Genomic DNA, 61,519 nt, shown 5'->3' with positions numbered 1-61,519 from the left:
GGGACTGAGATCACCAGGCTGGTTCTGAGGGAGCCCTCTGCTTGCTCGTTTCCCCCTGCGTGGTAGGAGGGCTGCCTGGCTCCAATTTTACTTCCTGTGTGTTTTGGGAGAACGACTTAACACCTCCTAGCTTTCGCTCCCTCCTAGAGTTGTTGTGGGGACCAAGTGAGAATGATGCAAGCCAGGTGCCCACACGAGGTGAGAACTCAACCCATTGTAGTCGATAGTCATTCATTTGTTAAGTTCAACAGCTACTGAACATGCGTCTACTGTGTGCTGGGCACTGGGCTAAGATGCCTGAGGGGCAAGGAGGACATGACCCCGTTTCCGTGGAGCTTAGTCTAATGATGGGGGAGACGGATGTTGATCGAGCCTGTATCAGTGTGGTGAGCAAGAGGTAGGGGTGTCTTCAGTGAGATGGATGAATGTGGCTTTGGCTGCTACTTTGACTTTGGGATAAGTGTAACCTTTCCTTTTCTCTGTTCACTCAGAGGCAGTGCAACCACACCACAAGCCGTTGGCCCCCTAGTCAGGTGTGGACCATGCCCCAAAGCTGTCCCATCCCTCTAGCCTTTTGAAGCGTTTCCTCCTCGGACAGTTCCTACCCCCACCGGGGGCAGGGGTCTCTGTTCACCTATGACTGGAGCAGGGAGGGGGAGTATAGTGGAAGATGAGCTGGTTGGACTTTACCGTGAGGACTAGAAGGAGCCACTGAAGACCATCCCAGAATGCTCTCTCACAGGCGGTACTCCACCAACCATTGCCACTTTTCAGCTCTGCAAACCACCACGTGCCTCCCGCCACAGGGCTTTTGCACACGCAGTTCCTGTGGCCTGGGAAGGTCTCCCTACCGCTTTTCACGTCATTCCTACTCATCATTCAGGGGCCAGCTCAAATGTTACTTCCTCCAGGAAGTTCTCCTTGACTCCTCAAATCCTAGGCCCAAATATAACGTTCTGTATTTTTCCTTCTTGGCCCATATCACAACTTGCAAGTATATACTCGTGTGACCACTGGCTCAGCATCAGTTGTCCCCAGTAGACTGAGCACAGAACTGGTGTCCCTGCCTTCCTGCCAGCACTGAGCACAGTGATGGGCTCCACACACCTCCGAAAGGGTAGGGATGGATGTGCAGGGGTCTGAAGCTCCCCGAAGAGTTGAGGTCCCAGAGGGACATGCAGCACGGGGGGCAGTCTGAGGCCACGGCAGTGCAGGAAGATGAGGTGAGGGCTGGAGCTGGGGCAGAGACAGGGCGGGGACTGAGGCTGATTCCCCAGCGGGTGGGGAAGGGCCAGTGGGCCACGAAGGCAAAGAAGGCATCAAGAACCACTTGCAGGTGTCCAGCTTGGTAAAGGTGGTGCCCATCCCTGAGACAGGGGTTACAGACACAAAAGCTAGAAGGCCTTATCCGCCCCCCCCCCCCCATATCTTTCTCCTGTCAGCAGCGGCCTGGACTCTGTCCCCAGCACCAGACACAGGCCACACGGCTCAGCAGCACAAGCCCCCTTTTATTTACCATCTTCCCTGCACTATAGACGAGAAACAGTAAAATGCCCTGGCAGGGAGGGTAGTGGGCTCCTGAGCTGGGGCCGAGGCCCAACTCCAGCCCCCTCTCCTGACTGCTTGGGTCTGTGCAACAACTCCCTCAGCTCCCTGCACCCCCGACATCCAGCATCAGGAGGCTGGGCAGCCACACTCATCAGGACGGTGCAGGCAGGGCCAGGAGAGGTTCAACAGGCTGAGAGAAAGCCACAGAGTGGCTCCGGCCCCAGGGGCCCGGATGTGAGGAAAGGCAGGTCACCCAGTTTGGGGACTGAGCAAAATCCAGCCTCCAGCCAGCCTCTGCTTCTTCCGTCTGGCTGTCCCGAGGGCTGGGGGGCCAGGCCGAGCTCCCCAACCCCCACCCCAGTACAGGGGTTTTGTAAAGAGGGGCCAGGGAAATGCTGGGTGTTCCAGGCAGAGGAGGCCTCAGTGGGTGCCTGGTGTGGGCCAGAGTGAGTGGCCCAGGTGTTCAAAACAAGAATACAGAATGGGAGAACAGTGTCCCTCCTCACCCTCCCTGGGCACAGTCCAGGTGTGACCTCACTGTGGCTGACAGGCCACTGAGGCTGGGCCTGGTGGATGTGTGGGGCTGAAGAAGGAGACAAGAGGGGGTGTGGCAGCCCACTCCCCAATACTCAGTGAACAGGAGACTGAGTGACATGAAAAATGGGGTGGGGGAAGGAGGAGACAACATCCTGATTGAAAGGGAAGCATCCAGGCTGGAGAAACGGCTCTCAGTGACACCCAGTCAGTGACCAATCAGCGGCCTTGCTTGTCTCTGGGCTGCCGTGCTGGGGTTGGTGGGGAGGGGAGAGAGAAGCAATCACCGAGGGAGTGGATGCCAGACAGGCTCTCCTTGATCCTGACCAGGTCTGAAAGGTTCCCAGCCTTCTCCACCACCCGTCTGAACCTCTATAAAGAGGGGCCCCTGGGATCTGAGAAAGACCCCCGCCCTGGGGGAAGCTGAGGGGGAGCACTCACAGCACCGTGGCACGGGACGGCCCCTGGCCCCTGGCTGAGCCGGGCTGGCCCCGTCTGTAAACATAAGACTTGGTGGTGTATGGGGGTGGAGGAGGGAAAGGATGCCTGGACCCTCAGGGCTGGGGAAAGACCCTGAGCGTGGCCCCAAAGCCTTGGGGAGCGGCCAGTGCCCACGGGAAAGAGGGCTGCAGGTTCACCGTGGGCCCAGGAGGGAACGGACCAGGCACGGACTCTGCCTGCTGCCGTGCATCTGTGTGAATCCAGTGCTACCTGTGGATGCTGCTGGACCCCGGAGGAAGCCACTGCTGCCTGGTCTGCTGATGGACTGCAGCCCTCTGCCCGCCCTCCTCCAGAGCGCCGTCAGGCTGCAGTCTTTCTTCGGAGGCCTGCTGACCTCTGCACCCGTGGGTTCCAGGCATAGAGAAGCCGAGGTCGGGGGCGGGGCTCCTCTGGGACACTGCGCCACCATCCGTGGCACTGCCAGGACAGGGGGGCAGGACGGGAGCCGAGTGGAGCTGTCCGGAGGTGCGGCGCCTGATTTCAGCCCAGAGCCGCCGCTGGAAAAGGACGTCCAGATGTCGTGCCAGCCACCGGCAGAGGGGAATGATGCCAGCCAGCTGGCCCTGCAGCTGTAAGAGACGGGTTCCCGGGTGCAAGGACAAAGGCCGTGTGGTCCTCGGGAGGCCGTGGTTATGCCAACAGGTCCACAAAGATGGCATTGGCTGTGGTCTGGCCGAAGATGAAGGCTCCCAGGGTGACTAAGAGGACGCCGTAAGCAACCAGCACCCACCAGCTGTGGGGCAGAGGGAGAGAGGCCTGGTCAGTCAACCCACCTGTGACTCTGCAGACTTACACACACACACACACACCAGTTAATTACCATAACCACTTAAAGCACTTCTCCTGTGGGCAGAGCACTCCCTACTGCTCAAGGACCTTCATTCCTCCTTCCCTCCCTTTCTTTCCATCTTTCTTTCTTTTTGTCTATCTATCTACCTAGAGTGGGGAAGGGAGGGAGAAAGAGAGGGAGACAAACATCAATGTGTGGTTGCCTCTTGCTCGCCCCGCACTGGGAACCTGGCCTGCAACCCAGGCATGTGCCCTGACTGGGAATCGAACCAGTGACCTGCTCAAGGACTTTTCATACAAAGGCGTGTGCTGCCAGGTGTATGACCTCTAATCCACACATAGGTAAGGCCAAGACCCAGTGGGATCGACTGGTCACAGGAAGCCAAGGGCGGGACCAGGATCAGACTGCGTGTCTCCTGATGGAAAGATGTTTGGGGAAAAAGCAGGTCACGTCATTGTCATGTCATTAAAAAAAAAGCAGACATCTGCAAATGCATCGAAAATGTAAATGTGTGCATCAAAAATAGTAACAAGGTTATGATGTATGTAAAGTGTATGCGTGAAAGTGTATCTAGGTTTGAATCAAATGTATGTATCAAAAACGGCAACAGGGTTATAACCAGGTGTTGAGATTAAGGGTGATTTGTATTTTCTTCCTTAGACTTATCTGTGTTCTTTTTAGGTTTTCTTTTTTTAAAATTTAAATTATTTTACTGTTGTTCAATTACAGTTGTATTTTCTCCCCATCCCTCCGCCTCCCCACTCCCAATCCACCAACCTCCCTTGTTTTTTAGGTTTTCTATGATGACTATTACTTGCACAATAATTTTTAAGAAGCATGTAACCTGTTCTCAACCTCTCTGATATTCAAGAGAATGTGCAAATTAAAACAATGTAGTGTTTCACATCCATCCATGTACACAGGAATTTAAAAGGCTGTTATGCCCACTGCTGGCAGGGAGTGCCCACTGTTATTGGGGCTCTGGCTGGGGCTGCCTTTGTGGGGGGCAATTCGAACCCACCAGCCGCAAGGAAAACGAGCATGCCTTGTGACGTAGCAATTTCCTTCTAAGAATCAGTCCTACCAAGATCTTCGAACAAGTGTGCCAAGATGTGTACGAATAAGAGCGTTCACATTCAGGACATATTCATGCAACAGAATATTCTGCAGCTATTAAAAAAGGAAGGAGTAGGTTTTTTTGGGCTGACATAGAGTGATCTCCAAGATAGATCACTCTGTCAGAAGTGGGGCGGGGCGGGGGGAGGAAGAGCAAGTGGCAGAAAAATGTGTCTGGCATAAACACATTAAGAAAAATCCTGAATGCGAGGCCCCGGCTGGTGCAGCTCAGTGGATTGAGTGCGGGCTGCGAACCAAAGTGTCGCAGGTTCGATTCCCAGTCAGGGTACATGCCTGGGTTGCAGGACATGACCCCCAGCAACCGCACATTGATGTTTCTCTCTCTCTCTCTCTCTCTATCTCCCTCCCTTCCCTCTCTAAAAATAAAATAAATAAAATCTTAAAAAAAAAGAAAAAAAGAAAAATCCTGAATGCCACGTGGCTGTGCACACGTATGCACACATATGCACAGCTCTGTGCACAGGGACAGGCACACATGTGCAGAACGGTCCGCAAGGGCACAGGCCTGCCGGTGATGAGGAGCTGAAGGAGCTGGGGATGGAGGAGGGTGGCACCGGGGCTGTGGGGGAGAAGGGACTTCTGCTTCTTTCTCTGAAGTCCTTTAGGAGTTGTTGAACAGTTACAACGAGCACGTTGTCCATTTTAATTAAAGTGTTTAAAAAACTCATGGTTTTTGAAGTGTGCAAGTCTCCTGACCCCTGTGATTTTAAGGCCCCGCCCCCCCAAGACTACTTCCAGATCAAGGGTGGGACCCTGCTTTACCTGGCTGGCTTGACTTCCTCCATCTCAGAGAGTTTGGCTTGAATGAGGCACAGCCCTGGAAGAGAAGAGGCGGCCCGAGAGCTAGGAGGGGCTCCCCCGCCCCGGCCCAGCCTCCCCCCCTTACCAGGAGGCAGTGGTGGTAGATGGAGAGAGGCCCGCTCACTCTTCCTGACGTGCCATCTCCGCTTCCCACCCCCAGCGGGAGGCCGGCATCAGCCAGGCACACCTGGGGCAGCACGCAAGACTCAGAGCTAAAGGGACAGTATGCCCCCGGCCCGCCCTTCAAGGTGCACCGCTGAGTGGACATGGCCCCCTGGCTCCAAGCCAAGTGGCAAGAGCTTTCAAGGTGGTCTCCCAAATAGAAATAAGCTGGGGACAGGCAGAACGCAAGGCTGAGCAGATGGGCAAATACCCCAGAGCTCTGATGGAGGACCTGTGACTGACATTCAGGTGTCCCGGCTTCTGCATCAGGGCACCAGACCCCACTGCCCTCTGGGGACTGAACCAGCCAGGTCCCTGGCCGCCAGGGAGCCACAGCTACTTGAATGGAGGACTACAGGTGTAGGCTGTGGACCTAGACAGACTGGGGGTTGGAAAGGCCGTTACTCCTTAGCTGAGTTTGTGAACAGCTAGGCAAGTGTCACACTCCCCGAACCTCACATCTCCTCGTCAGTAAAATGGAGAGGACGACATCTTTTCTGACGCCGCCTGGACAGGTTTAGCCCAGAGCCTGTGGTGCGTGACAGTCAACGCTGGGGTGGCTCCTGCCCGGCAGGGGACAGGTGAGTGAGGGCGGAGCTAAGGCCGGGAGGGCGTCCGTGCTGGGGGGGTGCCCGGGGTCCGCACCTGGGAAGACGAAGATGAAGCAAGCGGCCAGGCCCCCGATGACTGAGATGACCTTGCCGATGTCGGGGATGAAGAGCGCCAGCAGCAGGGTGAGCAGGAACCAGACCAGCGTCTGCAGCACTCGCCGCCGCCGCTCCCGGCCCACGTCCTCCTCCACGGGCACGCCCTGGTAGCGCAGCCAGAGGCCTTCCACCACCGCCCTGTGCCGGCACACAGCGGGCTCAGAGGCACGCCTGCCCACGGCCCCCACCTCCCTCCCGGGCCCAGACCGTGTGTAGATGTGTAGATGTTGGGTGAGCCTGTTCCCTGTTCTGTAATGCAGGCAAAGCGGCAATGTGCTCAGGCTGCTGTGGGGCCTGCTGAGCGCCCTGCTGAGCGCCCTGCTGGTCCAGGGTGGGGTCGCCGGTGGGGACTGGTTCTATCCTTCTGCTGTGAAGGAAGGGTCTGGGACCCCCAGAAGGCTGGGTGTTCAGAAAGGGATCTGGACTGCAGGCTCTCAGAGGACTCACAGAATGTTCTGGGGACCCTGGGACGAAGGGGGCCCTAAGCCCCGGCTGGGGGTGCTGACTGGGCCATGCTGGGCACTGACTCTTTCCTGTGGGCTGCAGTTTCTCCAACAACGGGGGTTCCATGCAGGGCCAATGGGCCAGTTCACAGGGCTTTCAGGGGCCCTGAGGGAGCGCCCCACTGGGGCGGGGAGGGGCTCACCGGCCGCAGAAGTGCAGGATGGAGTAGGAGGTGAGCACGCTCAGGATGATGAAGGCACGGGCCACGGCCACGGCCACGTCATTGGAGGGGTAGGACAGGAGCACGTCAGGGTCCACGGAAGCGCCAAAGGTCAGGAAACCACAGACGCCTGAGGGCAGGGAGGAAAGGGCTGGGCGAGGGCCACCCTGGGGGATAATCAGGATGGACCGTCCACAGTAACCCCTCCCCCAGGTGCTAGCACATAGACCTGTCATTTCCTTCATAGCTCGTCTGTCTGAATTCTTTCTTTTTTCAAAACTTGTTTATCATTTGTTCCTCCAACCAGAACACGAGCCCCAGGGGAGCAGGGACTCTGTCTCCAGTTGCCTCTCCTGTCCCTGGCTGTGACTGCAGAGGGAGAAGAGGGCTGGCCCTGAACCATTTTGGTGGACAGCATCGCTGGGCAACTCTCGGGGCCTCCAGGTCCGGGTCCCTTGTCCGAGCCGGACCCACACAGGCCCACAGCCAACTTTCACCGGCACCTGTGCTGAGGGCGCTCGTGCTCCGGCCCTGGCAGCCCTCAGGGCCCGGCAGGACCTGGCCCCGGCCCTGGCCCCGTCCCCCACCCCAGCCACAGAGGCCTCTCTTCTGCTCCCGCCTCGGGCACCAGGAGTTTCTGGTTCCTCTGGCGTGCCCTTCCTCCAGGCCTGCAGATTCTGACTCCTTCTCATCACCTGGGCCTCAGAGAGAAGCCTTCTGTGAACCATCCCCTGATGTCACCCCCCACCCCCTAGTCTTACTCACGTCTTCCCGTCTCACAGCCACCGGGGCCCTCACTACTGAGAGTCCTCCCCGACTCCCGAGTTTCTCTTGTACGACCACCTCTCTCCCTGCACTATCAGTCCCAGGAGGGCAGGGTGAGGGCCCCAGTCTCCAGTCTCGGAGAGCTGCTGAGCCAGTGGATGATCATTTGGGCGGGGCGGGGGTGGCCCAAGGCAGCCCAAGTTCAAGCCAGTGCGGACAGAAGGGTTTGACATGCGGAGAGTGCAGGGTGGCCCCTGGACAGCCGGGCCAGAGGACTTGGGAAGGAAGAGGGGACGTGGGAGGGCCCCCAGCCCGGCCTGCAGAGGGAGCGCCCACCTGTGCCTGTGTACACGGCGAGGGCTATGGCCATGGCGGCCGTCACCACCCCGCCCCACGTCCTCAGCTCGGGCTGCCGCATGCTGTTGAAGATGGGCACGCTGCTCACGTGGCACTGTCGGGGCGCAGGTCACAGTTACGGTGGCGAAGTGGCCTCACCCCCCGTTTCCAGGGAGAGGGATCTTGGGGACAAAGGCCATAGGGACAAAGGGCAAGTCCTGGGGTCCCCACTCAGCCCTTCCTCCCAGGACCCCTATCCTGCCTGTAATGTGGGCTCCACCCCAGGGTGGGGAGTGGGCTAAGGGGACGACAGGGACCTGGCAGCTGGCACCTGAAATCCAAAGCAGATGGTGGGCATGGCGTTGAACACGGCCATCCAGGAAGCTGGCCTGCGGGTAAGCACACAAGACTCTGCCACTTGGGGTCCCCCACACAGCTGCCAACACCCCCCAAAGCGCTCATTCCCCATTCAGCCCACCACGGCCTCCGCCCACGAGCACCCTGCACATGCAACCCACAGCCGTCCGGGAATGGGGCGAGGCTGCACCTCCATTTCACAGGCCTGTAAACGGGGGCTCTGGGAGGCCCTCCCAGGACCAAAATCCAGAATGTCTGGCTCCTACCCTGGGGCTTTTGCTTTTTTGGTTTGTCTCTTTAAAAAAAAAAGGGGGGAAACTTAAAAAATGACAAAACAGGCTCATCCTCCCGTGGAAGACACAAACAATATAGATGATTACAAGCTAGAGAAGCGTGCCCCGGCAGCCTGTGGCCCGGTCTCACGCTGGCTCAGCGGTTGGATGTCCATGGCAAAGCCTCCCCAGCCCTGGTTCTCATGATTCCCTTCAGCGAGAAGCGGCCGGGACCTCTTGCCTCCCCCCTGCAGTGCCCGGTGAGCCAGGCCCTGCTGAGCTAAAGAGCCTGGAGACGAGCAGCCGTGTGGCCTTCGGATGTGTGACCCTGACCTTCGGGGGCCCAGGCAGCAGGTTCTCCGTCAGTTGTCTCCCCGGGGCCCTCGCCCACCTGGTCAGGACGTCCCCTGGGGTCATCTCTTTATCCGGCCAGATATATTTGATGATTACGATGGCGGTGACGTACCAGGTGCCCACGACGCTCAGGAAGCTGCCGGGAGGAAGGAACTGAACTTCCCCCTCTCAGCCCCAGCTGCCCTTTCTCTGATTCCACCCCAGGGGCATCTACCTTCAGCTCTGGGGACCACGGGTGTCTACTGAACGGATCGGGAGACTGTTTCAAACAAAGGCTCAAGAAATGCATGGGAAGTGAGTTTTGGAGAAACTGGCCACAGTTAGGAGGGAGCTGGACCCCAACAGGGGGCCAGACCGACACTTGTGACCATTAGGAGGTGCACTGGCTTAGCTCCGTGGCTTGCAGGCCTGGGCTTCAGAGCCCGTCTCCTGCTTCAGTCCGAGTGGCCCGCACTTGGCCAGGGCTGCGAGCAGGGCCATAAGACTGTCTCTAACTAGGAGACTGGGAGACCGTCTCTCCAACTGGGAGATTCTGGAGGTAAAAATTCTGGAGGACATTTGAAGGTACAAATACTGGAATGGTAACATCACAAGGGACCTTGGAGACAGCTGGGTGCGACCTGGTCAGTTACAGATGACGGGAAACAGTTTTTCAGACCCTGGGCCAGGAAGCCGGTCCCCTCCCGTCATAACAAGCTGCGTGGAAGACACTGCCAGGCTGACAACCCCAACTGACCAAAAACCCCATCCTCTCTGGGCAACCCGAGGCTCAGGCCAGGTGGCTGCCTTCACACTGCACATGCCTGTCGCCTGTCCCTTCTGCGACAAGGACATTGGAACTGACTATCCCACGGATGCAAAGGGTCACTGTCTCCCTTGCTGCCGATAGAAAAGGAGGTCTCATGCTGCAAGCCTTGGCTGGCCTGCCTTGCCTGCTCTTGCCGCCCCAGAAGGCGTGGTGGCATGGGGGACAGGGCACCCCAGCAGCCCTTGGGTCTCCAGCTGCCTGCGATCAGAGCCCCTCCCTGTCTGGCCCAGGTTGGGGAGGGGCCTCCGAACCTGGCGTATTTCTGGAAGCCGATCTCCCTGGGGATGGAAAGGGGCAGGATGAAGAGGAAGGCAGTGAGGCTGATGGTGAACTTGCGGTCCGTGTACCAGGGGCTGCTGCCGGTCCCCTCAGGCTCCTTTGCCAGCACAGCAATGACTGCACAGGGAGGAAGAGGGAGCGTCATGCCAGGTCGCTGTAGGGTACAGCTCTTGGCTCTGCTGGGCCGCAGGGCCTTCATCGCTCTCAGGGGCCCAGCAGCCAGGAGGGAGGGCCCCTAGGGGAATGCTGGCCCCAGGCGAGGTTGACCTTTCCCTCTACCCCCAGGATCCCCAGGGGCCAAGGGGGAGAGGGGAGGTAGCTATTGAGGGAACCTCACTTTTGTCCTGTTGGTCCCCGATGATGATGAGAAAGGTGATGCAGGTGCCGAAGGTATAGATGGCAATGGACACCTCACACAGCACGCCCGTCACCTTGCCACACACAGCCCACACCACCTCCTGGTAGGTCCGCTCATTGCTGGCCTGGGAGCAGTAGGCCAGGATGACCAGGCCGCTGATGATGAAAACCAGCATGCCCTGCGGGCGGGGGCAGGGCAAGAGGGTGTGGGAAAAGCCTGGCAGCAAAGGGCAGCCTGGTCTTGCTCGGCATTTACCGGGCCACTGATCAAAGCTGGTTTGCAAAATAAGCCTCCTCTTGTTGGGCAATTTTAATGGATTACTGGAGGCTGCCGACTTAAGATTTTCTCGAGAAACAAAAGCAGCTCTGTGGAACATTCCAAACACACACACAAGTAGACAGAATGGTTATCATAGACCCCTGTGTCCTCATCGCTCAGCTTCAGAAATGATCCATTGGTGGCCAATCTTGTTTCATCTCTCCCTTTTCCCACTCTGGATTATTTTGAAGAAAAAAAAAAGTTCCCCTATCATTTCATCAGTATTTCGTGTAACTCTAAAAGGCGCTACTTCTTAAACATAACCATGAGACTACATGCAATTGATGTCAATTCTCCCCGATTGCTGGGAAGGCTTTTGAAGCCTCCTCACCGGGGCCCAGAGAAATGAATGAGGGAACAGATCAATGTGTCTGCCATGTGGGAGCGTGGGGGGAGGGGCAGCTCTGACCATCCCTGATCCAAAGCCTTCCCTTAGAGGCACAGAGGCCAGACTCATCAGCTGAACTGCGTCTCTGCCCCCCGGGCCTGCACACTCACCATCTGCAGGGAGATGCCAGCTGCCACACCCCCGGCAGTGCTGAAGGCTGCTGGGAAGTTGAGCAATCCTGCACCCAGGCAGGCGTTGACCACAATGAAGATGGCCCCAAATGTGGACGTGGCACCTCCGCTCAGACTTTCAGGAGAGGCCTCCGCCTCCCCCTTAGGGTCCGAGTCCACACAGGGACTCTGCAGCAGACGGGCCCGCTCCCCGGCATCCGTGCTGAAGCCCCACTCGCCAAGGTCACTGTTGATGCTGACCTGGGCCATGGCCCCGAGAGCCCTCTTCCTGCAGGGCCTGCAGAGTCTCCCTCACGACCACATCGCCTGTTCAGAGCTGTTCTCCTAGGAGGCCCATGGGCTCTGGCTCGTCTCAGCCTAGACAGGAAAGGCAGGTATTATTGTTAATCCCGGGCAGGCACAGAGAGGTGAAACAACTTTCCCAAGAGCAGATGGCTGGGATTCAAGCCCAGGTGCACCTGTGTGCAGACCACCAAATTGGATGCCACAGCGGGGGGTGGCAGACACAGAAACAGGTCCCGGGCAAGTCCTACTAGAGAGAGGCCATGTATGGGGCAGGAGTATCCTGGACATATCTCATTCCGTCCTTATGACAGTGGCCAGAAAGTTTGGGAGAGGTTGAGTCAATGAGCCAGGGTCGCATAGTAGCAAGTTGCAGAGCAGGATTTGGATACAGATCTGTCTGCCTTCCCAGGCTGTTTCCACACCACGGGGTCCAAGAGCAGCCCTCGCTCAGAACCGAGGGCATTTCAGTGTGTTACAGCCCGGCGCAACCCCCTCCAGCCCAGAGTCTAAGTTCTGCACAGCTTTCAAAGTCCCTAGGCCGCGGGACCGGTACCAGTCGGTGGCCTGTTAGGCACTGGGCCCCAAAGCAGGAGGTGAGCAGCAGGCAAACTTTGCCCACATTACCGCCTGAACTCCGCCTCCTTTTCTCCTCCCTGACCCCTGCCGGTCCTTGGAAAAATTGTCTTCCTTGAAAGTGGTCCCCGGTGCCAAAAAGGCTGGGGACCACTAAACCACAGAGGCATCCTCTCTGATGCCCTCAGCACCCTGGGGATTTAGAATGACAAAGGAGGACCTCTGGGTAGTCAGATGCTTCCCATTGCTCCTCCTGGCGACCGTCCAACAAAAGTGGGGAACGGTCCACTCATGAGCGGGGAAAAGGAGTGCTCTGATGCTCTGAGACATTGGTCACCACACATGCAACCAAGGGACCAGCTCAGGAGGCCATCTCCCTGCGGGCTCCAACTCCAGACAGAGCAGTCAGGAGCCACAGGGCTTCCTCTTATGCAACCGGTCACTCCACAGGAAGTCAGCCAGAAAATCAAAGCAGCGAGTACGGTAGGAAGAGTTGAGCATGGGAGGAAGAGCCGTGAGCTCTCAGGCTTCCAGCACTGCCACAGAGAGACCCCTGCAAAGTTCCCGCCGCCAGACAGAGCTGTGGGACCTCCTCCTCAGCCCTGCTCACATGTCAGACATCGAGCTGTGAGGTCTCTTGGCCTCCCCTCCCGCCACATTGCTCAGCTCCACTGTCCCCAGCTTACCTGCTCGTCCACCTGACGGGCCGTGGTGGAGGGTCTCTGCAAAGATGTGGGATCTGATTCTCTTCACTTCTGTCTCTGCTCCCAAGTTTCTTTTTCTTTCCTTCTTCCTTTTTTTTTTTTTTTTCCTTCAAGGCTTTACTTAAAATGTGCTGTTAGCAGTGAAGAGTTTGAGCGGTTTCTGCACTGGTCAGCAAAGTTAAGGGAACTGAGCCCGGCTGCCTCTAAGTCACAGGAGAGATCAGTTAGGCGGACAGACCCAGGGAGGGAAAGACGCTAGATTAACGCACAGCAGTTGGTTGGCAGACCCAGAACTAGACGCCTGGTGCCAGCGTGCTGAGGCCAGAGCTGTAATCACTGCAGCAGGCCCCTCAGATCCCAACCGGAGCCGGTTCCCACTCCAGCCTGGAGCCAGATCCCAGAAATATGAGGGGTGGGCTGCATTGGGACGTGGACCCGGGCGCACCCGGCGCGCAGGCAACGACCCCCAGACCTGTAGTGAGAAGAATGGGCTGCTTTGGGGTAAACTGGGGAAGGGCTCCGCAAATCGATCCGGGCCTAGGACAGGCTGGAGACCGGGCAGAGACCGACCAACCGACGGCAGGCGTGCGACCGAGGACGCCGGGCTTCGGAGCCCCCTGCAGGGAGCGGTCAGGACTCTCCTGCGGTCGGGGATCTGGGTACCCGGGGTCCTAGCGCTTCCACCCTCCACCGCTTCAACCTCCTGCCACCTACCCACGGTCCCTTACGTCCCAGCCGGCTGCGAAGACACGTGAACAGTGGTCACCTGATCGCTGGGACTAGGGAGGGCCGCGGGGCACGCTGGGAGTTGTAGTTTCGTAGTTAGTATCCCACGGTTTGTACGTACTAGTTTGTGTAAGTGAACACGTGTTGAAGGACATCTGAGTTGTTTGCAGGTTTAACAAATATAATAGCTTTTTTGAACTTTATGCATTTTACCATAAAGTCGATACTTTAAAAGTGTCCAATACAGTGGTTTTAGTATATTCATGGAGTTTTGCAACCATAACCACTGATTTCAGCCTTGTCATCACGGCCCCACCCCACCCCCTCCCCACAGAAAAAAACAACCCTGTAACCATCCGCGGTCACCACCCCCATTCCTCCTTCCCCCAAGCCCCTGGCAACCACTATCCTACTTTGTGTTTTGGAGGGGCTGGTATTAAGTTTCATCCTTGGAGCATATTAGTACTTCATTCTATTAAAGAAATATTTTAATTATAAAGAGAGGGTAAGGGAGGGAGAGAAGCATCGATGTGAGCAATACATCCATCAGTTGCCTTTTGCAAGCCCCCAGCCAGGCACAGGGCCTGCAACCCAGGCAGGTGCCGTGACTTGGGAATGGGACCAGTCAGTGACCCTTTGGTTTGCAGGCCGGCGTTCTATCCACGGCACCACAGCAGCCAGGACCGTACTTCATTCTGTTTCATTGCTAAATAATATTCCATGGTGTGGATATTCCACATTTTATTTGTTCATCAGTTGGACATTTGGGTTGGTTCCACTTTGTGGCCATCGTGCATACTGCCGGTATGGACATTCGCACACAAGTTTTTGTGTCGATGGGTGTTTTCATTTACCTTGGGCATGTATATATGTAGAAGTGGAATTGCTGGGTCAAACGGTAACCCTATGTCTAACTTTTTGAGAATTGCTGGACTGTCTTCCGACACAGCTCCACCATTGTACATTGCTATCCACACTGAGTGAGAGTTCCAATTTCCCCACATCCTTACTAACCCTCATTATTTATTGTCTTCTTTATTACAGCCGCCCTAGTGGGTGTGAAGTGATTCTCATTGTGGTTTTGGTTTGCATTTCCCTGACTAATGACGTCAGCATCTTTTCATGTGCTTATTGGCCATCTATGTGTCTTCTCTGGAGAAATGTCTATTCAGATACTTTTCCAGTATCTTTAATTGGTTTATATTCTTGTTTATTCTTTAAGTGTATTCTTTATATATTCTGGTTACAAATCCCACATCAGGTATATGATTTATAATATTCTCAAGATTTTTTTTCTATTGATAAGAGAGCGAGCAAGCGAGGAACATTGACTTGTTGTTCCACTTATTCATGCATTTACTCTTTGATTCTTGTATGTGCCCTGACTGGGGATTGAACCCCCAACCTTGGGATGATGGTCTAAGCAAACTGAGCTACCTAGCCAGTGCTTCTCAAGATTTTTTATAAGATTATCATTGTAAAAAAGTTACTTTCATGTTAGATACAAACCCACAATTCCTATGAAAAAAATTTCACTGCGCATAAGGAAAAAAGTGAAAAAACAAAACAAAACAAAAACAACCCCCCCCCACAAAACCCACCTCTCAAGTTGGTTGAGCAGACTGGACTTCAGTCATTTAGTCAGATGTAAGCCTGAAGCAATTTAGTCTAATACTACCCGATGGCTAGTCAATGGGTCAGCTGTACCTGAACCACCTAGGACTTACTCTCTTTTTAGTATTAAAAAAAAAAAGACCCCCAAGCCTTATCTCAGACATACTGAGTCAGAATGTCCAGATGTAAGGCCAGGGAACCAGTATTAAAAAAAAATTTCAGATTTGGGAACTCTTCTACCTTAAATTATATAAAACAAAGAAAGCACGCCTATTCTTTCTGAGCAGGCAAACGACCTCGTCCATCAGGAGGATGAACATTGACATCTTCGATCCAGACTAGAAAACTAGGAAAAGGTTGAAGGCCAACAGCTGGAACTGCTGAGAAAAACACACCCCACGTGACCCTGTTTGGTGAGGAAAGGGACTTCGTTCACCGTGCGCTGGCAATGCGTCTGTTTAAAAATAACAAGGTCAGCAGGGTGGTCAGCTTCCTTTCCCAGTGGCTGTCTTGGCAGCCAACCTGCCATTTGGTTCCAGACAGGGAAACTTAAAGCAGTTTCTCTGAACCTAGGTGGTCAGTCCCTTTACGGAGCAGCTGAGTAATGTTTCTTGTTTTCCCTCAGGATACTTTCCCAAAGACATCCAGTCAAAGGCCATTCCAGATAAGCTCACTTACTCATCCATCCACCACCTTGGTGTATCCATTCTCAACAGGGACACAGAAGGGTCAGGGTCAGGAGCAAGCCTGATGTGCACTGTGCCCCCCGTGTTGTGAGCAGGAGCAAGGGGGAGAGAGAAAGCTGAGCCCGCTGCTGCCTCTGACCATCCAATCACCCATCCAAACACCCATCCAAACACCGTGGATATGCCCTTGGCCCAACTCCTGCTCCGCTGCCTGTTCCTTTGTGATTGGCTCCTAGCAGGAAGCAGAAGGGGAACCGATTAACCTTGGTGCCAAGCAGGTGCCATCGCTGGATGTCTGCTGACAGAGTATCTGACTCCATGGTAGAGGTCACACTGGCAACCTACAGTTTGCATCTTACTTGTCAATCATTAAAAAAATGGAATTAGTTGCCAACTTTGAAGCATCAATACAGCTCCTATAAAAATCAGGATTTGTTTCATTTGAAAAATAAGACCTGCAATCCTGGACTTTACTTATGCTCACAGTGCTTGTCATTTGCCTCTTACTCATCACTGGGGACGAGGGTTGGTCACCTGGGATCATCTCACGTCCAGGTTGCGTGACTGTTGTAACTTTACATTCGCTGTTCGTATACCCTGCCTGGCTCCCACAGACACCTGAAGCTGCCGCCTCCCCCACGTCTCCTTGGCTCCCCGCCCACATCCCCAAGATCCTTCGAGGCACTGCACTTGCCCCTCCAGGGACCGGTGGGTTATACCTACCTTTCCAGCATCTGTGGACTGGCCAAGCCAAGTGGTGAGACAAAGGCAAAACGCGTGGCGTTAGCTTATATTTGGAACAGCTAAACATATCTACAGGTTTATGGTCAGCTGGATACGACTTCAGATTTCTGGGTTCTATATCCACTCCTACCCTTTCCTCCCATTACAGAAAAAAGACAGCAGAGTAGATGGACGTTGGGTCTACGGTAACTTTATTGTAACAGAGAAACCAGGCTGCAGTAAGTCTACACGATTAGAGCAGATGGTGGTTATCTTCCCCAAGGGTGCCGCCGGGGCCTGGCTGGAAGCTCACGGAGGTCAGAACCAAAGCCCTGAACGTCCTCCGTGGGTTCCACCTGCCTGGCCCGGCTCACGACAGCGACGAACAGAGGTGTGAGGTCCGACTGGGCAGAGGCGACCTCCCGGCAGCAGACGACCACGGGGGAGGATGCTGAAATGATCTGTTTACCATCCTCTGCTGTTCTTTGTGGAGCAAGGTGGGGGTATGGGGTGAGCAGTAAATCACGTTCTTCATTCTTCAGATGCGTCAGAGCTACAGGGATGGGGCTGACGGTCAATCGAGCAACAGAACAGGATGAAAATCCAGGTTAGTGAGAGGTCCCGTACCTTCGGAAAAGACCGGCAGTGGTGAAAGAGGGGAGGGGAACATTCAAGTGCCTGCGAGTACCTACAAGGAGAGTCTTCTTTCTTTTTTTCTTAAATAAGACTGGAAACAGCATCTTTTAATCTTTCTGCTGCAGTGGCAGCCGACTCACTGGTTTTGACAGCACATAATTTCTGTAATGTGGCGTGTTGGTCAGGCTGTTCTGTCCTAGGAGGGCAGACCTGAGGCCATTATTGTTAGGACTAGCTCTTCTCACAAAGCCTCTAGTACGTGGCATTTTCATGCTGAACCAGCACCATACGTTGCTTCAGTTAAAGCTTCAGAAATATTGCAATGGTCTGATTGATGGGTTTTTTTTTGGCTATGACTTTCTTGTACGTGTAAACTCTCTCGGAAAAGCTGGAGGTATAAAGATCGGGAAGAGTTTGGTTTAGAGCCGCAAAGTCCCACGTACCAGCCACGGATGCCTCTGCCCGTTTTCCTATACGTTCTTCTCTGAGAAACGCATGTCAAGCGCCGAGTTTTCAGTGCTGTGGTTGAAAGAAATGATCCGCTCACCACCATCTGCCCTCCCTCTTCCTCCGTGTGAGTCTCCCAACAGCAGAGGTCGCCGGGAAGGTCGTCTCTGTTTCCTCTCGTCAGGGAAATTACTTGGTGACCTGGTGGATGGCATGGGCAAGGTAGCCCACGTTGCCCGAGGTGACCCCTGCCACCGAGATGCGGCCATCCTTCGTCATGTAGATGGAGAACTCCTTGGTCAGCCGCTCCACCTGCGGAGAGGAGAGTGCTTGGGTGCGCCCCGCTCCCGGGGGGGGGGGGTCCCCCAGCCTGATGTGGCACGGCAGCCCCATGCTAAGACTGTACAATAAAAGAGGCTCTGCCTTATCTTCTCACTTGAACCCCGTTCCCAGAATTTGGCATGTGAACATAAGGGTGAAAGGAGAAAAAAAGCTGTTTTAGAGTAGGGTGATGAATTCTGAGGTGGAAACAGGTAAATAAAAAAATCTAGAACTCAGCACTTATAGCAAAAACAGATCCACGTTGCGGCTGTAGATGAGCTGTTTCTCTTACTACCGGCCGGGCTCCTGCTCGCTCTGTTGTCTCCGCAGAGCAGCAGCAGCAGCAGGGGCCACAGCAACGGTCAAACCGAGGTCTGCTCTCCGGAGGTTTGCAACCTCGTGCAGAACACAGACCGGCAAGGGGTGGGTAAAGGGGAAAACAGAATGGAGGCTCCATACTTCCTTCAGCTAGAAGGCCTCCCAAGTGACTGTTTTTAGGGAAGTCCCGACGAGGCAGGTGCCCTAGGGGGAACTCAGGTCTGCAAGGACTGACCCATCGGGTCCACTCACCTGTTCGGGCTTTAGTCCGGTGAAACAGAACATGCCGATCTGGTCGGTGATGTGCTGCCAGTTGCGGGAGGACCCCTCTTTCTTGAGGTTGGACACCAGCTGCGTCCGCATGCCGATGATGCGGTCGGCCATGCCCTTCACTTCCTGCAGCCTGTAAAGGGCCCAGGAAGCAGCTCAGTTCTGGCCACGCCCTGATGGACAGGCCACACCTCCCTGGAGTGTGGCCCGTGTGCCCTGGCGTGTCCCTGAGTCACGTGCCGGGCCAGGAAGAAAACTATTTTATAGTGTTTTGTTTCACATCAGAACACTGTTTTGATTAGGCAACGAAATTAGTTAACAGGATTTGAGTTATTAGGAAAAATGAATGAATGAATTGTGCTAAAACCCTGGGAGGGCCAAGGCTCTCCCCTTTTTATGCGGGGAACAAAAGCTGTGAATCAAACAGTAAACAATGGCTTCTTGCCGCCATGCATGGAGTCCACACTCCTGAGTTCACCATGAAGAGGAGGCATGGGGGACCTACAGTGCGCCGAGAGCTACGTGCTGGTGCTGACGAGAGATGGGGGCTGAGACGTGGCCTCTGCCCGCGGGGGCTGCAGTGGAGGCTGCGAGCAAACCTGGCAACTGTGGAGCAGGGCAGGACAAGGCAAGAACCACTAGAACAGAGCTGCGCTGGGACGGCCCAGAGCAGAGAGGATTAATTTTCTCTGGGGGACCGGAGAAGGCAGTCCTTTGACTGGACACAGCTGGCCTGATTCTGGAAACATCGTTCCCTTCTTCAGAATCCACCCTTTCCACTCAGTTCCTAGGGTTCTACGTGCAATTCTTGTCGGCCCTCACCGACCAGAGAGGACGGTGAAAACAGTCACAGCTAGCCTCCCTGTCCTGACACGTCCGCTGTCCAAACCATCTCTCTGCGATGATGTCATGCACTGTTAGGACAGAGGTTACAAACGGCTAATTTAAAGGTCAAATAAGAGTCTTCATCATGTTTTATTTGATGCAGTTAAACATTTAAAATTGGGCACTTGCACATAAAAACAGGCCTTTGTGGTTTTAAACGGCACCAGCAGTGTGGTTACTGGCTGGAGCTGGAGCTGGAGCCCCCCTGGTCCCCGGGGATGGCATTTTCGTGGAAGTCTCCTGCAGTCCCGCCCACCCAGCTCTGCATTCCCTCCGAGGCCTGGGTCCTCAAGGCCCTGCGTGCATGACCGCGGCTCGCCCGGGCTGACCCTAGCAAACCCCCTCCATGCTCCTGCCGCGAGGTTCTGGCTTCTCACAGCACCAGCCAGGGCACTTCACCATCTGCTCCCCGCCACCCCCCAGCTTTGCTGTCTTCTGCACCCTCCTCTCACTGTCTTCGCCACAGAAACCACCCGGGACGCGGAGCGCACCCTGCCTGACGCACGCCCGTGCCTTCCCTTACTGCACATCACTTTCTCTTCCCCTTCATTTCCGTCGGGGACAAAAGACCTCTCCCCAGAAAGCACAGCTCAGACACTGCCGTCTTCGTGACGGCCTCCCTAGCGCCCCACTGGACGCGGTGGCCCTTCCCGGAGTCGGCACGTACTCCATTCTGTCTCACATTGGTGCCTGTGTGGGTCTTCCTCGCCAGGTTACAACTCCCCGCGGGGAGGGACCGCTCAGTCACCTGGCACAGGACCCTCGTCACCGCACACCACAGACTTCGCACGTGTACCCAAACACACACATTAAGAAAACAAAAGCTTGATGACCATCTGGGAATATGGAAACATCTAAAAAAAAAAACCCTACTTAAACCATTAAGCAAAAAAGAAAAAAAGCTTAGTACAATTCTAAGGGACAGAAACAAAACCAACTCTGCACACACACACACACACACACACACACACACACACACACACAGCAGAACGGGACGTGGCACGTTATAGCTGTGGATGACGGTAGGCAAAGAAAAAGAGAGCTGAGTTCCAGGGACTGGGACGGTGGTTAATCTCCCCTCTCCCACACTTTCTGAGATGCAGTCCGCGTTCGTTTCACAACGGGGAAAAAACTGTAATGTAAAAGCACAGTACTGGATGTTCTGGTCAGCTGAGCCCAGTGGCGTTGTACAGAAGAGAGCTATCTCGACTGAGACGCTGACTGTTTACTTCGATGTTCACGGGATTATTTTACTGTACTTCAGTGTAAACAGGATTGTTTTCAGGTAGAGAAAGAGTTGCTGCGTGATGGGTACGTGAGTGGCAGGTGACGCTTCCTGCGGACAGCAGACAGCAGACTGAGCTTTTCTACCCAGGAGGCTGCTCAGAGACCCACCCCCTTAGCCGACCAGATACTCAGGATAAATTCCTGCATAACCTCTCGTATCTATGGGCGGCGTGGCTTTTTACGAACTCCAGATTACAGAGAGCAGGGGCTGGCACATTTTTTCAAGGGCTCAAACTGTAAATGTGTTAGACTCTATGGGCGGTGTACTCTGTTCCACAACCACTGACCTCTGCTGTGACAGCACGGAAGCAGCCACACACAATCCATCTAGGAATACACGTGGCTGTGCTCCACTGAAACTTTGTTTATGAACAGCGGCAGACCAGATTCGACCTGCGGAACAGTCTGACCCAGATACTTTTAAAAGTGACCACGACCTGTCAGCAGGCACCACACGCACGCAGTTGGATGAGACTGGCATGCAGAAGGCACTGGCGTACAGCACACGCCTAGGATGGTGTTCTGTAGCTGTTTCGGTTACACACACACACACGCGCACACAGGATCATCACGTAAAACACGTGATACATGGCTTGTGGTCAAAGAGACGGAGTGACACTAACGTAGCACTCAGGTGTCAAGAGATTCAGATGGTACAGAAGTAAAAACCAGAAGATGCGGAGATACCAGTGCAATGCTAACTATTATTAAAATAAAAACAAAAAAATATGACGTTCTAAAGAAAGCGTTCCTACGTAAGGTGCTTCAGTGTGAACTTACACCTGAGGAGAAGGCAGGTTTCCTTTCACCCGGAGACGGCGGAATAAAACAAACGGCTGTCTCTGGACTGTGTTTGTCTCTCACAGGGAAAGATCAACGGACTGCTCTGGAAGTGCTCACACGTGTACTCCTCTGCCCCTCCCCGCTTCTGCCCGGGGAAGGTGTGGGGCGGGGGGCGGGGAGGGGCTGGGGGGTGGGCACCGCGCCTTTACCATTGTTTACGCAGATCGGGGGTGTTCAGCACGGTGGACGCGATGCGGGCCCCGTTGATGGGCGGGTTGGAATACATGGGGCGAATCAGGATCTTCAACTGCGACTCCACCTTCTTGGCCTCGTCGGCGTCTTTGCAGATCACAGTGAAGGCTCCCACGCGCTCACCTGGAAAGGCAGAACGGCCCGTCTCCCACTCTGTCTGCCTCGCTATACGGCCAACCACGGTTAAATCCGTTACACAGTAGCTGTCTCCCCCAGAAGCACCACAAAAATAACTCTTGGTTGTAAATACTTTTTGACAACCAGGATGGGGAATCTGGGTACAACAGAGAGTCTGAGTACTCGAGAGTGTTTGGAGGTTCTTTTGAATTGAGTCCATGTTCTGGGCTCATATACAGCGGTCACTTGGTGTCTAGAGAAGCAGTAATCGGCTTTCTCTGCTGGAGGGAGTCAGGGTCACCAAAGAAGCTAAAGATCGGTAGAATGCATTCCACCTGTCCTTCCTCTCTGGGTAAGGAGGGACGCGGAAACACAACCCACACGCACACACCCTGAACTCCACACCCGCGTGGCACCCCCTCCCGGCACCTCCTCCGCCTCCTCGGAACACACACCGCACCGGGCCCTCTACTTTACCATACAAGCCCATGTTCTTGGCATAGGACTGGCAGAGGCACACATTGATGCCCTGTTCGATGAAGTGGCGGACGGCCCAGGCGTCCTTGTTACCGTCGCCACTGGCAAAGCCTTGGTAGGCCATGTCGAAGAACGCAAAGAGGTTGTTTTTCTGGGAAGGAAAGGAGAAGATCGACGCTCAGGCGGCCCCTCTCAAGGGCCCGGACGGCCGCCTGTGCTCACCGGGACCAGGCCTGCCTCATACAAATTGAGTCCACACGGTTCAAGAGTTGAGAGACTAACATATATATTTTTTTTACTCTGGCTGGTATGGTCCCTTCAAGAAGACATTCAGATTTGGCTCAGTTGGTTGGAGAGTTGTCCCGTCAGCCAAAAGATCGTGGGTTTGATCCCCGGCCAGGACACGTGTCTGGATTGTGGGTTTGGCTCCCATTCGGGGTGTATGTGAGAGGCCACTGACTGGTGTTTCTCTTTTGCATTGAGGTTTCTCTCCCTCACTTCCCCTCTCTCTAAAATTAATAAGCACGTTCTCAGGTGAGGATTAAAAACAAGAAGACATTAAGAGGAGAGTCTTAACCTCGACCTTTCTGGAAAGCTCCTCGGTCACACAGGAAGTTCTCCTTAGGCCCACAGAGGCGCAGTGGGCTGGGGAATTATTTGGGTCTAGTTAACACAGGACTGGCACCAGCCTTTTCTGGGGCTAATGTCACTCTGGCAGGGTCTCCCACTCAGGGCTCATGGGACGGCCACCTGAGAGCCAGCTCACCCTGGAAGTGTCCTCTGAATGCTGTTTCTCTGTCTTGTTTTGTCTGCAGCTGAGGCTGGACAGAATGTAAGGGGAGGGAAACCACAAGGCGTGGGAATGGGAACTCAGGAGTATCTTCCCCTCTAGAACTCTGACTCATGCCCTCTCTGCCAGCTGACCCTGTGAGTGATAATGGCAGTGCCCAGGGAGGTGGCACGGATCGGAGGGGACACGAAAAAGTGGGTAAAGGATGAACAAGTAACCAGTGACCGGGACAAACACAGCCATTGCCGGCAGACATCTGGGGTCAGTGGGTGCCTACCATACAGGCCGGCCAATGACACGTTTCGCCAGAACGCCCCAGACCCAGGCTGAGGGACAAAGATCATTTTCACCCTGCTCACGTGTCATTCATCACGGAGCCGCCACCCACGCAAATGCAGAGTGCTTTCCTGGCCGTTCATAAGTGGCAGACACTTCATGCGGGCTCAAGGTCATTCACTGGCACGGTTAAGATGCCAGGGCACCAGTCGGCCTGCGCCCCTCACCTTCACCACCGAGGCTATCTCCTTCCACTGCTCCGGGCGAGGGTCCACTCCCGTGGGGTTGTGGGCGCAGGCGTGCAGGAGGAGAACACTCTGCTGTGGTATTTTCTAAACAGACAAACCAGTAAGAGATTGCTTTGCAAGGAGAAAATTGACCTGAAGTGCCACAGGGTCACTATTACTGGACAAATAAGGAAAACCACCCGTGGTCTGGGAGTTAGCTCACCCGCGGGATTCTGAGTCAGGGATTGAGAAGGGGCTGGAGGATGCCAATTCTACACAAGGGGGCGTGTTCCCCGTCCCCTCACCCCTCCTGCCCAGAAAGCCACTTACCGAAATGTCCTCCATGGCGCCTGTGAAGTCAAAGCCGCACGTATTGGGGTCGTAGTATCGGTAGCCCTGCAACTGCATGCCCGCGTCCCTGAAGATGGGCGTGTGATTCCCCCAGGTCGGTTTGGGCAGAAAGACATCTCGGCTGGACTTGAAAAATCTTTGCTAAGAGATGGGATGAGAGCGAAAGAAAGAGGTGACGAAAGGAGAGGCCCAAGTTGACATATTTTCCTGAAAAGACATTTTTCTCTCCTGAAACTCAAGCTTCCGTCTCTGACCGAGAGACAGTCCTGACTATGCAGCGGGGTGACCGGGGCTGAGACCCCGGCTCTGACCGGCACACGGCCGCATGGCCGAGGGAGGGCCCAGCTGCACCTCAGTCTCTTCATCTGTGAACGGTGGCAACGGAACCTCCTTTGTAAACATGAATCGGGCTGCAATGCAAAAGCTACTCAATAATCTGTATTTATTATATGACGTTACCTTCTTTAATTACGATAATATCTTCTCTGTGAGTTCTAATTTTTAACACGTGCGTTCATGTTCAGCACCCCCACCTTGTGGGTGGAAGGAGGAAACCTGCTTCCGGCCGGGCGAGCGCACACACCGGCCACCCCGGGATCCTTGACTCGCAGACTGGGTCACAGCAGCACCTCCGTTGGAGGGACTCAGACTCACCAGAAAACTGGCTCCGATCCTCAGGGCCCCGGTCCCGGAGATGGTCTGCACGGTGACATACTGCAGGAGAGACACCCTGGGTCAGGCAGGCGCACCGCTCTCTGGGCAGAACAGGCAAGGGAGAGGCTGGAGACCGGGCTCCAAACGGGTGTTCGGAGACGAAGGAACAGCACTCTCTCATCGCCCCATTTGCTCGGTGACGGGCTGACTCGACTGTCCTCACCGGTTGCCAAAAGAGGTGTTTCTTCAGTTTCCAACACCTCTGCAGCTGCAGAAGCGAATTCCTTATGGCTAATCCTCCCCCCACCCCTCCCCAATGAAAAAGGAGTGGTTTATGCAGGGGAAAAAGAACAACCATGCCCTGGCTGGCGTAGCTCAGTGGATTGAGCTCAGGCTGCGAACCAAAGCATCACAGGTTCGATTCCCAGTCAGGGCACATGCCTGGGTTGTAGGCCACGGCCCCCAGCAACCACACATTGATGTTTCTCTCTCTCTCTTTCTCTCTCCCTTCCCCCTCTAAAAATAAATAAAACCTAAAAAAAAAAAAAAAAAAAAGGAACAGCCACGTCATTACACACTATTGTAGAATTATACAAAATCGAATGACTCTCTGAACATCAAAGTTCCTTGAAAAGCAAGCCAGTAAGTTCATCAGAATAATGTTACTACATATTAAAGGTCGTCTAGGAGAAGAGGCTCCTTTTTAGGAGTTCTCATAATCTGAAACATTCATCTTTTGGGTAACACGGAAATTTTTTTTTTTAAAGGCACCATAAAAAACAAGCCTCTGCAAAACATAAACCTATTTTCTGGATTGGGAGACACTGGACTAAATGGGAAGAACCCCATCAACAAACTCTTTAATAAGCAAAGTCTGTCTGTGCTGACTTTGGCATGACAGAAATAAAAACCTGACTGCAGATCTGATAATACCGATGATTCACAAAGGAAATTTATAAAAGACAAGCTGCTGTTAGTATAAGACAGGCTTGCCTCACATTTAGATAACCAATGACTAGACGTGCACAGGCTAAGCAAAAATTACACAAAAATACAGACGTTTTCCTAGGGGGTTCACAGGTGGCTGACTGCACGGATATCAAACCGTATTCTGTCCACAACTTGGGACCATTACTACATCACCATGGGGTCAAGGCTGTATGCTTTTCTGAGTCAATGAACTAACCCCTGGACTTAGGCCAGTCTGGTAAATAAAACGTATTTATTCTGGCCTTGGGGAGGTCGGAAGGGGAGAAATGTTGACGTAGTTTTGCTACTTTGTGTGTTTTCCCCAGCCTTACACAGAAAAAAACTAACAAACCTACAAATGTATTCATTAACATTTGTTTCAAAAGAGAGTCAACTACAATGCAGATCAGGAGCCCTCTGGTCGGCCAGCTGTTTGGTGGTGACCTGCATGGTCCTAGCCTTCTACTACAGTGTGGGTCTGCACATACTCTGCAAGGCACATATAGGAATCTGTATGCAAAACGCTTATGTTCAGTGAGCTTTAGGCCCCCCCCGCTGGGAGCTGGGAGGAGGAGACAACTAAGGCATGTTTAGGGCTGCTCTCTCCCCTGTGCAGACTGGCTGGGAAGGAGCAGCAGAGCGGTGCCCGGCCGTTCCCGGGTGCAAACATCTCCCTGTGGCTTACTTCCTGCCAGCTTCCTGCATCTAAGCTGGAAGGTGAGGACACGAAGGTGGGCCTAAAATGAGGCACAGTTTGCAGTTCCTAAAGCTTATGTAAGGTAAAGGGGACATCAGCACGTAAAGAATAACAGAAAAGCAGCATCAAAGATAGTCATCTATCAGGTGACTACCACATTTCTGGAATTGGGGTTGCAGGAAATCTTTTATGTACTCAGTGCCAATGTACTATCTAAAGAAGAGATATTAGCAAATGTCTGGCCACTCAAAATAATCACCGCGCACGAAGTGGTGTATCTTTTTTCGTTTTAAATTGTTTAAATTATTGACTTTAAAACACAGACCCCGTGGGACGCCAGAGTCTGCTCGGCTTGCTCGGCTTACCCGGCCACTTTTCAACACCTCGCTGTTCTCGCCCAGCGCTAACTCCGCGGACGCCTTGCAAAACTCCGCCAGTCCCCCGATGGGCAGGTATTCTTTGTCCAGGTTTTTTGCAGCGATCTGGGCCTCTGCCTAGACAAGAGGAAACACGAGGACAGTGTCTCTTGTTTGCTACTGAATGCAAAACGGCGTTCTAGGAATGCACAAGAACGAGAAGGTTCAAGAGCAACACTTAGACACGAGATAATAAACGTCAATCTAAACACACAGGAAGGAAGCATTTCAAGGCGCACGCCAGTCTCAGAACGTCAAAGTGTTACATTAACAGTAACAGACGTGTGTCTTCGTGGCTTGGAGTCACAGGCTTGGCTGGCCCTTACTGGCAGTGTTGATCCTGAGTCTCAGAACTATTAACCTTCCTGAGTCTCAGTTTCCTCATCTGCTGAGTGGGGGAGCAACTGCTCCTACACCCCGAGTGACCGAGGTGAAGAGCTGATGTGCGAATGCACAGGAGTGTGTGGCGGTGTTGCTGTTTATGACAGCAGCTAACTCTTGCTGACTGCTTTAAACTGGTTTCTCGAGACCAGAAGCAAACCCCATTTCTTGACTCCTTTCTGCTACTCAGAGGCTTGCAGAGATGACACCTCAGGGGCCCTCCTGTCGTATGCTCTGAAATCTCTCCTTTCGGTGGTCCGTTCAGCCCGTGCTCTGTTACTGCAGCCGCTCCCGAAGGCTGGAGCCAGTCAGCTGCACGGCGTCGCGTTGGGAGGATGAGAGTTCTCTCCTCCCACTGCCACTCCTGGGGCCCAGCTCTGCAGTGTGGAGGGACGGCGGACACATACAGCTCCGCCCCACCTGGGAAGCGGCAAAGCGGCGCATTTGCAGTTCATCACATCTCACTGTGTCGCTAGTATGAAGCCTGGGACAGATGCCCAGGAAGGTACGCTTTCTTAAAAAAAACTGTTCTTAGGGGATTAGTTAAATTATACTTCTAATAACCAATAGAAAGACTACTGGAAAATATGCAACAGAAATTAAGAAAATGATTCTAGTGTGTGATAGGAAGAAAGGACAGAGCATGTCCGTGTAGGAAGGTGGGCTTTCTTAAGGTGACCAAAATGAGAGAAACGGGAAATAACAAGAGTCACCCTCACCCATGAAGGCCTGTTCCTGTCACCAAGAGACAATGTCGACATTCTTGGTCCTTTCACGCATCCTCAGAATTAAACACGACATTATGCCTCTTTTACAGGCAATCGCACAAGTTCCAACCACTGACGTTTACAGCCGAGGAGACCACAGCCCAGAGCCTGACCCAAGGCCTCCCGGCTCCGGGCCCGGCAGCCTTTCTGCCGCTCCCCGGGAGCTCCTTTGGTTCATTTACCCCCACCAGGCAGGAGGCAGACGGCAAGCTCACCTTCCGGATGCTAGGGAGCACGTACGGCTTTCCATTGTCGTCCCGGTAGGCGCCAACCCCCAGGTTCATCTTTTTGCTGTTGGTGTCTCTTTTGAAGGCTTCTGTGACCCCCAGGATGGGATCTGGGGGGCCCATCTCCACATGGGCCCACCAGGAGCTGAAATGGGACATACGAGAAGACATCAGTTACGGAAGCAAGATTTCCATGGCTGGAAACATCTCGGGGATGCCACAAATCCGTTTCGACAAGCTGTTGCATGTTTACCATGCACACGGCAAAGCAGGAGGCGCCATAACTCAACAGTGCCTAAGACTTCACAGCGCCTCCCAGAAGGGTGGAGAAGAACAACAATTTCAATACAAATCCTATGAGAAGCAGGAGGGGGCACCTGCTGGAACACCCTTGGGGAGAGCGGGATGCACGTGTAGGCTTTCAAAGTGGTCCAAACCGGACCTGGGTTCCAGGCAAAGAATATTTCAAGTAACTTGGCATTGAGAAGCTGAGAGTGGTACAAGATGAAACTAGAGAAGTAAGGGAGGGACGGTGTAAGAGGATAATGCGACAACTCTCCCCGCCCCCACCCCCTATCCACGCCAAGGGGCTTGGGTTTTTATCCTGGCCCTAAACTTGTTAAGGACGTCATTTGGAGAGCTTGTTAAAAATAGTTTCCTTGGCCCCATCTCCAATGTACTGAAAATATGTAGAATCATTACATTTTTGGTGATCAGGTTGGGGTGCTGGTGATCAGGTAGGGGGAATGACATGAACACACTTGTATTTGTAGAGCCGGTCTGTTAGATGGGGGCACAAGAGCGTCAATCTCACAGGGTAGTTGTAAGAGTGAAAGGAGTTATTAACTATGAAATAGAACAGAGCCTGGCACACACCAGGTACTCGGTGTTAGTTGGTGTTGCTGCAAATGATCACGTTACACTCTTATTCAAAACCACTGTGCTGCCAGTATGACGCCCGCTGAGGCCGTACCCAGAGAATCCAAGGAGCACATGGCTATAAGGCTTTATGATCAAACACAGGTCTTTCCTGCTTTTCAATTATTACTACTTAGTTTCTTCTAGAGTCTCAGGAGATATGATCACTCTTCCTCCTTAATAGTTCTACTGTCAGAACTCATACTCCTTCTTTTTCTTCATTGTTCTGGGCTTCCTGGTTGTTCCAGTGTCTCAGCAACAGTGAGAACCAGATACCTTGAAGCAACTTCTGAACTGGGTCTGCAGAAAGCTTTTGTTACTTCCTACCCACCGTCCGGACCCTGAAAACACGTCGCCACCTGCCTACCTCCATCACTGTCTTCAGCTGATGAGTAAAAGGAACACTTCGAATGTCAAGGACATACGATAGAAAGCTTCTAGTAAGCAATTTTCGTTTTTGAAGAGACGGCTTTGTCTCCGAGGCTGTCAATCAATGATGACAGAGCCGCTGCCCCTGACCATAAGGACAGAAGGCACCCTTGTTAAACGGTGGGAAGAACACTTACTTGTCATGTTTTTAAAACGTTTATCTGGCACGGAAATTCAGAAACAGCCTTGAGTCTTCTGGCAGAGATATAACGGAGAATAGTATCGCCCCCCCCATTTTTTTATTGTTGTTCAAGTACAGTTGCTTCCATCCCCTCCCCACTCCCCACCACCCCCGCCATCCCCAGAGAAGAGTGTCTTTTAAGAAGAATTCTGAAAACTGTACTTGAACACCAATAAAGAAAATGTTAAAATTAAAAAAAAAAAAGAACAAGTCTAAAAGCATTGTGAAAATATGGAATCTCAAAAATCTAAATACAGGAGCAGGGATGTGCAGTTTGATTAGTCCTACATCAGTAATCTCGTTCAGGGCCTGCATGCCTTTAATTATTCTGTTCCTTAAAAGGGCAAAGACTCTCTGCCACAATGTAAGAACTCTGATGTTTTTAAAGAGATAGTACTAGAGCTCTGGCTGGTGTGGCTCAGTGCAGTGAGTGCCAGCCTGTGAACCAAAGGGTCGCTGGTTCAATTCCCAGCCAGGGGCACATTCCTGGGTTGTGGGCCAGGTTCCCAGGAGCAGGCACATGAGAGGTAACCACACATCAATTCTCTCTCTCTCTCTAAAAATAAATAAACAACATCTTAAAAACAAACAAACAAACAAACACACACACACACACACACACAAACAAACACCAAACACATCAGCTTAAGAGATTTCTATTTAAATGACCCAAGTATAAACCCTCGGTTTGTCAGAATACCAACTGCCAGGGCTTTACTGTATTAGAATAGACTTTTTTTTTTTTAAAAAAAGACACTTCAAATAGTTATTTTAAATGTTTCCACCTTTAACACCTGGCTTTTTTAGGTAACATCACTTCTACAGCGGTGGGAGTGAAGGTTCTTACTTCCTTGTTTTCTGAACAGCTAACAACTCTAGCCAGATACTGTCACCTTACCATGTATTACTGTTTCACCCTGAATAGCACCTCAACTGCAGGTGCTCCAATATTTTAAGACTATTTTTTTACAGGTAAGATTTCCTTCATCTATTTTTTTTTTAATTATTGATTGTAGAGAGAGGAAGGAAAAAAGAGAGAGTGAACTAGAATGAAACATCAGTTTGTTATTCTACTTACTTATGCACTCATCGGTTGATTCTTGTACGTGCCCTGACCCGGGATGGAACCCGCAACCTCGGCTTATGGTGACGACGCTGTAACCGACTGAACTACCCAGCCAAGGCTAAGACTACTTTCTGTACACATGTTGCAACTGCAGTTACCTTATGTGTTCAGACTATGATGTAAGATACAATGTTAGACGGCGCTGTTCTAACTGCTGAGATGTAACAATGAACGAAGTAGGTCGGGTCTCTGCTTTCATGGAATTTATGTTCTAATGGGGGGAAAAGATGGAAAGGAAAAATAAGTCAGGCTCTCAAACTGAAAGCATGACTAAAAGGTCACTCCCATGGGGATTTTCACCAAGTACTATAAGTAGAGCGGTAGACCATCCGGCCAAATCTGTAAGAGATCACTTTACTATTACTACAATGGTGAAACTAACTTTCTCTTGCCCATGATTTTAGGCACCCCTTTCTGTTCTCCCAACTCACCGCATGAATGATAACAACCCCTCCCTAATTCTGGTCCACGAGGTGGGCTGACTTAAGGAGCATGCCCCGACAGCAAGCCAAGAAGAAACCAAATCAAGGAGTGAAGAATGTGGGATGGTCTGGGGAAAACCACTGCCAAGAATGAGCGGCTTTGTAAAGGACAAACTGTTCTGCAGGCTTGAAGGAATCGTACAAATGTTCAAACAGAAAGCCGCGGCTAGGGAAAGAAGTAAAGGCTTTGCTCCTTGGAGTTAACATCTGATTGTGGAGGTTTGGGACTCGGTTCCTGATTAGTTAGCATTTAAGGACACTGTCCCCAATCAGCTTTAAAAAAAAAAAAGATTTTATTTATTTACTTTTAGAGAGGGGGGGAGGGAGAGAGAAAGAGAGAAACATCCATGTGTGGTTGCCTCTCACACGCCCCCAACTGAGGACCTGGCCCGCCACCCAGGCAGGTCCCCTGCCACCCAGGCAGGTCCCCTGACGGGCAATTAACCAGCGACCCTCTGGTATGCAGGCCGGCACTCAATCCACTGAGTCACACCAGCCAGGGTGTGCCCCAACCCGTGAATTAAATTGCCTGGCTCAGGTCTCCACTAAAAAGCAATTAATGCACCGTATTTTTTCCTTTGCCAACATTTACACGCTGTTTAAAACAAGTATTAGTAACTGCCTGAGTGACCCCTTTCTCAGGCTCGTTCAAGGCCGTGTCTATTACCAGCATCTGGTCCAGTGCTGGCTCTGTGAAACTCAGGTGAAGAAATATTTACTAAACGAGGAGTAGAGAGAGATGCAGAGGGAGAACGGCCACTTTCCTACAGGCAGACCTGCTAAAGGCTTAACAAAAAGAGGTGCGCTACACTCCGACTCTTCTGCACTCAAAGGCCAAACGGGAAAGTTGGGAGGGGGGAATCACGGGTGACTTAGGCGGTAACACGGACGCGAGGATGCCTTGCGCCAAGGTCACCGGATGCAGGGAGGATGGCCGGGACTGAATGCCAGAGTCCCGGGTACCTTCCTTCCATGCGCTTCCCTCTCCCGGGCACACTAATGGCCGTCAGCCACAGGACAGCCAAACCGGGTCGGGCCCCAGGGAGGCCACGACAGGTGAGCCCCGCAGCGCCCCCGGGTAGCCTGTCAAGGGCACACGCGTGGCGCACGCGGTCCAGCCCCACGCCCCCGCGTCCCAGGTGCCGTAGCCAACGGGCGCGAGGCAGCCGCGGCCCTGCAGCCAATGGGAGCGAGGTCAGCCCCGGGGCAGCAGCCGCCGGCTCCCCCCGAGTTCCCAACCCCCACTCCCCCGCGGAATCTGAGCCCCGTGACCCCCACCTTGAATGGGAGTCGGGTGCCGCAGAGGGCCATACTTCCTAACCCTGGGGGAACGCGTTGGCGCGCTCTCCCGCGGTCCGGGACGCAGGGGAGGAGAGGGATGTAGGACCCCGAGGGTCATTGTGTGGCGCCGCCGCTCAATCCGAGAAAGTGTGTGCGTGTGTGCGTGTGTTGGCGGTGTCCGTAGCTCCCGGGGCAGGCCCGTCTTCTCGGCTCCGACTCCCCTGCTTACCTGGCTCTGGCAGAAGCCACGGCCGCGAGGCCTGGGTGGAAGGCGGCGGCGATCCCGGACAGGACGCGGCTGGAGTGCAGCAGGGCCATGGTGGGCGGCAAGCGGGCAGTGGGTGGCTGCAAGACAGAGCGGAGGGCCGGCGGGCGCAGACTCCGAGGCGCGCGCTCCTGCCGAAGGTAAGGACAGCCACTTCCCCGGGTGAGGCTAGAGCAGCCAGGCCCGCGCCGCGTCACAGCGGACCCTGGTGGCTGGGGCGAGCGGGTCCGCCAGCCGGCGAGTCGGCCCCGCGGGGTCCACGTGGTCTCGGGAAAGGGTGAGGACGCTGCTGACTTAATCACCACCCGCCGCACGGAAGCGGTAGCGGCGAGTTTGTCATTTTGAAAGTTGAGAAAATGTAGGCTGATGCAGGTGAAGGAATTTGCCTCACCTCCTCGGGCCAGGAACAAGGTGGCCCACCCTAGATTTTCAGCCGGATGTTTTCCCAAGTGCACATCACCTTCACCGCACTGAATGCTCCCCTTTCTCTGTTGCCCAGGTTAACATTCCTGCCTTGTGCGTGCAGGCACTTGGGAGGATTAAGAAAGAGGACCTGATAGCGTCTAAAAAAACGGCCTGGTTTAGAAAGCCCAAAATAACTCGTGGCTACTAATGACAAACCTGCGTTTGTCAGATCATTGTGGTTGTGCGTGGGAGGGAATTGATTACTTTTAAAGGACAAAACGAATGAATTCGAGATTCTACGAGCTGAACAATTTGAACCAATCCACCCTAAGCAACAGCCATTTCTCGGACACTCTAAAACCCGAAGAGAGCCGTGTGCTGTGTTGATTTACTGTACGCTCTGCGGCATCGCGCTCTCCGCGCCCCTTCCGGTTTACCAGCTCAGATCCTCTGTTCTCGCTGTGACCTCATCCGGTGCCCCCTTGGGCCACGACTTTCCATTCCACGTCTCCTGCAGCTGCCATACACATTTACGGCAAATTACCACTAGATGGGAACTAGATGGCTTGAAATAACAAAACATTTTTCTGCCACAGTTCTGGAGTCTAGAAGTCCCAAATCAAGGTGTCTGTGGGGTTTGTTCCTTCTGGAGCCTCTGAGACTCCAGGCCTTGCCTCTGGCTTCTGTCTATTGCCAGCGACCCATCCCAATTCTTTGGCCTGTTGATGCGTCACTCCCATCTCTGCCTCCATCTTCAATGCCCTTCTCTCCCTGTGTGTGTCTCTTTTTCTTCTTCTTTTTAAAAAAGATTTTATTTATTTTTGGAGAGAGGGAAGGGAAGGAGAAAGAGAGAGAGAAATATCAATGTGTGGTTGCCTCTCGCATGCCCCCACCTGGGGGCCTGGCCCACAACCCAGGCATGTGCCCTGGTTGGGAATCTAACTGGCAACCCTTTGGTTTGCAGGCGGTGCTCAATCCACTGAGCTACGCCAGCCAGGGCTCTTTTTCTTCTTTGAAGGACACCAGTCATATTGGATTAGGGCCCACATTAATGGTTTCACCTAAACTGGATTATATCTGCAAAGGCCCTCCTTGCAAATAATTCACATTCATAGGTACCTGGGGTTAGAACTTCCACATACGGTTTTGGGGAGATGCATTTCAATCTGTAACATTCACTGTCTTTAAGACCTACCAACTATACTTCCAGGAATAGATCCTAGAGACTTCACACATGTATAAGGATGTTAGTGAAGCACTGTTTATGAAAGCAAAACAGGAACAGCCTGATTGTCCATCAGGGAATCAGATAGATGAGCTGTTTAGTCACCTGATGGAGTATCACAGAGCTATGGGCATGGAGGAGCTCAGTTTATAGGTGTCAACATGCATAGACCTCAAAAACACGAAAAAGAAAAGCAAGTTGCAGAAGTATAGGTACAATATGTCATGATTTAGATAAACATTTAAAATACATGAACCATGCCATACATTCACTCATCAAGGATGTCCAAGTTTGAAAACAGGTACTAGGGACACAGTTCAGTATGGGATGCGCAGGGCACAGGCGGGTGTTTGCCCTGGTGGAGGGAGCAACATGACTGTGTCAAATTTGCTTCACAAAAATTGCAGGTAATATCAACACTTTTTGTCACCATTCTGGGTGTGGGCATCTATCTTATTGATCTCCATAATGTATATATTTCACTTTTCCCAAGAGAAAGCTGATTTGAGTTACTGGTCTGAAAGATGGGAAGGGCAAGCCTAAGAGGTAGGGAGACTAGGTAGACAGAAGTCTGACTCAGTAACCCAGGCAAGAAATTCGGAGGGTTGGAGCTCAGGTAGAAGTAGCAGTGATGGAGAAAAGCTTACAGGTCTGGGACACATCAAGGAGGTAGAACCCAAAGGGTTTGGGGATTAGATGCAGGGAGAAGTGGAAAAGGAGCCAGAAATAATTCCCAGTGTCTCAGTTCAAGTTGGGGTTGCCTGCGAGTAAAAGAGGCCCCAAATAATTGGTTTAACCAAAACAAAATTGATCTCTCTCACATAAAAATCTGGACATAGGCAGTCCAGGGCTGGCATGGCATTTCTGGCCCACAGAGTGCTCAGGGACCCAGGTCCTTCTAGCCTGTGACTCTGCCTTCTCTAAGGTGTGGTCCTTACCCCTTGGTCCAACCAAGATGGTAGCCGCAACTTCAGCCACCATGTCTTCCTTCCAGCAATAGTGTAAAGGAAGGGGCGAGAAATAAAGTGCAGAGGATACACACCAGCTATCTTTTAAGGAAACTGGAATGGGAGGAGGCAGAATGCGGCGAAAATCAGATGGAGGAGAGAGAGCCAGGGGGTGGCGGCACAGGAGGGAGGACTCGGTGCTCTGGTGGGAAATCAGGGAGGCCTTCATGGGGGAGACGGCATTTAATCTGAACTTTGCATGACATATAGTGTTTCACAGGTAGAGGAGGAAGGTAGGAAAAGGCATGGCCTTTGCCCTTCCAGGCTGTCTCCCTTGTCCCCGCTAACCCCTGCATTTTGTCTATGGAGTACATGCATGCGCACTTGGAGTGATTGTGCTTGAACATGACCTTGCTGTGTTTTGCATTTGTGTGCACACATGGAAGTCAGTGAGTGGTGTGTGTCTTTGTGCAGATGTCCATGTATGTGCCTGTTTGCACATGGGTGCCCTGTGTGTGGGAGTGCTGGGGAGTGGGAGTGGATGTAGGCTAGCTTCCAAACCCATCTGATGAGAAGCCCTGTGACTTCCTGTTCCCGAAGAGGACAGAGGAGGCTAGCTGAGCCAGGGCGGGGGGTGCCGGGCTGCCGCAGTGGCCTTGGGCGGGGAGGAGATGGTGCTGGCTGAGAGGGCCACTCTCATGGAAAGAGGTGGTCCTTTCTCTGGATTGGACAGGGCCTTTTGCATTCCTACCGCCCTTGCTCTCCACATCCAGCCTGCCCCAGGGAAGTGCATAGCCTTAGAAGAAGGTCTGGAGGCAGACCCTGCCCCACTACAGTCAGCCTGCCCCTAGGAGGCAAGAGGGGACAGTATCTGGTGACTCTACCCCTCCTCAGGGTGGGAGAGCATCTCCCAAGCCCCCACAGAACATGTAGGCTCTGGCTAGCATTTCTCTGGAAACATCTCCCCCCACCCCACCGAGCTCATAGAGTATCTCCAAATACTTGTCTGTGTGTGTGAAACTACTCTGGGAAACTACACCCACCTGCCTCTACCCGATAACTATAAGGATTTTGATAAATGATTAAAAATACTTTATTCATGCTGTCCATCTGTGGCTCCCCGCTTACAGCCCCTGGGTGTGTCTTGAGTCCTGTCTTCTGCCTCACGTTTGGGCTTTACACCGGAAGGACTGCAGTTCCTGTCGACTGGGGCCGTGACAGCAGAGCCCCACGTTCTGGACTGGCCCCGGGCTTGTGCTGGCCGCCTGCAGGGAGGGGCACAGAGCAGCACACGTGGCAGTGAGGCAGAGACAGTGAGTGCCTGTGTGCACCGCCCGTTCCAGGGGCTGTGGGGCGGGCAGAGGCCAGGCACAGCCCTGCAAACGCTCAGAGTGTGGGGGTTCCAGGAGCCCAGAGCAGAGAGGGGTTGCTTCTGGCTGGCGAGCCGGGAGAGGTGATACCGAGCAGGTTGCATGTGAGTGGGACCTCGAAGGGAGAGGAGGTGTTTCAACATCGCTGTCTGTACCTCCCAGCTCTCAGTGTCCGGGAGACCTAGCCCTGCCTGGCATAGTCGTCTACCCCATTCACACGTGTGTGAGCTCAGGCCCCAAGACGGTAAGGTGACACAGAGCACCTCTGATTGGGCCTCACCTTTCAATTTGTTGGACTGTTGTTTTTCTCATCAGTTCCACCCCTGCTGGCCGCCCGTGCTGGACCCACCCTGCCCTGCCCTGCCCGTGGGGGTGAGAACCAGGATTCAGAGCCAGCCGGGGCCGAGATGTGAGGGCCTGGACGTGTTCCACGCACTGATCCCAAGTAGGTCCTCCTCCCAACTACCTCAAGACCTGACGTGCCCATCGCTGAGTCACCTCTGACTCTCTACCCATGTCCTTAAACCAGAAATCCAAGAGTCATCCTGGATGAGCTCCCCCGCACCCCCCATAGGCCCCAGCTTACGGCCAGGACACATGTCGAGCACGACTACCCAAACACTTGTTCCCTCGTTCATTCTAACGACGATGCAGTGGAGTTGGTGGCCCAAGTCCAGAGCCGGGGAGGGGCAGAGCTATCTCATTACCACAGGAAGTAGGAGCCACCTGCCTCTCCCCATCCACGTGGCCGCACCATCAGCCCCTTCCTGGGTCACACCAAAAGCCCCTCCCTGGACTGTTTGAGCCCACTCTTGCTCCTCCAGGACATCCCCGATAGGGCAGCCAGCGGGACTCTTCTAAATCATACAGCCAATCGTGTCTTCCCCTCGCTTAAAACCCTTCGGAGTCTCCCTGGTGCCTTCAGGATAGAGTGCAATCCCTTTCACGTAACGCTTGAGGCTGCCTTGCAGAATCTGCCTCCTCCGTGTCGCACACGGCGCCAGTGCCACACCCCTCCCCACACACCCCTGGGGTCTCTTTATTGCCTTCGTACCCCCTGCTCCCCCTGCACCTTCTCCCTCAGCAGTTAGCCCTTAAGCACCTAGAGCAGTGTCAGCCACCCTAGGGGGCCATTGCAGAAAAGGGGAGTTATAAAAGAACACGGTGCATCTGCCGGAAGCCTGGGAGCCTCCTGAGGGTGGGAGCGGTGATTTCGGGGTCGCTAAGTGCAGTGACAAATGTAAATGCATGTGTCACTGATGGAGGAGCGCAGCACGGAGACACCCCGCCTGGGGTGTCCAGCAAAAGCACCTGGAGGTGGAAACCCTTCACTGGAGCCTAGAAGAACGAGCGATGGGAGAAAGGCTGTTACCAAGGATGAAGGAGCGGCCCTTGTTAAAGGTGGGGGGCACCAGAGAGCGAGGTACAGAGAGTCAAAGTCAAGGAGCTCCCAGGGATTACAGCGCCCATTGGGGAGGGGCCAGAGAGGTCCCACTGGCTGTGTGTTGCCGTTTTAGAGGCAGGGTTGTCAGCCGCATCGCACAGAGGAAGAGAGTATCTGAGGCCCAGAAAGGTCATGTGACTGGCTCAAGGTCACAGTTCAGAAGAGTCAGAGCCAACCACATCCTCAATATTCGTGACCCTGCAACTGTGCAGCCCCGAGTGGGTGACGGAGGGGATTGGGACAAGCCCCAGGCCTCACTCAACTGGCCATACTGAGGGCAGGGGGAGGGGTGCCGTCAGCGACCTCAAAGCCAAGGTTGGAAGCTGACCTGGGGAGAGATTCCCTGTGCTCAGTAGTTAAGAGGATTTGAGCTTGTCCTAAGCACGGCTTGGAGAAATAGAAGCTGGTGTACACACTCATAAGTTATGCTTGAATCCTGCTGAGGGCCTGATACCACCGCAAAAGTAGGAACAAACTTGAACTTCAAACTTCTCCTGCCTTGATCTGGCCCCACTTCCAGGCCCAGGGGCAGCTCTCATTGCTGTTGTGGGTTGAAGTAAACCCCTTCACGTAACTTAAGTGAGGATGACTGTTGATTTTTTGAATTATTTAAAAAGGAAGAAAATATCAGGACCTCAGCAGTTCAAGCCATTGGTTTACTGGACACAGGCTGTCCCCAAAATGAGACAGAGCATTTCCCCAAGGACAAGGCTGACATCTGTGTGGGCACTGACCATGAGGGATGTGGCACAGCCTGCCAGAAAACACTCAGAGGTGCTCGAGCTGTTTCCTTCTCCAGCTGTTGCCTGTCGGAGGCTGGAGAGGCTGCTCACACCACACGGGACCCCAGGGCTGCTGCCGAGGCCGTGCTGGCGAACCTTGGAGTTGTTAGACCGGAAGCTGCCTGCAGCTGCATGCAGAAGGAAACGACAGCCTCAAACTGCACGAGGACCTGGAGACCACCTGGCTCCACGTCCTCACTTTCCAGGTGGAAACGTGCGGGCTTTGATGAGGAGGATGATTCGCTTCTGAATCCGGAGAGACTCCGTGGCACGGGCCAAAGCAGAATCCAGGTCTTCCAGACCCCAGACCATCGCCTTTACCGGGCTTAGCAGCTTAGAAGACGGACAAAGATGCGCGGGCTCAGGTTTTTCTTCCCCTCTGGGTGAGAAAAAATGGAATCAGTTTGCTAAACATAAAAGGCTTCCCGGCAGCAGCGAGGAAACAAAGGATATTGGTAGCAGTGAGGATGTTGAGAGGCTCATTGACAAACACCCAGTGTCGTTGCCCAGTGTTCTTTGTGCGCCTGCCGACGGGTGTGTCGGGGACTGCCCTAGCTTTGTGTGATGCTGGTCTGTCATTTGCCCACTCCATGTGACTTAGCGATAAGTGTGGCCCCTCTCAACCGGAAGACCGCCCCCACTCACACTGAGCCTGGAAACTACAGAAAGAAACATCAGATGGAGGTGAGGATGGAGAGGAGAAAAAAGGTCATCGTGTTGAAATGACACCCCGGATCGCCCGGCCCAGCATTTCCTGCAACACGGTCTGTGGGAGGATGGAGAGGGGCCTGTGGTCAAGTGACTTGGAAACTTGGGATTTATTCCCATGAAGCAGGTTTCTTCCTGCAGAGCTTCTCAGGGTTTCTCCTGTATGCCTCATACATTTCTAGAAGAGATACATAACATTATAATGCAGTCTCCCCAACTTTTGTGTCTATGGCGGCAATTTTCTCTTTCTTTTGAATTTTATTTTTTAAACTATATTTTACTGATTATGCCATGACAGTTGTTCTGATTTCCCCCCTTTGCCCCCATCCACCCAGTACCCTCTCCTCCCTCAGATAATCCCCTCTGGTGGCGATTGTCAACCGGTGCGCCACAAGAATTTTTAAAACACGCGGTCCCACCCTAGTTGTTCAGGGACACTGACCTCTTTTCCCTTAGATTGTCAAAGAAAAAATGACACCGGCCGACACAACAATAGCCCTCTGGTGCGAAGGAATCAAAATTATACCTATTTTTTAAAAAGTCAGCACAGTGCACAGGAGGAGAAGGTTTAACAGGGGTCAGGGTGTGTGACCCTAAGTGGCTTGGCGTTTGTAAAGTTTCTGTGAAGTGGAAAATAAATACGTGACCACACAGGAGGGTCTGGTCACACACAAGTGCCTTTGTTCCCTGTGGCGGGTGAAGTGGCGGAGGACCTGGGGGACGTCCAGCCCGGAGCCCCTGGCCATCCTGGTCCCTGCTCCCTGATGAACAAAACTCCGCTTAGACGTAAGGATAACCTGGCATCAAAACTCATTCTTCGGGTTAACAAAACCCTTCGTAAAATGTCATGACGAACTTAGCACCCTTAGGAGAGGTGACTAAGGTGACCGAGGCAGTGTAGAGGGTGACGGTCACTTTCCTTGCTTAGAACTTTATCCTTTTATTTACGATTCTAATGGCCCTGTGGTCAGCCGTGGCATACACAGAAGACTTCTAGGTCAAGGTTACATAACATCTCACCACAAACTAAGAATGCACCGTTTATTTTATGTTATATATTCACACTTTTGAGATCAAGTGGGGCAGCTTTTGTATGACTTGAAACAATTTTCATGGCTGTGAACGAAAAGGGTGGCATGTTGCAGACCGGACAAGCTCTCCAGGGGCTGAATGGCAGGCCCTGCGAGCTCAGGGACCGAAAAGTGACCGCACAGGGCGGTGTGATCACACGTTCCCACCTGGGCAGGTCACGTCCCAGGCCCACAGCTTCCCTAGCAAAGGTCGGTCTTTAACCGTGAGTGAGCTCTGGCCATTGTTCTGCATCTAGGATAACGCACCTTTGAAATGCTAGAGTCCTTTTCGTTTCCAGACCCCTCAGAAGCACAGTCGCTGGCACCAGAGCAGGAGACCACAGAAGCCCTCCTTGCTATCTTGTTCCCCTCCCACCGTCTCCCTGTGCTGCGAATGTTAATTATTAACTACCCTGTACCCGCCAATGTCAAAGAAGCATGTGTCCCTTTGATTTACTTTATAGCCAGAGATTTCCCCACTTTGCTTTCTTCTGCCTCCTTAATCTGTCACCAATGGATTTCCTGTAACTGTCCTTAGGTTTTTCTTTGATTCTAAATGCAGCAAAGGAATTGCGAAACTGCCATTCTCCGGAGCATTTTCTCAATCTGTTGAGCTCTTGCTTCTGGGCATGTTCTCAAAAACTTGGTTCAAATAACTCATATAAAACTTTTCTGTAGGTCTGGGCGTTTGTGGACATGGTGGGGGGGAGGCATTTTAGGTGCCATTGTGATGACAGAAAACTGCATTTTATGCAACACCTGTGAGAATTCCCGTTGACTAGAATTCCACATTTGATTCCATTTAATTAATTATGACTTGTCTGTAGTAGGAGAACTTCTATTTAGCATTTGGCACAATTCTTTGTTTAATTCAGTTAGATCTTATTTGTAAAAGGAAAAAACCCAAATGACTACTTTTTTTTTTTTTTTTTTTTTTTGTGAAAAGCTTTGTTGTTTCCATTTGGTCCAGGGCATGGGAGAGGGCTCCAGGGTGGTTCGAGGCAGCCTAGTGGTTTCATGGAGAGGCTCAGGCGGAAGCCAGACACCAGCGGGTGCAGGGGGGCCCTCTTAAAGTCCTCTGGGCTCCACCGGCTCCTGGTGGTGCTTGAGGGGGAGCCTTCTGAACAGACCCTTGCCCAGCCCAGCCTGGGGGCCGGCCAGCCGGTGCAGGGAGCCAGGGGGCGCCCATCCTCCCGATGAGGTTCCCCTGCTCATCCAGGACGTGGAGCGCCGGGAAGTCACAGAGCTGAGGGGCTGTGCGGGCAGAACCCGGGCCTGCAGGTCCAACAGGGCCTGGGTCAGCAGGTTCTCCACCAGGACCACGGCGGCTTCCATGGTGTCCCGAGTGTCACCCCGCTCATTCTGGGGAGGCCTCTGCATGTCCTGCAAGCGAATGCGGCCACTGCCCTGGTTTTGCATCTTCAAAGAGACCCTGGGTTCCCTCGTGTTTCTCTTCAGCCAGCTCGTGGGAGAGGTGGCCCACACACTCCAGAGCCACCGTGTCGCCGTGGAGGTAGAAGCCCAGAGAGAGGCAGGTGCGGGAGGCCCGCAGATGCGGGGTGACCGAGCTGTTGACGGGGCCTCCATCTCGGCGGAGTGATTCTGATGAACCTGGGAGCTCATGGTTGTCCGGCCATAAGAAGTTACGGTCAAAAGTGGTGTCGGCTGGTCGTGGAGGCGGAGGATGACGGAGCTGGTTCTGAAGCCGGCGGCTGGAGAAGAGGTGGGAGGGTGGCTGGAGGCCAGAAGAAGGGGCGTCCCTGGGGCTGTCCTGTCCAAGCACCCGTTGAAACAAGAGGCAGAGCTGGGGGACTGCCAGGGGCACTGCCAACACTAAGTTCTTTTCCGAGAACTGGATGTTCTTGTCTCCCACCCGGTACCGTAAGAAAAGCTACAGCAAGGAAGATGAAAAGTACAATAAAGTGACGGCAGGCAGGAGGGGTCTTTTCTACCACCAGGCAGTGCATGACGATGAGAAGTGACTGAGCTGCCCTGGAACTCAGGAACCTGAAGTGGAGTAAAGGGAATGCAGTTCCTTCACCCCTGTGAAGGGGGGAGGCTCGGTGAGCCTCAGCGACTCATCTGTGGCTTCTCGAAGCTTGCGGGCCATGCTGAGCACAGCCTTGCCCGCCGTGACCTGGTTGCCATTAAGGGCTGATATATCCTGGCACCGAATCTGCTGTTTAATGTTCACCTATCTTCAGCGATTTCTGTGTTAAAAAAAGGAAGGAAGGAACAGATGCAGGTTCCCTGTGAGCTTCGAGATTTGGTGGTTGGGGGACTTTTCTCAGCTTGGCCATTGTGTGTGTGTGTGTGTGTGTGTGTGTGTGTGTGTGTGTGCGTGTGTGTGTTTAAAATGGCCACACCTGGACGGAAGGCAACAAGACTTCTAAGTGACTGTGTGTACCTGGGGAAAGGACTGTCCCCTACCAGGAGATGTTTTCTGGACCATCCTCTTCCCCTGCAGCAGGTGGCAAGGGCTTGGGACCCATTTGGGACCCTCCTGTGATCCTCATGTACACGCGTGCACACACACGCACATGCCAGTGTTGCACGGGTGGGTGGGGCTGGGGCAGCGTCTGCGGCGAACATGCAGAATGCTTCACGCAGGACATCGCTGGGCTGGGCGCTTTGCCTGGCTCCTCAGCAGCCCCCATTCTGCTTTTGGGAGACAATAATTGAACACATTTATCAATCAGAACAAAAAATGGACATATTCTGGAGTAAAGTGTATGTCATATTTAGTGTAATTTTTAAAGTTTTATTTTTAAAGGCCATTTTAGAGCGGTTTTAGGTTCACAGCAAAGCTGAGCAGAAGGTACAGACACCTTCCCTTCTACATCCTCCCTGCCCCACCGCCTGCACAGCCTCCCGGGCTATCCACATCCCCGAGCAGAACGCGGCATTTGTTACAATTGGTGAGCCTCCGCTGACACATCACTGCCACTCAAAGTCCGCAGTTTACATTAGGGTTCACTCTTGGTGTTTTACATCCTGTAAATCCCCATTTACATTAGGGTTTGGACAAATGTATCAATTGTTGTATCACATAGAATGTTTTCACTGCCCTAAAAATCATGGTTCTCCACCTACTTACCACACCCTGCCTCACATGTTCATTTTTTTTTAATTTTTAGAGAGGGAAGGGAGGGAGAAAGAGAGAGAGAAACATAAATGTTCAGTTGCTGGGGGCCATGGCCTGCAACCCAGGCATGTACCCTGACTGGGAATCGAACCTGCGACACTTTGGTTCGCAGCCCGCGCTCAATCCACTGAGCTACACCAGCCAGGGCACATGTTCATTTTTAACTTCATGGAAATGTTACAACAAGCCAAGCTACTTAAGGGCCTGGACCCCTATCCCTGTTGAACTCATTCACTCTGCTTTGCGTTTGTTAACTTAGGGGAAAGTTTTAGGTTTTTATAACACAGATGTGTATCCATAATCTACTGCTTGAAAACCCTCACATGGGCTCACGTGCATTGGGAAGGACATAAGAAAGAATGAAAAGAAAGAGCGTCCCTCCTCGTACCCTCTTTCCCCAAAGGAAACCAACATAGATCGTTCTTTCTAGATTTAACGTTAACACACAGCATGTGTACATGTAGGAAATTTGAATCTCAGTCCACAACAAATATGCTTTTATTTTAAAAACAAACTTATTTTTTATTTTCTAAAACCAAAGTGCTGTATATGCTTAGTGCATTAAGTAAAAACTATACATTAAAAAAAACCCTAAGAAAAAGGGTACCAACTTCATGTTATGGTCTGTGGGTTCTCCCTGCTGGGTCTGTCGTGCTTTGGGGACCCATGGGGCAGGGGTGGGTGCCCACCCATCATGCCATTTGGGGTCTTATTTTCTATGATAAGCCCACATCTTGACAGGTTGGCGGTAATGGTAACTACCTTCTCCCATCCCCAAGAATCGTGTTGCCTGTTATACTTTTGGGGTTTGCTGAGGGGACACTTGGCCCTCGGTTTTCCATTCTCCCAGGGGATCTTCGAGGTGCCCGGTGTGCTAATCCTCAGGTGGTCCTCCACCACTTCCAGGGCAAGCTCAGGACGCGGGACTCCGCCAGCCCGCCCATGTACTCCTTTGCGTAGCTGTGCCGTTGGGCCTGGCCTCCCTCAGATCCTGCAGCCTCGTGGGCATCGCTGCTGGAACCTGGGACCCTCCTCCTTTCTGCTGATTTGCTGTCCACTCACTCCATCAATTACTGGGACAGAGCCACTGAAATCTCTAGCTGTAACTGTGGATATGTTTATTTTCACGGGCCACACTTCGAGTAGCCAGGATGTACGTATCTCCTGCTCCTTCGTTCCCTGGGAAGGTTTTTCTGACCTCCCAGCTCAGGCCCAGAACGAGGTGCCTATGGAACACATTCTAACCTTCCCACAGGAGCCCTTGAGCACTTACTGCAGCATTTAATTGTCTGTTAATTTTTCTGTCACTTCCACTGCAGCGTATGTCCTAAACAACAGTAACTGGGTTTTGTTACATTCACGTAGGAAAGGTTCAATAAATATTTGATGATGTAAGAAAGATATTTGGGGCTCAGTAAATGAACATCTGGCAAAATTAAAATCAGAAACAAGAGCTCCGTGAATTCAGGAAATTGCAGCCAGGAGTGGCGGTGAGAATATAAGGACCTCGGGAATCAACAGAAATTACTGGGGAGGGCGTGACTTTTCACACGACGCAAAGCAGAGTGAAAGCCGATGAGAACATCTGGCACTCGGTTGCATTAGCATCTCCTCAGATTCAGAGGGTCGCAGTTTTGATTTTTTTTCTTGTTTCCCTTTCTACCCCATTTCAAAAGGATTCGTGCAAAATGTTGCCCCACAGATGGGATTTGGGCCTCACTTGGGAGCTCACATGGACGCCCGGGGGTGGCAGAGATTATCAGGGTTGACACTGGACATTGTGGCCAGCCCGGGTGAATGGGGATGCTCACTTTGTCACCATGGTAACCAGAAGCCGGGACATTTGGGAGGAAATGAGGCCTCCTGGTTGGTACTAGAGAGCTTGGTAGCAGAACAAGGGTGCCCAGTAAGTCAGAACACATGCGGGATTCCAGGCAGAAAGCAGATGCAAAAACAGAGTAAGAGAGTGACGGTTCCAGAGGAAGCTTGAGAGAGAAAAACCTGCCAGAGATGACTCCTGTTTAGGCCTTCTGCTGTGGGGACAGGCCGTCGGGCTGAACAGGACAGAGCTAGGCTCTGCCAGACCAGGTCTAATCTTGAGAAAGACGTTTGGCATCATCTTGCGGTGGTGACAGAAGGAGGCTCTCCAAGCTTCCGGACCCAGCTTTCCGGGGCCAAGGCAGATGGCGAGCAGCAGTCCCTGAATGAAAGGGTAGAGCTTTCTATCTCCCATCTGTTTCCCTCTGCAGTTTCAACTTGGGGCATACATCCAAAAACCCAATTTTCCCACTTCCCTTCCTCAGGCCACCCGGGTTGTCTCTGTCTTAGGAGCTGATAGGCGGGCAGGGTGTTTTGGAAGAGGCCTTTTTAACAAAGATGGTGAGCACAGTTTTGACTACGGGGTCCCCTCCCTCATGTTGTCATATTGTATTAATGTTTTCCTTCCCTGGGCTTTGGTTCTGTAGGTACAGGATCCTTGTAAAGAAACTGGAAAGAATTCATCCAGTAGCTTTCGGTTCAAACACTCTGCCTGAGCCACACGCATACTCACTCCGCTGGTGTGCTGCTGATATAGGCATCCGCTCAGTTTTCTGTCTGCCTAGGGACTGGCCCCCTCAGCCAAACCCAGACGGAGCCCAGTTACCTTTATGGCTCGCTCCATTAGCTGTGTCTGCATCCTGTTCACATCATCCTGACATCCTCTCATTAACCTCCTAAAAGATACCGCCCTGGCCAGGACGTTAAGGGATTGATGGGACACTATGCCTTGACTGACTGCCTTACATATAAGGAGAACGTGGCAGAGGCAAGTTCAATGACCAGCACAACATAGAGTCCTGAGTCAGAGCGGGAGAGAGGACATTCATGACCTTTATTCACAGGGCACAGGCGGAAGTTCAAGTTCATAATCAGATAAACCACACAAAATACAAAAGGGAGAGATGGAGGCTGCTTTGTGGCCAGGCAACACCAGGAATAAGCCTGGGCTAGAAGGAGCCGTGAGCGGATGATTCAGTTGCCTTTGCAGAGGCCTGCAACAAGGTATTTACTTTTCCAAGAGACCTGATAGGTTCGGAATCGACGATTCTGCCATGTTGCTGTGATCAAGGACTTTCATTCTGATTAGAACTGCACACTGGCGAATGAGCTGGAACCATCAGAGCTTGAGTGGCTGCTCCGTGGAACGAATGCAGTTGTTTCCGAAGTGGGTTGTTAACTTACTACTTGCTCTCTTCTTCTTCATTTGCTTCAGCTCAGGGTGTGTGGATTCTGGGGCCTCGGGAATGGCAGCTGGGGTTTGAATATTTAATGTGGGGCGCTTCCCACCACTCTGCCTCATTACTGACACCCCCTCTCATCCTTCATCAGAAGATTGGTAGCCCCTCAAGGAGGAGTGGGAGATCGCCCTGTGTCTTTTCACATGTGCTTTGTCAAAGCCCTGATTGTCTAAATTGCCTGTACGTGGTCCCATGCTGAAGGGAAAGGACCCGTGCAGGAGAGGTTTTCAAGAGCTCACACAACTCACTAAGGACCTCCCAGATGCACCCATGTCCATATACAAAAAAAGGGACTACTACATATATTCAATCTTACAAATATTCACAACAGTAACAGTTGAGCCTATCTTGCAATGCTCTGGGCACGTTATCCTCATTGTTTTGAATCCTCATAACAATGCCTCTTATACATGCGAAAACAGAGTCCTCAGTTCCGAAGCTTTAACTCCTGCTTCAGACACCGAAGCTTATGCCTTCTCTTCTGTGAGGGGAATTGAAATTGCTGTTTTCTATCTTACATGGTGGGGAGCAAAATTAGAATAGGGCTTTGAACGGGATCTCTCATGATTTCAATACCCTCTTTTGATTATTTCAGTGAAAGTGGGAGCTCTCTCTCTATATATACATATACATATGTGTGTATATATATGTGTGTGTGTATCTCTCTCTCTCTCTCTTTATATATATATATATATATATATATATATATATATATATATATATATATATATATATATCTCCCCACCCCAGTGCTGTATTTCTGTATTTCTTCCCTACCATTACGGGATATGGGACAGTGGGTTAGGATGCTCACAGGAGTAACTCAGGTGTGGGCATGAGGAAGCTGGGCCGGGCACAAAAGAGTCCAAAACACAGAGCGTATGGATTTACCTTGGATCATCTCCCCTCTGCAGCTGGGCTGGCCTCCGCCAGTTGGAGGTGAGCCTTTTGAAGCTATGCATAAGTCAATATTTGCCAGGCAGAGCTTAAGGTAATAGGTGGTATTGATCGGACGGAGAATCTACCACAGGTGGAGGGGAATGAATACAGCAGGCCAAGCAGACAGCTCAGTCCAATGAGGAGAGCTCAGACTCTGCAGTCTAGCAGACACCGGCTGGACTTTGGTCTCCACGGGCAACCCTGAAACTTTGAGCGGTGCTCTTCATCCTTCTGAGCCTCAGTGTCCTTATCTGTAGAACATAGCCACCCCGCAGGCTTGTTCTGAGGAAATGAGAACTGCTAGTTGCCAAGGCTGCTTGCTCCTCAGGCACTGTGATGGCTGCTTGATGTACACTCCGTGTGTTTACGCTTTTATTGATGTTTGGATGCTCACAAATGTTTACTTTGCATATTGGGCCATCACATTCCGCTATTATACTTCCCTTTACTTTTTTCCCCCACTTGGGTGGTTATTGGAGTTGTTTTTGAACGCCCCAGCCTATCCCTACACTACTCAAGACACAGAAGGCATGCTGCGTGGCCACTGTGGGATAGTAAGAAGTGAGCGGGAGACTCCTGGGTGCCTTTGTGGAACGAAAGGGACGAATGCAAGCAGAAGGCAGAACGCGGAGCAGTCTTCGCGCAGCTGTGGCGGAGCGGCCCTCTCCGGGAGAGCTCCTTGGAGCTCTGAGCCCTCGAGGGTCCTGCCGCACAGGTCTTAGTGTTCTGAATTTACCAAAGAACATTATCCCTTTGCCAATTCCCTTATCCTTTATCTGTGTTTTGTTTCTGGACTTTCATCAAATGTTACCTCGTGGTATATTTTCTAAGAATCTTATCACCGTTTTTGTATTATGAAGTCATTATCCATTCCACGGCACCTAGTTCCGAGTTGGCACGAGGTAGGTGCTTAGGCTTTTATTTTTTCTTCCTTGTTGTTCCTTTTGATTGAGAGAGGAAATCAACAGGAGGGAATTGCCATTGCAACAAATTCCTCAGTATCTTATGAGGTTGTTATGCAAGTATGTTCAGTTGAATAAATACTTGAGCGTCAGTGCAAAGCTAGAATGTGGGTGCACAAAGAGAACTAAACACAGTCCCTGCCTCAAGAGTCCCGTGGTTTGATGTGCAAAATAGCCACACAATCAGAACATGTCATACTAGAGCACTGCACAGTATGTAAAAAAAAAAAAAAAGAAGAAAAGAGGAGTAATATTAGCTGGGGATTCAGGGAAAGCTTCTTCACACCATCTGCCCCACTCTGTGCCCCCACCACCAAGGAAAAGGAGAATACCACATTTTAGAATAAGAACATAAAATCTCAAAATGTCCGTTTCTTCTCTATGGCCTTGAGGAGGGGTTGTGTGGATCCATGCCCTTTCCCACACAGTTTCTCCCATGGCAGGTACAGTGTGGCTCAGTGGATTGAGCACCGACCTGTGAACCAAAGGGTCACTGGTTCGATTCCTAGTCAGAGCACATGCCTGGGTTGTGGGCCAGGTCTCCAGTAGGGAGTGTGTGAGAGGCAAGCACACATTGATGTTTCTCTCCCTCCCTTCCCCTCTCTAAAAATAAAGAAATAAAATCTTTAAAAAAATAGTTGACCACAGAGAATCCTTCAGTCATAGAACTCTTTGGTGATTACTGTGGTTTGGTTTACGAACATGAGTGCTAAAAAGGACAGCCTTGAAACGCTCAGAGATGAGAGAAGCTGGTCACAGGGGGTTACACTGGGAGGGCCGCTCTAAGTGGGCCCCAACACCCACCGACATGGTTTGGGAGGGTCCTTGTGATTGTGACGGACCTTCACTTGTAACTGAAAAAAAATTCTTCATTTTATTTTTTTTCCCTGTCCCAGGTATGTGGGTTGGTATCGAAGAGTCTTATTTTATGTTTTGTGGTCTCATGAGGAGAAGAGCCCTACTATGCATGGTTGGAGTAAACCTCTTGAAATTCTGTAGATTTTCTTTTTAGGTTTTACTCCTGTTAGTACTTAGGAGACACATGAGTGATTCTCACCAGCCGTGGTCTGGCCCGTCTGGCATTTTGGCCATGCCGGACTATTTGATTGATGGCTTCCAGAAAGTGAAGAGTCTACTCCCCCTAAAATCTGTCCACCTCCAACTGAATTTCACTTTTAGCAACTGAAATTCTTACTACTTAAGCTATGTCTTTGACTTTATTAAGATATGTTTTGAATGCTTTATGATGCTAGAATATCAAGTGCCCATTTTTATGGAGGCATAATTGTTATGCAATAAATAGCACACATTCAAAGTAGGCGACTTAAGAAATTTCAGCCCCTGTATGTACCCGTGAACCCAATGCCACAGTCAAGGTAGCGAACATATTAGTCATGGCCCAGATTTTTCTTATTTCCCATTATACTTCCCCGCCTTGTTCCTCATTATCCTGTCCCCTTGTCCAGCAACTGCGGGTCTGACGTCTGTCACTGTGTTAGTTTGCGTTTTCTATAATTTATATAAATAGAAGTGCGCAGTATGGTTGTTTATTTACTCAAAAACTCAGATTTTATTTATTTATTTTTGGAGAAAGGGGAGGGAGGGAGAAAGAGGGAGACAAACATTGATTGGTTGCTTCTTGCACACCTGCAATGGGGAACCTGGCCCACAACCCAGGCGTTTGCCCCAACCAGGAATCGAACTGGTGACCCTTTTGGTTTGCAGGCCAACACTCAGTCCACTGAGCCACGCTGGCCAGGGCAGTATGGTTTTTTAAAATAAAAAAAATTTTTTTGAGTCTGGCTTCTTTTACTCAGCATGATTATTTTGAGATTTACCCGTGTTGTGTATGTCAATAGTTCATTTCTTTTTTATTGATAGTAGTATTCTATTGTATAAATATACCACGATTGTTGTATTCATTTACTTGTTGGAAGTAGTTTGATCCTTTTTGGCATTGCTCTTAAGAAATACTAAGTGAGACTTGAACAGAGCTCAGGGTAATTATTTTCCATTCCTGGGGCAAGACCCTACTGGGTGCACTATGCGGTGACCTTGGGTCATGTGGTTTTCTAGTCTGGCTGATGGGAATAGGCCTATTCCCAGCCCTGTCTGAACACTGGATACGTCAGTCTTTCCAGCTGGTTCTTTCCCTGCCCTGGGTAGTTTTTCACACCTGTGCACTGATCAGTAGTCCTTAAGGACTTCAAGGATGCCCTCTGTGGGTGTCTGCGGTTCTCCCCCCCCACCCCCACGTTCTCTGTGCTGCCACTTTGGTCTCCCCAGCTCCTGTCTGTCTCCTCAGCGCCCCCTGCTGGACACTGTCTTAAGGGGGGGCACTGAGGCAATTGTAGGGATCCCCTTAATTGTCTTCTATCTCTCAGGGACCACTGTCTTGGGGCTTGATGTCCCGGGTCTTGAAAACTTTTTGTTGCATATATTTCATCTGCTTTTTAAAAATATAAGGGCAAACACACTCTTTTACTCTATCTTGTACACCCAATTTTAAATGTTGAAAAATACAGGCAATAATTCAGAAAGACATAAAATTATCCATCACCTTATATTTTAGCAATATCTACTATGAACGTTTTTAGTGTCTCTTTTTCCTCTCTGTGAATCTTGTAGACTGTGTAGTGAAATGGTTTTTGGTATGAGAAGATTTAGGACTAAATCTACTGTTTATTTTTTTGTGTTATCTTTTATAAGCTACCGTATTTTTCGGACCATAAGACGCACCTAGGTTTTAGAGGAGGAAAATAGGAAAAAAAATTTGAAGCAAAAAATGTGGTAAAATATTTAATAACATACATAACATAATATTTCACCAATCTAAATGTAAACAGAACTCAACAGCAGCGTTAACAACCATTATTCCTCCCAAATTTGGGGGCGGTGGAGGGGGGAGGAAAAGTGTGTCTTACAGTTTGAAAAATATGGTACTGAAACTCTTTCGTCTTAGTTTTTTTTTCCGTCTGAAATGTCGAGGTGATGATGCTTGTCTCATGGGTCGCTGCAAGGACTAAATACATCCGCATTTGTAAGACACCTAGTAGGTGCCGGCTATAAAGCAGTGCCTGAGACTGGACAGTTAGTGGTCAGGGTCAGGAGTCAGGGAGCGAATGAGGCAGAGAGAAGCAGACTGGAGCAGGGAGACAGCGTTTTTTTTTTGTGATTCCCGGGGAAGATGCCGCAGAGTGCGGAGGCGCACTCTGGCTGCGGCAGTTCTGGGCGTGGGGTCCTGGGTGCTGGGACCCGGTGGTGGTCTGGGAAGCTTCGTGGTGGGAGGGCACCGGCAGTGCACCTGGAGTGGAGGAAAACAGGACCTCGTGTTGAAGATGTGGCGGAAGAGGTATCAGTGTGCATAATAATAGCCATCACAGAAGAAGGAAATCAGAGCGACACACCTGGGGGAGTGACACAGGGTTTACCTGTGCAGCTCCGGGCAGATACATAATAAACCCAGCAGGACAGCCTGTGGACCAGGCCTTTGGTCCTGGAGTTGCTTGTTCTCTGGACGGGGTGGGGTGAAGGGAGAAAGCAGAATGGTTGGTTTTTAGCATGAAACGGCTTAGCCGAAGGCAAATTTAGGCTTTTTTTTTTAAACCCTAAGAGCTCTGTGAATGATACAATCTAGTCCACTTATTCTCCCTTGATGGATTTCTTTATATCATCAAATTACATCATTTGCCCTTGCTACCAGTTAAAGGTTTTAACTCCCTATCTTGTTTGGGCCCGCCGTGGCGTGGAAGGTCACTCAAGGTCAGTAATGGTCTCCGGCTCCTGAGTTTCCACTCCGTTGTCTTTCCTCACTAGATAAAAGCGGCCCATGAGCGCTATAATCTTTTCGGTGACTTTCATTTAAAGCTTCAAAAGGGGTTGTCTGAAGGCTTAAAAAATGTCCCAAGGTGGGCGTTTTAATATTCAGAGAGGCAGGCTGCTTTTGGAAGCTGAACTCTTTTGTTGCTGACAAAAATCAGAAAAGCTCCGGAGTTTTGGGGAAAGATTCTTGTTTTTTAAATTGCTTCTGAAATCACCGTGTTATTGTTAGAGAAATGTTCCCCGTGTGGATCACGGGGACTTAGTACCCAGCCCCACGCCGGCCCGGCCCCAGGGGCTCAGCGCCCCCTGCTGCTGGATGCATCACTTGCGGGCTCGGTGTGTTGCCTTCTTGAACCGGGGTCACGCATTCCAGCATCCCTCTTTCAACTCGACACAGTCACCCTGCGGTGTATTTTTAAAAGCTGCCTCTGTATCACCCAACCTCCTTTTTCCAAAGGGCGGGAACTAGACACACGGTGACCCGGGCTGGTGTCTGCAGCACTGGGAAAGGCAGGCCGCCGAGACCAAGACTGCGTGCGGGAAGAGGCGCCACTGAAGACACTTTGTTTCCCGTACTTTCCGCGGCGTGATGCGGGTTATGTCAAGTTGGCGCTGCTGACATCTGGGGCCGGGCGATTCTCTGTTGTGGGAGGCTGTGCTGCCCCCTGGTAGGATGCCGCGCAGCATCCCTGGCCTCCATACACTGAATGTCAGAAGCATCCCCTCTGCCCCCCGTTGCCACAGCCCAAAATGTCACCAGACATTGCTAAATATCCCGTGGCGGAGGCAAAGTAATTATTGGTGGAGAGCCACAGGCGTGCTAATGGCTTGGGCTGTAGAATCCTGCAGGCCTGGGTAAAATGGGGCCATCCTTTCAACTGGGGGACGGTCCGTTTGGGATAGCTTATTGATCTTCGGTGCCTCAGTAGCTCTAGCTGCACAATAGGGATGTGATTATCTCCTTCACACGCTTGTTCTAGGGTTTCAGAGAAGCAGTTTCAAACACTTGTTCTAAGGTTGCAGAGAAGCAGTGCCTGTTAAGGCTCTTTCCTTTTTCTTTTTTTAAGATTTTATTTATTTATTTTCAGAGACAGGAGAAGGGAAGGAGAAAGAGAGGGAGGGAAACATTGGTTGCCTCTTACACACCCCTGACTGGGGACCTGGCCTGCAACCCAGGCATGTGCCCTGACTGGGAATCGAACAGGCGATTTTGGTTCGCAGGCTGGCACTCAATCCCCTGAGCCACACCAGCCGGGGCAAAGTTCTTTTCTTCCTCTTCCATTCTCTCTACATTTCTAGTGTCTTCCTTCCTCATCAGCTTCTGCTGGCTCTGTTCTAAGATTCCTCACAGCATTCTAATTTTATTTGCAAAGTCTGATGCTGTCTTGATTGGCCTGATTCCTGACCTGTGACCCCCCATGGTGACTCTCTTATTCTGCATTCATAGGTTTTGGTGATGAGGTGGTCAGGGTTGCTTTTGTGAGATTCTGCTTTAGTTATCCGAACTACTGTTTCAATCCCTGTTAGCCCACTGAGCTCCAGGAGCAGGCACACACACGGGAAAGCTCAGGGAGATTCCCGTCACCCTCGGAAAGGAGTTTGGAGTCTCACGACTGCATCTGCTGGAGGGGAGTTTTGAGAGAAGACGGGACTCGCTTTTCCTGGAAATGGATGACAAAGGAGTCCGTGCCTCCTGCTTGAAGAATAAGGAGAATTGAAGTTCTCTTCCGATATTACTAACAGTAATACGTTTGCACAGGGCAATGGAAGCAGGGAAAATCCAAATCACGGTTTAGTGTAGAGGTCGTAAGTGGGAAGGTGAAATGCAAGACGAGAGCCTGTTAAAGTGCAGACCCCAATCGTAGGCAAGGTGGGTAGGTTCCACCTCGTGGTATCTAAAAAAAGACTATGGAAACTTCCAGGATTTAGTGGCAAATGTAGGTGAAATCCATGTGCAGAGAGTGCTATGGGAGAATGCAGGAGAAGGGGACATTCTTTTTTGTTAAGCATTTTATTAAACTTATGGGGTGACATTGGTTAATAAGATTGTGTAGGTCCCAAGTGTATAATTCTACCACACATCCTCTGTGTATCCCGTTGGGTGTTCGCCACCCAGGAGAAGGGACGTGCTGACGGTGACCTGGAAGGTGTGATCAGTTGCATATGTGCCCTGGGTTGGGAAGTGTGCGCCCCCACTGTGTCTACCTCTCGGTTCTGAGCGAAACCAAGGTGAATGTCCGCTTCATCTCTTGTTCTCTGCGGGTGCACAGGATGGGAGCTGAGAGGGAATGGGGGGAGTGTGTGGCGAGTGTACAAGCAAGGATACCTATTTCTGATACCTGTGGCACCCACAAGGCTTGGGCGACCTACCCCTTGATTGCCTAATTCGATAGTGGGAAAGCAGATTAATCATGTTTTAGGTAATTAACGGGAGCACTGAACCTTTTGCTCCCCTGTATACAAATCATTACCAGACCAAAGTACCAGCTGCAGTCAGGTGATTTTCCAGCTCCTCCGGAGGATTCTTCGGTGATGAACATTTTTCAGATGTTCAGGCTGCACTTTTACCAAAGTTTTGTGGGAAGTGAGTTTTAACACTGTGTTTAGGTACCTCTGGTATGCCAGTGTCTTTTTTTTTTTTTTTTGAGAGAGAGAGAGAGTAAAGTTTTTATCCACTCTCTAAGAAAGGGGAGGGGCGTGGTGTGGAGAGAGACACCAACCGCCAGGGTCTTCACAGAATGTCCGAGCGGTCTCCCCATCCTTCTGGCTCATTTCCGGTCCTTATCTGCCTATTTCAGCATTCAGTTTTTCTTCCCTGTGTTTTCTGTTTTTCTTTTCTGTGCCCCTGGCCATCACAGGTCCTCTGCAGTGTCTCATTCCAGGTCTAGCCCCCCAGGGACCGGGCCACCCTTCGGGAACAGACATGTCATGTCGCCCGCCCAAATTTCGGGTCCTCTTTCCTCCTTTCCAGCGGTTGCTGCGCATCTTCAGGTCTGGAACCAAGTGGACGTCCATGGATACTTGAGCGCTTTGGGGACAACTGACATCGTTTGTGACGGTCTCATGAACGACAGCCAGCCTTTGTAAAGGGTCTTCCTTTCTGTCCTTGCTTCCGCCCAGTCTTCCTTTGTTTTCGTCAGCTCTGAGTATCACCAGGGGCTAAATTCAATGAACGTTTCGTTTCAAGGGGTGAATACTCTTCAGGCGTGGTTGAGCTGAAGCAGAGAAGGGTGGAAGAGTATCAAAAGAAGACAAATCAGGTCGTAAATACCTGGAAACCATAAGTCAAAAAGCCAGTGGGAGCTTATTTTTCTGTTCCCCGATGAATACTCTAAATTCCCGTTTATACTGCATACTTTTATTCGAGGATGTACCATATTTTGCTGTGCATAATGTGTAATTTTTTTGCCCAAAATTTTGAGGGAAAAATAAGGATGCGCATTATACACGGGTAGTATCTGAAATACCTCGTATCTGTTCTTGTGCTTTGTAGTTATTTGTAACATAAAATTTCTTGTATCATAACATGTTCAAAAATACATGCTAAGATTCCTTTATAATACAAAAAACAAGTATCGAAATATAAATGAGTAAAAAGTTTGAATTAAAAAATTAAAACGAAGGATTTTTTTCTGTGAAAAAAAATGTGCGTGCACATTATACACGGCAAAATACGGTGCCTAAGTATCCCTGACTCTCTGCCCGTGCTCCTGTCGTTTCTGCTGGCAGTGCTGTGCTCTTTCTTCTACCGTGTTGTCTGTTGAAATCCTACCCACCGTTCAATTCATCTTCATTCACGAATCTCTGCTAAGGTCCTTTGGTAGAGGCATTTAATATTCTCTTCTCTGTTAGACCGCAATGATCTGGAGGTCATAAATCATATTTTAATTACCCTTGTGTTCCTTCATCAGTTCTTGATCCCTCAATTAGCTGATAGTAGGGGCTTAGAATAGCTGATAAATGGCTGAATACGGTAGCTAATACTTACTGTATTCTTACCGAGTGGAGGTTACTAGGTTAGGTGGGAGTTGGGGGTAGCAAAAGAAGAACAAGATGTGCTCTTTAGCATTAGGTATTCCTCCGTGTGCTTGCATATACCTACAAAGAAAGCAAAAAATATATTTTTTGTCTTCAAATTCATCAGCATTTATGCACCAACTCTGTATCGTTCCCCAAATGCATGCATGGATGGAGAAGGGAGACGAGGTGGATTGTGAAACTTTAAGAGGAACAATGCTCATCGCTATGCCAGCTCCGGTCTATTTGCTGCATTTCCAGCACGCGGCACGGCAAGACCGGAGTGTTTGTGTGGTGCGGGATGGGGGTGCGTCGGGAGCAGCATGTATCCAAACCACGAATTTCCAGCACTTAAGAGAAGAGCACTAAGTATGCTCAGTGGAGCAGAGCCAAGTTATAGAGGAAGCTGAGTGCAATGTCTGAGGCACAGGGTGGTGCTCAGTGACTATTTGTTGGAAAGGCAGGAGGGACAGAGACCAGCCAAAGCAATGGACGTGTCTGAATAAACAGAAAGCCCCTGAGAGCAAGGCCAAAATGGAGTCAACAAATGTGAACCAAAATCGGAGACCAGCGAGGCCAACGAGGTATTCCTCTTATAATTAATATTTTATTAACAATAGAATAAAACCTAATGTGTTTCTCTCCTCGCACCAGGCACCTCACATATATTAACACATTTATTATTTAGAAGAGCACTTAATTATAGTTACCATTGCAATTACTTCACAGATGAAGAAACTAAGGTTGGGAGGGAAAGGAAGCCTGCCAAAGCTCACGGAGCCAGCACCCGGTGACTGTTGCACCGTCCTCTCCGGAGCAGGGTGTCCCCATCCCCGGACTGATCGGGATGACTTCCTGGATGACACAGACGCCTGGCAGGCCCAGGCCTCATCCTCTTCTTTCCCCGTTTTCAGGTGGATGGTTCTTGTCCTTGCCGCCCTCCTCAAGCACGTCTGCCACCGTCTCTTTCTGGTTTTCTGCTCAAGGAGTTTTTCTACAGCCTCAGAAGGGCCGTTGCTTTCCTAGAGACTCAGCTCAGACATGCCAGGGAGCAGTCCTTCACCAGCAGGGGTGGGGGTGTTGGTTGAGAAATGCGCCTGACTTCCGCCCTGGGGCTGACACTTTGGAGGCACCTTCTCAGAAGCTCCCTGGTGGCACGGAGCGCCAGTCGGCCCAGAAGGAGGCGGCATCATTACCCAGCTGGCATTCTCCTTCTTCTGTTGTCCTGCCACCCCTCCACACCGCTGCCTCTGATAGCTGCCCTCAGCTCCCGGTCTCAGGCTCTGCCGTCACAGGGGCCCACATCTGGACATTGGTGTGTCGTGCCCACCTGGGCACGACCCCTCCGGGACTCACAGGACCACCATGTATCTGAAACTGCACAGCCAGTAATGTCATCGCTCGAGAATTATACCTCGTGCAAGAGAAGATGTGCTTTGGGAAGAATCAGGAAGTTGGGTTGGAGGGTTTGAATGGCACCTTGTTCTTTACTGAAAACCAAGAAAATGTGTGGAGGACCAACAGGAGCCTCGTGGCTGTTGCTGCTAGAGCCTGCCTGCCCTTCCTGTCCTGGGGGTGTATTAATTCCTTTAAACCCAATAAAATCTTGCCACCGTGTTTAAACTTAAAAAATAAAAAACAACTAACAAAAAAACCACAGCCATCTTTTTTGATGTTTAGGTGGTTAGAGTCATCTGGAACTTTCTCCTTTTTTCATCTACGTTCCTGTAATGGGGACACGTGGGACTGATTTCTAGGCAGTGGTGCTTACTTAAGGAGAAAAGTTGAGAGGAAACGAGGGCAGCTCTGGGCGCTGCACCGCGCAGAAAGTGCAGAAAGTGCAGAAAGCACTTCTGGATGGTTGAGTGGGTCATACACGTCGGTGGACACCAGGGGGCAGCCTGACACCTGCTCTGGGAAAAACGGCCTCTGGTCGCCTCTGCTGCAGCCTTTTCCTTCCTTCTGTGCAGAGAGTGAAACTCAACAGTTTTGCGGAAGCCGACTGATTTTTTTTTTCTTTTTCTTTATGGAGGACTTGAGTGAGGGACCAGGAGTGCTCGCTCTGCAGCACATCACAGCAAGCGTGCGTCTTTGCATCTCACCTAGGAGGGCCTTTTGATGACAGGGAAGAGGCACCAACTCCAAACAAGATGCGTCGGAGGAGGGCCGGGAGTCACCTCCCTTCCTCTGTTGTTTCAAGTGCTGTCAAAGGACGGCTGTGCGGCTGCGCGGGAGAGACCGCACGGAGCTCCACCTGGAAGCGAGCGCACTGCTCCTTTGGAAGAGTTCTCCCCTTGCCTGGCCGACCCCGTCCAGTCCCATGGCTTTCAATAGTATTTCTAAGGAAGGTAACTCTTTTTTGCTTTTGTTTTTTTAAAAAGATTTTATTTATTTATCTTTAGAGAGAGCGGAAGGGAGGGAGAAAGAGAGGGAAGGAGAAAGAGAGGAAGGGAAACATGGATCAAGTGCCTCTCACAGCTGGAGACAGCACCTGCAACCCAGGCACGTGCCCTGACTGGGAATCGAACTGGCGACCTTTCGGTTCATAGGCCGGCACTCAGTCCACTGAGCCACACTAGCCAGGGCTAAGGAGGGTAACGCTTAATTCAGTGCCTCAACCCCAAACATCTTCCCAGAATCCCAGGTTTTTATATTTCTATACCCAACTATCTGGCTGATGTCTCACATAGACATCTCAAATCTGGCCAAAGAGAACTATTTCTAAGTCCTCACGTTTGTGTTGTTCCCATGGCCTATTTGCCTTATCCCACCAGCAGCCAGCACCGCTCACGTAACAGCTCAAGCCCCAAACTCACCAGCAATGCCTCTCCCCTCTCTTCTCTCCCCTCCCGCATTCAGTCAACTCACATGCACGTTCTGTGGCCCGACATCCATCTCTGCCGCCACCTCCACTCCCAGCTCTTAGCTGGTCGCCTGCTGCAACCCTCTTGCTGGACTCCGCACTCCCATCCGCCAGGGTGAGCTTCTGGAGGGGGTGCAGATCGCTCCTCTGCTTCGCACTCTCCAGGGGATTCTCCTGCCCCTGTGACACAATCACATGTCGCGGTGAACGTGCAAGGTCCTGTGTGACCTGCCCACGGCCCGCTGCTCCCTCCTCGTCTCTCACCGCTCTCCTCCTCGCTCTTGGATCCAGACGCCTCGGTCTGCTCGCTGGTCTGCTGGTCTTCAGCCACCTTGGCCCTCGGCACCCAATCTTTCCTCCCGCTCTCATTGCCTCATGTCTGGTCGTTGCGTGGATAGCCCTTCATGTCCTTCTGGTCTCAGCTGAAATGCCGCCTCTCAGGAAGAGCTTCTCCGGTCAGTCCAGCCGTGACAGTCACCCACTCGCTCTCATGTCCCTCTGTTTTACCAATTCTCTGCGGACACTGATGCAGATGCATTTTCCTCACTTACTTGCCTGTCGGTTTATTGCCTCTCCTCCTCCACGAGAACAGAAGTTCCCTGAGGGGGAGGATCACGTCTGTTCTGGGAACTCAGCCCCAGCCTGGGGACTAGGCCGGACACATGGAAGGTGCTCAGTGAGTCTTTGTTGGATCAAGAGATGATTAAAGGGGTAGAAATACCACCTCTGACCCCGCTGAGGGGGGGCTGTAGCGCTTTCTACTATTACTTTTCCGTAGCTGAGGATGTCTTCTCCCAGGGCATCAGTTTTCTCTTTCAGATTCATATTTTTACTCGGATTAATGGGTGTGCTTCTCGCTTAGGAATTCCTGAAGGACGTTCTGAGACACTAAGAGGGGAAACCCCTTTTGCTGTCTGAGAGTCTGAACACACTCCAGACTGGTGGGAGGACTGAAGACGTTGTGGTTCTTGTTCACGGACTCCCACACGAGGAGTGGATCCTCGCAGAGTTCTCAGAGTCTCCTGTGAAACCGACTCACGTCACGAGACAGAGCCCAGGCTTACCCTTTTGCAAGACGGTGTTTCCTCGAGTGGATGAGCTGCAGGCCAGGGTGCCTTTCCAGGGGGTCCAACCTTTCGGCGTCTCTGGGCCACACGTTAAATACATTGCAACACGCAATCACAAAAAAATCTCGTCACGTTTTAAGTAAATGTACGATTTTGTGTTGGTCTGCATTCACAGCCGTCCCAGGCTGCATGCGGCCCATGGGCCGCAGGTGGGCCACCCCTGCGTGGTACCTGCTTTAAAATTCTGGACTTGCTGTTTCGGAAACAAGCTAAGCCTGGCATGTCCATTATGTCCTCGTATAGATACAATCCCACATATAGGCTGTATCTCTGTGAGGTCACAGCGACAGACCCCGACTCTAGGGTGCTAAAGGACTATTCATAGCTGGCCAAGAAAGGTCACCGAATAAGTACGTGGACGTCTACTAAGAAGGGAGATCAGGGAGAGCCTTGACTTTGCATTCACCCAGATCCAAGGATGTGGGGGCGTTTTCATCCCCTTTGAATTCCCTTGTTGCTCTGGGACTTCCATGTGCCACTGAGCCTTACTGTCTTGACTGTGTGCTGAGTCCCTCCCCTCCCTCCCCTACATCTGGGTCAGCCTGTACCAAAGGAGAAGGTTATCTCGGCTGTTAAACCTCTGGCTTGGTGTCTTTTGAAGAGCGCATTTTGCATTTTGTGATGTCAGGATTGTAATTAGATCTGTTAATTAAGGGAAGAATGA

At 51.7% G+C, this 61,519-nt stretch overlaps 2 protein-coding genes and 1 pseudogene across 3 annotated transcripts; all 3 read right to left on the bottom strand.

Annotated features, from left to right (window-relative positions):
• Positions 1-3,180: 3,180 nt before the first annotated feature.
• On the bottom strand, positions 3,181-13,526 carry SLC38A7 (solute carrier family 38 member 7). 2 transcript variants are annotated; one of them, XM_045819068.1, is made up of 12 exons: positions 13,487-13,526; positions 12,755-12,975; positions 11,190-11,567; positions 10,353-10,551; positions 9,988-10,132; positions 8,966-9,064; positions 8,277-8,334; positions 7,946-8,060; positions 6,827-6,974; positions 6,119-6,318; positions 5,273-5,327; positions 3,181-3,316 (listed from the first exon to the last, which is right to left on the bottom strand). In XM_045819068.1, exons 3-12 carry the CDS (start codon positions 11,457-11,459, stop codon positions 3,214-3,216), a joined length of 1,392 nt encoding a protein of 463 aa, XP_045675024.1. In that variant the 5' UTR covers positions 11,460-11,567; positions 12,755-12,975; positions 13,487-13,526; the 3' UTR covers positions 3,181-3,213. The 2 variants fall into 2 exon arrangements, with proteins under 2 accessions (XP_045675024.1, XP_045675025.1); XM_045819069.1 differs by lacking the exon at positions 13,487-13,526 and adding an exon at positions 13,245-13,480.
• Positions 13,527-16,716: 3,190 nt separating this feature from the next.
• On the bottom strand, positions 16,717-32,931 carry GOT2 (glutamic-oxaloacetic transaminase 2). The gene is made up of 10 exons (XM_045818872.1): positions 32,716-32,931; positions 28,058-28,214; positions 26,644-26,772; positions 24,613-24,672; positions 23,938-24,099; positions 23,608-23,712; positions 22,315-22,465; positions 21,678-21,843; positions 18,496-18,646; positions 16,717-17,916 (listed from the first exon to the last, which is right to left on the bottom strand). The coding sequence occupies exons 1-10, from the start codon at positions 32,802-32,804 to the stop codon at positions 17,794-17,796; spliced, it is 1,293 nt and encodes a 430-aa protein (XP_045674828.1). The 5' UTR covers positions 32,805-32,931; the 3' UTR covers positions 16,717-17,793.
• An 8,798-nt stretch (positions 32,932-41,729) lies between these two features.
• LOC123806134 lies at positions 41,730-42,325 on the bottom strand (annotated as a pseudogene).
• Between the last annotated feature and the right edge of the window lie 19,194 nt (positions 42,326-61,519).

This window comes from Phyllostomus hastatus, unplaced genomic scaffold (assembly GCF_019186645.2).
Source record: "Phyllostomus hastatus isolate PE091 unplaced genomic scaffold, TTU_PhHast_1.1 phas_scaffold_345, whole genome shotgun sequence".
Lineage (NCBI taxonomy): Eukaryota > Metazoa > Chordata > Mammalia > Chiroptera > Phyllostomidae > Phyllostomus > Phyllostomus hastatus.
This window is presented reverse-complemented; position numbering and strand designations above follow the sequence as displayed.

Bases quoted from the DNA above. Each gene is read 5' to 3' on its own strand.
- SLC38A7 (XM_045819068.1), bottom strand. From the start codon at position 11,459: ATGGCCCAGGTCAGCATCAACAGTGACCTTGGCGAGTGGGGCTTCAGC. The intron at 10,552-11,189 runs GTGAGTGTGCAG...CCCCGCCCGCAG, and splicing joins CTGGCATCTCCCTGCAGATG to GGCATGCTGGTTTTCATCAT. The intron at 3,317-5,272 runs GTAAAGCAGGGT...TCTGCCCCACAG, and splicing joins GAGGAAGTCAAGCCAGCCAG to CTGGTGGGTGCTGGTTGCTT.
- GOT2 (XM_045818872.1), bottom strand. From the start codon at position 32,804: ATGGCCCTGCTGCACTCCAGCCGCGTCCTGTCCGGGATCGCCGCCGCC. The intron at 24,673-26,643 runs GTAAGCCGAGCA...TCTCTCCTGCAG, and splicing joins AGGTGTTGAAAAGTGGCCGG to TATGTCACCGTGCAGACCAT. The intron at 17,917-18,495 runs GTGAGTGGACCC...TCCTCTCCGCAG, and splicing joins CCGGACTAAAGCCCGAACAG to GTGGAGCGGCTGACCAAGGA.